This window comes from Entelurus aequoreus, linkage group LG03 (assembly GCF_033978785.1).
Source record: "Entelurus aequoreus isolate RoL-2023_Sb linkage group LG03, RoL_Eaeq_v1.1, whole genome shotgun sequence".
Taxonomy (NCBI): Eukaryota; Metazoa; Chordata; class Actinopteri; order Syngnathiformes; family Syngnathidae; genus Entelurus; species Entelurus aequoreus.
Genome location: NC_084733.1, coordinates 77,756,649 through 77,828,737, shown reverse-complemented (window position 1 = coordinate 77,828,737; position 72,089 = coordinate 77,756,649). Strand labels below are relative to the sequence as shown.

Below are 72,089 nucleotides of genomic sequence, written 5' to 3'. Positions count from 1 at the left end.
AAAATTCTATGTAGATTTAAGTGAAGTTTGTGCACACGTAAAGGTAAGAAAGACTCAAACAATGGTAGATTTGACAAAGTGTACCTGCTGACAAAAGCCAGTATGTTCAATGATGGTAATCATTTCCATCATCATTTCCATGTTGAAATCCCGGATCGTTTTAGCCCTCGGGTCGTCTCTCAAACGATTTGCATTTTTCAAACACGGCCGTGATAGGAACGAGCTCGGGGCCTTTTTACTGCAGCTTCTTTAGCAGCAGGCGTCTTTTACTTAGGCTTTCAAAACATCGTCGTAGGGACGATAGCGTTTTATGTGGCACTCTGAAACAGTGAAGAAGTCCCACACGGTCGATGCCATGTTTGTTTACAATGAGCTCAGGGGAAGTTTATGTCAGCTCTGCGGGAGAAAAGGAGCGCTTGGTTTACTCACCCTAACCCACCTACAGTACAGTACAGTAGAGGTTATCTCACCTCATTGGATCTTTTTTAAAATAGGTTATCAGTGCTATTTTTAAACTTATCAGATGTATCGGCTCATAGTTATCGTGCATCTCTAATACGTATAAAAACATTTTTTACCCTTCTTAAAAAAATTGGAAGACAATGTCATTTAGAGACGGGATTCTTAACCTTTTTGACCTCCAGTCAACTTTTCCACTTCAGAGGGGCCTGGGGCCAACTCAAATATTAACACTGAATTAATAATCTTGCTGTTGATTTGAATCATATTCAATAATTATATATAGTCTAACAGAATAAACCCTGTCAAATGATATGAAAGCATGTGTTAATCACAAAGATCATGAAGAAGGCTTCGGTCAGGCTGATTACAAAATAAATACTAATTAAATTTACTGCTGAAGAAGGGACTCATAAAAACTGATGAAAAATACATTGACAAACAATTACCGTAATTTCCGGACTATAAGCCGCACCTGACTATAAGCCGCACCAGCTAAATTTAGGGGAAAATACAGATTGCTCCATATATAAGCCGCACCCGACTATAAGCCGCAGGGTTTTGATGTGTAATTACCGTAGTATATAAGGGTTCCTGCTACCACGGAGGGGATTGTCGGGACAGAGATGACTGTTTGGGAACGCAAAGCGTCCCATTTATTAACAATAAATCTTTCAATCATTCAATCAAACTTTCACGTCGTTGACATGGCGAACAGCATTCGTGCAGAGTACAAATAATACAACGGTGCAAAGTAATACAAAGTGCTCGCCTGTACGTTATCAAAATAACCAGCCTACCGGTATATGAAAAGTCAGTCTTTAATCATTGTGTCATCGTCTTCCTCCTGCGTACTAAAACCACCGAAATCCTCTTCGTCGGTGTCGGAGAAGAACAGGCCGTAAATAAGCCGCACCGTTGTATAAGCCGCAGGGACCAGAACGAGGGGAAAAAGTAGCGGCTTATAGTCCGGAATTTACGGTATACAGTGCTAAAAAAATGTACTATACTTAAATTAATAATACATATGTTTCTTAAATAAACTGTCGATAAAATTAAAGTGCAAATGAAAATACTGCTGCATCGCTTTAGTCATAATTTTGGTGCTTGAAGGGGAAGTGCACTTTTTGGGGAATTTTGCCTTTCATTAACAATCCTTATTAGAAAACAAGTACACATTTTTATTTATTTATGCATTCTAATTTGTAACATACAGCAAATACAAGGTGGCTAACAATGCAGCTAATGGGAGTACCATATTGTGCCTATAAAGCCCTCTAAAAACGTCAAAAAACTGCTAACAATAAGCACTTTCCATCTTGTGACATGAATATTAAAGAAGTGTTAGCGACATTGTGACATGTACACCTATAGATGATAAACAATGCCTCTCACATGTATAGAAGACGGTTGAGGACATAAACCAAGAAGTTGGCCAACTTTGACATTCAACTTAGACCCGGAGAGGGCGAAAAAGACGTGAAAAAGACACGAAAAGACGCTAGTTTGCGGCACCTTTTTTTAACCCTTCGTCGACCTATCAATCCGCAACCCAGTGAGAGCAGACATTGTACAGTAAGTTATTGTTTTATTATGTTCGTAGTTTGTATTTTTGGTTTAGCACTTAGCAATACTGCTACTTGCTGGATATACTTATCACTCAGCTTCTAAAACTTGTAACTTAGCCTCACATTGTATTCAAGCTCAAAGATATTAGGTTCTGGATCCTCATTTGTCCTAAAGTAGTCTTTGTTGTCTCTCATGAAGTCTGTCGTGATTAGCAGTGTTGTTGTTGAAGGAAATCGCGAACGTTGTGATGTATCTGTGAAATTAATACGCCGCCGTATGCTTAAAGTGAGCAAAATGCGTAAATATTACGTTATTATGAATGTGCCTGTTACTACATTATATATATATATATACTTACAGCATGTATATAACAATGACGGAGGTTTTTGGATGTTTACTAAAGCGCTTTATATGCAGAATAACTCTTATTACCGTAAATTCCGGACTATAAGCCACTACTTATTTCGTACATTTTGAACCCTGCGGCTAAAAAACGGTGGGGCTAATTTATGGATTTTTCTTTGCCAACGGCCATAATGTTTTGTCATCTATAGTTTTCAATAAACACTAGCAGAAAGATAAAATGGGGTGGTATTGTATGTGCTGTGGCGCCATCTTTTGGATGAGTTCGCTCAATGCAGGTGTTGCGGCTTGAAAATGTACTTCCAGTGTTAATGCCTGAAACCGGATGTAAAACTATCCATAGTGGCCCTGCTCGAAAGGATTCTTCATTCAATTCTCCAAGCAACGTTTGTAAGTTTTACAGTATAACTAAAACAATTCTTATCGACTAAACCGTCCGATGTGTGATGTCTGTAGGAGTGTTTTCATGTATATTTGTACGTGCTATCGTAATGTAATCATGCTAGCGTCGTTAACTATAAGCTAAAATGCTAACATGTTTACAAGTGTCTGTGTTAGTATTATAAACTTAAAAAAGCATTATTTTTGTATTGTTCCAGATTCACAAATTCCTCAGTAAATTCACCAAAACGTCTCGGTGGAGTTTTTGAGTCTGTTTAGACTGTTTTGAGAGCTAGCTTCCGCATCTAGCGGGTCATGACGATGACTTGTGTTTTGTTTGATCAGCTGTTTTACTGCCGTGTTACAGATACAGATTGGAAACAATTAAGGTATGTAAATACACATTAAAAAATATTTCTGTGTAAATAACTCATTTCACAACGTATATATATGCGTCTTATAATCCGGTGCGGCAAATATATGGAACATATTTTTTTCTTTTAGATTTGGTGGTTGCGTCTTATATACTGGTGTACTCTATAGTCCGGAAAATACGGTACCTCCATTGTTAGGCTGACTTTTGCTAGCGTTAATTTACGAGTTAGAATGAAAAAAAAAAAGTCACATAACGAATGTGAATGATTAGCAAAATTCCCCAAAAAGTGCAGTTCCCCTTTAAGATACTTCTCTATGACATTAGCTCAGTGGTTCTTAACCTGGGTTGGATCGAACCCTAGGGGATCGGTGAGCCGGCCTCAGGCGGAGCCTCCGCCGCGGAGGTCAAGACACACCCGACTCATCGTGTAAATAAAAACTTCTCCCTATCAGCGTATTATGGATACCTCCAAACAATGTTCCCTCTAATTTTCCATCTGATTTGCAGGTGTGTAATTTGTTGTGAGTTCATGCACTGTGTCGGTTTTGTTCTTTGAACAAGGTGATGTTCATGCACGGTTAATTTTGTGCACCAGTAAAAAAAAACATAACTTTGTCTTGAATTTGATTTTTTTTTTAAATGTTCACTAAAGAAGGGTCCATATGAAACTGGTGGGGTTCGGTGCCTCCAACAAGGTTAAGAACCACTGCATTAGCTGCACACTTCTTGTTTGCTTGATATTGTCATTACTGCCACATGTGGTGGAAAAGTGTATTACAACTGAGTGCCGCTCATATGGACCACAGCTTTTTTTGCTGCACTCCAGGGGGCGCTCGCGGCCCAAAATAGAGCCCGCCGCAATAGATTACAGTCCTATGGTAAACACTGTACTCTATTGCCACGGCGCCACATCAGCACTGGAGACTGCGGAGTAAAACACAGCAGTTTTTTGGTCTTATGTTGCCACGTAGACAGTACCTAAAAGTTATGATAAGCTAACCAGGTACTAGAAGAGGTAGAAATGGATATAAAGTGTGTGTTTTTGTGTGCCTACCTGACAGTTGGGTTTGTGCTGCGAGGAGCTTCCTGGGATGTTGAGGGAGTGACTCCTCGTGACAGCGGCGCCCAACGACGCCCTCCTGTGCTGCGAGCGAACTGAACCGGTTGGCTTTCCCTCAAGCGGGGAGTCACCGCTACTACATTTGCCTTCCCTCTCCAGCACCGCGTCCCAAGGGTCACCTGCAGGAGGCCCCGGCGTGGCCGGCGATCCTTCCTCGGGCGAAGCGCTCGCTTCCTCGTTCTCTGCCTTGCGCTTGGTCAGCGGGTCCAGGTCCAGCCAGTCGAAGCGGCTGATGCAAGGGGGTTCCGTCACCGCCGGCGGCTGGGCCGCAGGGTTGGGGGCCAGAGACGCGGAATCTAGGTCAGTGCAGGCCGATTTGCCATTCTTCAAGTATTCCGAGGTGCTGGCAATCTTATCGAAGAGCTTGGCCATCTCGGGGTCCACGGCGGGCGGCGGCGGGAACACCATGGCGGCAGTGGCAGCAGCGGGCTGAATGGGAGTGAAGGCCAAGAAAGATGGCTGCTGAGCTGGCAGCGCCATGAAGGGCGACATGGCCGGAGTGAAGCCATTCTGAAATGTCCCCGGCTTGGGGAACGGCGCGGAAGGGAACAGCGGCGCGGGCTGATGGTTGGGAGTGGACACGCTGGAGCTCGTCGGGGTAGACAGGATAGGTGTCCACTGGGGGCTGTGGAAAGGGGAGGAGCTACAGGGATGGCCGGGGTAGGAGGCGCTGAGGTTGAAGCCCAGCAGCGACGACGGGCGGGTTACTTGGCTGTTGGCCCCAAAGTTCTCATCCAGGAGAAGCTTTTCTAGCTCCTCATTGGTCAGCTTGTCCACGTCAATATCCCTGAACTTGTTGGGCTCCGGCGGTTTCTTGGTCTCGGGGAAGAAGATGAGGTCCTTTTCTGGTCGGGCGGTGAAGGGTGAAGGGCGAGGAGCAGCAGCGGTGGCAGTAACGCTGGTCGACTTGCACAACTTTGACTTGGGGGAGGACGAAAGCGTGTGTCGCTTCTCCCGCCGCAGCTTTGCTAAAGCCTCTTCCTCCATGCGGAGGGCTTCCTCTTTACCCACGACCCCCTTTGGTGGAGGGACGTCCAGCTTAAGGCCATTACCACGCGATATCTGGGCCATTGTGTCAACTGGGAGGTGCCATGGGCGTTACTGCTTTCACACCAGGACTGCAGGGCAAAGCCTCACACACCTGGAAAGAGGAGACACACCTTTAATTCTAAATGAATAGAAATATCCCAGTCATTGCTGAGAAATTAAAAAGGTATCGGATTGAATAAACTCTGCTTTTTCCTACTCCTTTTCAGGCATGTTGACTTGTGCAAGGGTAATAAGCAAGTGATGCTCCTTCTCAATATTGACACTATAGGAGTTTTTTGGAGTTTTTAAAACGGGACCGTAGTCAATGTGGTCTGTAAATGATGCAAGGCGCTTGTCCCCACCAAGACCAGTAATACCACACCACCTTAGCCGTGCTCACCCTTTAGAGCACAGCTGTAACTTCCTGGCACTAAACCTGCAGAAAACAGTTATTTGCAGTTTTCTCTATGTTTACATTTTCACACTTTGCATTATTTTGTTACATTTTATTAAACATTTCTCACATATTCCTTATTTTAGAACCTTCATTTTAAGAGCTTAGTGTTAAGTGTTCAAAGTGATTTGACTATTTTGTTGACATTTCCTTAGCTTTCTGCCTTAATAGCTGGGGATAAACAGAGAAAGGTTACATTTGAAATAAACATGTTTATATTTAAAATGTTTTTTTCCTGGTCCTTATTTTCGGTAATAAGAAATACTAATAATGATCGATATTGACCAATATAAAACACTGATATCCTGATAGTGTTTACAGCCACATCGCCCAATGTGCACAAGCCACTTTATTTAAAAAATTACCACAAATTGAATATATCACTTGATTTAAAACAATACTTAAAAAGATCATCTATTGTCAAAGTATGGGATTGTGACCCGAAATCGCATCGAGATCAGAGGCCAAAAAAGTTGATCAGGGCGTCCCTAAATAAAACCATTACAGGTTTCCTCTTCTTGAAGGCGGTAATAATTCTATATTTGTATCGATTAGGTGTGTTAGAAAACGTGACGGAACATAGAACAGTATGGGAACAGTATCAAATGGTTCCCACAAAGTTGGACGCATACGGACAGATTGAGAGCGGAGTCCTTTAACCCGAGCGCTTCGTGGACTTTCCAGGAGGTTCTGACCTCGGGTCCAAACTTGCACCGAGCGAGACTGTAGCGGTGCTCAAAAGGACACTTGTCAAAGCGAGCATTCATGAAGGCATCACAGGGTTGAGCGAGTTCCTTCTCTCACCACTCCTGAGCCGCCCCCCAACCCCCCCATTGTGGTGGAGGAGGCTGGCGGGCGGTGGATCTGGCCTCGTTGTGCAGCTGAAGAATTTGGCCGACTAAGCAACCTGAGGGGTCTCTATCGCGCTTCCCTTGGCAAGCGGCGTGGCCCAAGATTGCGTTATCAGCTGTGCTAGCACTCGGCGGACGGCAACAGCGTGGCTGCACTTACTAAAACATAAAAAAACAGAACTTCAAAAAAAAAAAACACTTGCAGAAAAGTACTAGGTCATCATCTTTATGCCCCTGCTCATTTCACTTGAAGTGTTGTTGTAGTGTTTTCCAATAAGTTGAATGTGCCAGTCTTGGCTTTTGTTTTAGTCCTACAAAGTATTTATACTGTAAGTATTGTACTTCCTATACACCAGATGTTTGATTTTACCATGCATTTAGTTGTAGTTTTCATTAGGGGTCTTGAAATTGCCATGTAAAATCGCTAATGCTAATCAGTGGTCTGTATATTTCATATCCATTGTAAATTAGCATTGCGCGGTGCTTCTCAATTTTTTTCCTTTGCGCCCACCGGGGTGAGAAAAACATTTTGCGCCCACCGCACTCTTGGCCTTGACGATAAATAGCATAATTTGTCTATAAAATTGTTAAAAGTACATCTCTGCATAACATTGTATCCTTACTAACAAAGACGAAAAATAAAGAAAAAAAGATCAACTTACAACAGAAAATTATTTTTCATAGTAATAAAAAAAATATTTTTTAGTTTGGAATAGAAAATATTTAAAGTGCATTCATTTTCCTGAAATTCCAAAAAAAAATCTATTTAAACTATAAAAAAATGTTTGACCGACTTGAATCATTTGATGCTGAAAAAATAATTAAAATAAACATAATAAATACATTCAAATTGTTTAGCAACTCAGGGCCACAGTATACAAAACACCTTAACCTAAAAGACAAAAATGATTAAAACAATTTGTGCTGATTTTTTTAAAACAAAATGAGGAAATCATGATTAATAGCTACAATGAGCACGTTTTCTAGTGCACAACTTTTTGAGGCGGGGTTTGAACCATGATACTTATAAAGCATGTTCCCCAGGGTCACATTTTTACCTTGTATTTTATGGATGTATTGAATTTGCACTGCAACCACATCATTTCCACATTGTGGGATAAATAAAGTCTATCCTCTTTTTTTCAGTCACAATCAAAAATAAACGTTATAACTATTATATAGACTCGTCGGTCACACCATTGCCTTGTACTTATTAGCCTATTTTGACAAAAGAGTTCTGTGTAAAAAGCTGTGGACTAATTACAGACAGCAGAGCAGGCGGTAGAACATCAACTGAGAAGGAATAACACTGGAGAATTTAGGAATTGGTACAAGAGAGCAGAGCAGAGAAGAGAGAGCAGGCAGAGAGCATGAACTCGAAATGCCCATGTAAATATGTCCGCCAACCTGTGACATCAGAAATGACCCACTGCAAAACACAGCGTTCAGAGGCATCCAGAACTGCATGAACCTTCTGATTTGACGTTTTGGAACGGTTTAACACGAGCAACCAACTTTATAATAACATCAGTAAGCCAGAAAAGTGGAAAACCAGCATTGGTCCCTTTCAGGGATAAAAACGTCAGCTTATCATCATTCAAAAAGAGCCTATGGCTCGAGTTCCAATGGTTCAAACAGCTTTACGTTTACTCTGAGTACAACTTTTTTTCAGCATTTTAGCCAATATTTACGGACGGATCAAAAGATTTGATCACTGTAAGTACAAAGAAAGAGCAACGAACCATTCGGCAGTGTTTACAGTCGAGCTATAGGCAATCACAGCAGCACTACAGTGGGTAGAAGAGTCAAAAAAGGTGGTAATCTGCTTCCACTCAAGGTAAGGGTTAATCTCTATTCAATATTTTAGGTTGCAGAGCAGACAATACCTATTTTATATATATTTCATTGTTAATGAAATATATGAAATATTGTTCAGGCTTGGTTGGGTGAATACCAGCGTAAGGTTCCTATGGGTTCCGGCTCACACAGGCATAACGGACAATTAATTGGCAGATCAGCTGGCAAAGCAGACACTAATGATAGAGCAGCACAGAGGAGTATCTCTTAGTAAGGCAGAGGCAAAATCATTAATCAAAAGAAATCTTTTTAAAAAGTGGCAATTACACTGGGACATGAGTACAACAGGAAGACACTTGTATGCAATACAGAACACAGTAGGAGCGGGAAGAACTGTAAGGGGCAGCACAAAAGAGGAAGGAATCATATCAAGTATTAAATAAGGAGACCAGACTGAATGCACCTTATAGGTAAAACCCAACATGATTATATGACAGGCGCAATGAGATAGAGAGAGTGGAACAAGCATTCATTCATTGTGGAAAATACAGTAAAAAAAAGGATAAAACTAAGGGAGGAAGTTAGAAGACATGGATAGAAGGATATTATTCTTAAAGGGGTACTCGGCAGCAAACAACAATGTTAGTGAAGTTTCTAAAAGAGATGGGTTTATGCAATACAATTTGGTATGGGAAGGTATATATTATGTATGTCTGTGAGAAAGGGAGAAGAGAGGGAACTCTGGTTCACACTCCAATACAGTAGGTGGCAGTAATGCATCTTTAATGTTGAGGGCCCAGACATAAAGCAAGAAGCAGCAGCAGCACCCATAGGAGATCTGAAGTGAGACTTCAGACGTGAAAACGACATCAGTGTTGTGGACTGTGCCATATTCAGGAAAATGCAAAGATCACCGTAACGGCCGTTCGTTTTTGTTCCTTGGTGAATTGACAATCCCACACAAAGTATTGTTCTAGTTTAACTTTACAGTCTGCAGTCAACTTTAGTCGTGGTTAAAACTGTCAATGTTAGCACTTAGCGGGGTCAAAGGACACAACTTTAAAAATGGAAAATATGTAACTGGGGCATCTTTATAGACTTTGTGCATCACTGAGACAAACTACACAACTTTCAGAGCTTTGTGTGCTACAGTGGAATTCAAAGTTCATATTAGACGTTTCTAGGAGGTAGACCTTAATTTTTTTTTACCTTAATTCAAGTCCACAGCAGGATTGATGATCCCGAAGTGGTGTTTACATACATATTTTGTAGAGGTATGCTACTAAGGTTCAACTACTGTATTTTCCAGACTATAGAGCACACCGCACCTGCAACATGTTTAAAAAAAGTGGCAAAAAAGAGTGAGAAAGTTGAGGAATGCTCATCAAACACCTATTTGGAACATCCCACAGGTGAACAGGCTAATTGGGAACAGGTGGGTGCCATGATTGGGTATAAAAGCAGCTTCCATGAAATGCTCAGTCATTCACAAACAAGGATGGAGCGAGGGTCACCACTTTGTGAACAAATGCGTGAGCAAATTGTTGAACAGTTTAAGAACAACATTTCTCAACGAGCTATTGCAAGGAATTCAGGGATTACACCATCTACGGTCCGTAATATCATCAAAAAGTTCAGAGAATCTGGAGAAATCACTGCACGTAAGCAGGAGGTACTGCATCAAAAAGCGACATCAGTGTGTAAAGGATATCACCACATGGGCTCAGGAACACTTCAGAAAACCACTGTCAGTAACTACAGTTGGTCGCTTCATCTGTAAGTGCAAGTTAAAACTCTACTATGCAAAGCCAAAGCTATTTATCAACAACACCCAGAAACGCCGCCGGCTTCGCTGGGCCCGAGCTCATCCAAGATGGACTGATGCAAAGTGGAAAAGTGCTCTGTGGTCTGACGAGTCCACATTTCAAATTGTTTTTGGAAACTGTGGACGTCGTGTCCTCCGGAACAAAGAGGAAAACGGTTGAAGAGTCCAGACCTGTCTCCCATTCAAAATGTATGTATGAATGACTGTACATATGTATAAATAATTGTGTCTACGTATGTGTGTTTGTATGGGTTGCACTTTATTTTCTATATTAAGATTTTATTATTCCTATGTTGAAAAACAACAGCAAAAGTGGCAGGTAAATCTACTGTTAAAATGTTGAATACTGGACTTTTAATGGAACATTTTTTGAATATTGAAAAGAAGTGCAGAAAGGGTTTCTGCTTGTTAATTCAACCTAAAGTGTTGGTTACACTTTATTCAAAAATGATGTGAATGCATTGGCCAATAATTGTTGTTTACTTGCTTGTTGGTATCCATAATTCATGTATACATCATTCCCTTACAAGAAATAACAGGAATATAGGAAATTTCACCTGCAGTGTCCAGTATTTATTTCAAAGTCACACTAGTGACTAGTGATTTCAACTCGTTATTCTAAATCAGGGGTGTCAAACGTACGGCCCGAGGGCCGGATCAGGCCCGCGAACAGGTTTTATCCGGCCCGCGGGATGAGTTTGCTAAGTATAAAAATTAACCTGAAATTTTTTAATGAAATAAACAGCTGTTCTAAATGTGTCCACTGGATGTCGCAATAGCAATTCTTTGTATCTTTATAGATGATGCTACATATGTACAAACTAAACCACATGATGTTAGTGCATCAGTCGAGGAAAATGATCAAACTACATAAATAACATACTGTAATTTAATACTATGGAATGCCATCCCGGTAACAGTTAGAGATGCTACCTCAGTAGAAGCATTTAAGTCCCATCTTAAAACTAATTTGTGTACTCTAGTCTTTAAATAGACCCCCCTTTTAGACCAGTTGATCTGCCGTCTCTTTTCTGCTCTGCCCCCCTCTCCTGCGTGGAGAGGTTATTAGGTGACCACAAATGAAGCGCTAGCTGTTCAAAGTCGGGATCCGGGGTGGACCACTCATCTGTGCATCAGTTGGGGACGTCTCTGCGCTGCAGACTTGTCTCCACTCAAGATGATCCCCTGCTGGCCCCACTACGGACTGCACTCTCACACTATTAACTAGATCCACTCGACGTCCAGGATGTCGTTGTGGCCTGTGCAGCCCTTTGAGACACTTGTGATTTAGGGCTATATGAAAAAACTTTGATTGATTGATTGATTTTGATATAATTTTTTTATCTTGATAGATTAAAAATTAACACCAAAGAGTTGACGGATGAACATTATCACAATTTATTCCAGTGTTTTTCAACCACTGTGCCGCTTGCACACTGGTGTACCGTGAGATATTGTTTGGTGTGCCGTAGGAGATGTCATTTCACCTAATTGGGTTAAAAATATTTTTTGCAAACCAGTAGTTATAATCCGCGAATGTGCCGTTGTTGAGTGTCTGTGCTGTCTAGTGCTCGGCAGAGTAACCGTGTGATATTTTTCCATATCAGTATGTGGCAGCAGGTAGCTAATTGGTTTGTAGATGTCGGGAACGACGACGGTGGTGTGCAGGTAAAAAGGTAACTAACGCTAAAACCAAAAATTAACAAAAGGCGAGTGCCGCTAAGAAAAGGCATTGAAGCTTAGGGATGGCTATGCAAAACAAAGCTAAAATTGAACTGGCTGCAAAGTAAACAAAAACAGAATGCTGGACGACAGCAAAGACTTACAGCGTGTGGACCAGACGGTGTCTACAAATTACATCCGTACATTGATTGATTGAATGAAACTTTTATTAGTAGATTGCACAGTACAGTACATATTCCGTACAATTGACCACTAAATGGTAACACCCGAATAAGTTTTTCAACTTGTTTAAGTCGGGGTCCACGTAAATCAATTCATGACAATCAACACCAAAATAGGAGCCCAAGACAAGAACTAAAAAACTACACACAGGAAAACACCAAAAAACTCTAAATAAGTCACGACGTGATGTGACAGGTCGTGACAGTAGACCTACTTTGAGACAAGAGCTATATTGATGCATGGTTGGTTATGGTTTGAATGTATATCCAACAATTGCGAGAACGACTCTTTACTGTCAATATCGGCTGCTGAGTTTCATTTTTTAATGTTTTCTGCTGGTGGTGTGCCTCTGGATTTTCTCAATGAAAAAAATGTGCCTTGGCTCAGAAAAGGTTGAAAAACACTGATTTATTCAGAAAATATAAATAACGACAAATAAAGATAGAATACGATTAACCGCAACATGCACGTGTAAAAAAAACAACATTACGATTTGTACATTTTTAGAATGCGCTTGTTCTCTTTTTCAACAAAGAAAACAATATGAAGTTGTCTTTATTTTTACGTTATCGTGCCGTGATTTTCCCAGTCCGGCCCACTTGGGAGTAGATTTTTCTCCATTGACACCCCTGTTCTAAAATAAATATCGTCCCTCAATCGAATCGGCAGCCACACATTCTGAATCGAATCGTTGTTAAAAGGGCTCTATCGTTTTGCTTTTTTAGTGTTGACTTATTTTTTTCATCGAGTCTTAATTTTAGACGAACAATAGGCACAACTGAACTCTTCAAAGTCAAAGTAAGATGATCAGCACTTTGCAGCTTCAGATGTAAAAAAATGTATGTTTTGTTGACTTTTGCACGAATTCCACGCAGCTAGCTTGATGCTAAAGCAACATTAGGCACTACTTTGTCAGCAAAAAGAGGCCGGTTAGTTGCACACATGTCAACACTTTTATTGCACTTCTTATCCAAGCGGGTTTCACTTAAAAAAAAAACAAAAAAAAAACTTTACTTTGCTGCTAAGTTAGCTGCTAAAGTGCAAGTAAATAAGGCGCAAAAAGGACACACTTTATAGGCACTTTGGTTGGGTTTAGCTTAACGTTGGCAGCATTCGGACGTCGCTGTGCTCGCTCTAAGTTGTGCTTGATGGTTTAAAAGTGGAATGTTTGGTCCGAGCGGACACAACACGGAAGAAAAAAGCAGGTTTTTGTCAAGACGGGGAAGCTTTCAACGCGGAGTCTCTTTCAGGGAAGCGACAACCACTAGTAGCTCAAAGTTTCACACGCAGACACTTACGAGGAAAATGTCACTTTTTTCATTTTACCTTTTATCGTAGCGGTGTTTGGAGCCATTTCGGTGCCGCAGCTGCTTTTTTTTCCATCCACTTGCACGGCGGAGACGTCAGTTCCTGTGTGGAGTTGGTCGGCTGCTCGGCTCGGCTGATCAGGACTTCTTGGTCCCGACTCGCCGCGCCGTGGCCGGCAGCGCCCTCTGTCGGACAAAGCGCGAAACGAAGGCGTGACGTTGACAGTGATGTCATTCAGACCCCTTCCGCATTCCGGTCGCACAGCGACAATAACAACAGATTATTGCAATACAAGGAATAAGAATATTGGAACAACATCTTGAACTTTATTAAGAAAGGAAATCATCTTATTGAACTCATAATGTAAATCATAACTTACTTACCTATTTATTTATGAGAACTTTATTGTGTGAATGCTCCAAAGCATTCACACATATGGTATTCTACACCAAAATTAATCTATTTATTGTGTGAATGCTATGGAGCATTCACACATATGGTTTTCTACACCAAAATTAATCTATTTATTGTCTGAATGCTCCAAAGCATTTACACATATGGTTTTCGATGCCGAAATTAATCTATTTATTATTGTATGAATGCTCCAAAGCATATGGTGTTCTATACCAAAATTCCTCTATTTATTGTGTGAATGCTTTGGAGCATCCAAAATTCATCTATTTATTATTGAGTGAATGCTCCAAAGCATTCACATACAGTATATGGTTTTCTACACCAAAATTAATCTATTTATTATGTGAATTCTTTGGAGCATTCACACATATGGTTTTCTACACCAAAATTCATCTATTTATTATTGTGTGAATGCTCCAAAGCATTTACACATATGGTTTTCGATGCCGAAATTAATATATTTATTATTGTATGAATGCTCCAAAGCATATGGTTTTCTATACCAAAATTCCTCTATTTATTGTGTGAATGCTTTGGAGCATCCAAAATGCATCTATTCATTATTGTGTGAATGCTCCAAAGCATTCACACATATGGTTTTCCGCACCAAAATTCATCCATCTATTGTGTGAATGTTCCAAAGAATTTACAGAATAGGGTTTTCTACGCCAAAATTAATCTATTTATTATTGTGTGAATGCTTTAAAGCATTCACACATATGGTATTCTACACCAAAATGCATCTATTTATTGTGTGAATGCGCCGAAGCATTTACACATATGGTTTTCTACATCAAAATGCATCTATTTGTTATTGTGTGAATGCTCCAAAGCATTTACACATATGGTTTTCTACACCAAAATTCATGGTATTCTACACCAAAATTAATCTATTTATTGTGTGAATGCTCCAAAGCATTTACACATATGGTTTTCTACACCAAAATTAATCTATTTATTGTGTGAATGCTCCAAAGCATTTACACATATGGTTTTCTACACCAAATTGGAGTTCAAATCCCAGCCGAGTCATACCAAAGACTATAAAAATGGGACCCATAACCTCCCTGCTTGGCACTCAGCAACAAAGGGTTGGAGTTGGGGGTTAAATCACCAAAATGATTCCCGTGCGCGGCGCCGCTGCTGCCCACTGCTCCCCAAGGGGATGGGACAAATGCAGAGGACAAATTTCGCCACATCTAGTGTGTGTGTGACAATCATTGGTACTTTAATCTTTTAATCTTTAAAATTAATCTATTTATTCAACTTATTAAATGTATTATAATTATTCCTCTTTTCCATATTTTGGCGTGTTCTACCTTCCACATTTTTCATCCGATTCAATCCGTTCCAACTTAAAACTGTTCAGCCTATTCGGGAATCGCAGGCTTTCCCTTGACGAATTCCAAAAATTCACAGATTTCCCAGAATTCCAGGTTGTCCGGGACATTTTTCCCACTCAAAATAAATTGGCTGTTTTTCAAACTTTCACCATTTCCAAATTTCTCAATCTATTCTAACCATTCCACCGTCGACACATTCCACCATTCTGGAAATTCAAACTATAATTTTTCCAACAAAAAAATTCCAGGATTTTCCAGAATTCCTGCTTTTCCAAAGCCCTATTTCCACCGTTTTTTCTGGTGACTACTACTTCCACATTTTTCAACCCACTTCAACTGTTCCACCGTCAAAATATTCCTCTTAATCAGGACAAAAAACAAAATTGTTTTTTGAACTGGAAAAACTCCCGGTTTTCCCGAAATTCCAGGAATTCCGTAATACCATTTTAACATTCAACATGTTACTATTTTAACATTTCTCAACCGATTTGAAAATTTTCAACACCAACCTTTTCAACTCTTTCAGACCATTCAAGTTTTTTTACCATTTTCAAAAAAATTCCCGCTTTTCCAGAAATTCCCATTTTTTTCAGAAATTCCCATTGAAATCAATGGGACATTTTTCCAAGTTCCACAATTCCCACAGTTTTCATCTGATTCAAACTGTTCCAACTTCAAAATATTCAGCCTGTTCCGGAATTGTGTGCTCTACTTCAACAATTCTAAAAAAATTCCCGGATTTCCCCTAATTTTTTTTTTTTTTTTTTGCATTTTCCCCATTCAAAAGGAATTGGCCATTTTTCAAACTTCCACAATTCCCACATTCTTTAACCCATTCAGACCATTCCACCTTCAACACATTCAACTCATCCAGGACATTCAAACTATTATTTTTCCACATTCAACACATTTTCAGGAATTCACGTTTTTTGGTAACCTATTTCCACCCTTAAGTTTGACTACTCCTTTCACATTTTTCAACCCATTTCAACCATTCCACCATTAAAACACTCATCATATTGAGGACAAAAACCAAGTTGGTTAAGGAACCAGAAACATTCCCGGTTTTCCCGAAATTCCCGAAATTTCTCAATTAAAAACTGTTACTAATTCAACATTTCTTGACTGATTTAGACAATTCCAACACCAACCAATTCAGCTTATTCAGGACATCTATGCTCCTAATCATTTATTTTTTTTATACCGCTTTTCCCAAAATTCTCACATTTCCAGGAAGTTCCCATTGAAATGAATGGGACATTTTTCCAAGTTGCACAATTCCCACATTTTTCAACCTATTCAAACCATTCTAACATCAATACATTTCACTCATCCTGGACATTAAAACTAACACTTTCCCAAGTTCCAAAGCAAATTCTGGTTTCCCTGGAAATTTTAACTCTTCAACATTCAAACCATTCCAACATTCAAACTATTTCAGCGTTTAAACAATTTCAACATTTAAACCATTTCTACATTCATTCTATATTCCATTAGCATTTCAGTTCAGCGTCAGCTTTTTAACCTATTCAAACTATTCCAACATTCAAACTATTCTTACATTCATACTACATTCTGTCAGCATTTCAGTTCAACTTCAGCATTGGAGCATTCACACGCAATTCCTTCAGGAATTGCCTCTTCTCTTCATTGTTTTATTTGTATTCGATAATTATACTCATTTGTATGTTTATTCACTGATTTATGTATTTAGTCATTGCTGTGTTACAGAATTTGAGTAATAACAAATGTGTTAGTAATTGGTGATACGAAAATAAGCTCTGCTTCTTCCTACACCTTTTCAGACATGTTTTAATGAGATACTGTAATTATGTATTGTACTATATTGTAATTGCATACATGTTTGGAACAAACTAACACCATAAACAATATTTACCCAGCAAAAGAGTTTTGGACAACAAACGTGTACATTTTGTTGTAATGATATAGAACCCACCGACTATTAACTTTTGTCAGATAAAAATAGTTGAGTCATCCCTGAACAATGTAAATCCTCTGTTAAAACCTGTCTTTACATGACTGTCAACACATTTATGCTGTAATGATATTTTATTTGCCACTTTTCCCAAACAACAAATAAGAACTCACATATCACACAGTATTGTGTCTTGCAAAGTTTCATGTCCGGAAATGTTAATAAAATAAAAATAAACTCTCCCAAAAGATTTTAAAGACTACTTTCAATCCTATTTGAAATCCACAAACATCTTGACAATTTTGTCAATTAGGTTTGTGTGTGTCAATTATAAAAGCTTTTGTGGACACAAAATGTACGTCACTGAAATTTTTGTATTTGTTTTGTGTTATTCGATATCATTTTAGATCAGGGGTCTCAAACATGCGGCCCGCGGGCCAATTGCGGCCCGCGAGACGTCATTGTGTGGCCCGCACCTTAATATGAACGTTTAATGTTAGTGCGGCCCGCGAGTTTTATATGAATGGCGCTTGACAGCGCTGTATGCGGACCTGAAGCACTCTTGCCAACCCTCCCAATTTTCACCCATCAACAATACTGAGGACAACAATATTGAGTCAACAATACTGAGGACAACAATATTGAGGGTATGAGGTTTACCGTCCACTTTTTCTCCATACAAGCAATGTGCCTGCACAGTCACATGTTATATGCGGCTTCAATAGACAAACGTACGCGACTGCATTGCATACTTAGTCAACAGCCACACATGTTACACTGAGGGTGGCCGTATAAAAAAACTTTATCAATGTTACAAATATGCCACACAATGTGAACCCACACCAAAAAATAATGACAAACATATTTTGGGAGAACATCCTCACGTAACACAACATAAACACAACAGAACAAATACCCAGAATTCCTTGTAGCCCTGACTCTTCCGTGCTACAAGGAATCTACCAATCATGGTGTGGTATATGGCTCTCGAGGGCCGAACATTGACGTTCGCGCTCTTCCTCCCTCCCTCCCTCCCTCCCTCGCTCTCTCTTTCGCTCTCTCTTGCTCTCTCTCGCTGTAAACTCCACAGCGAGCCCCCCCCAACCCCCCCACACCCCACCCCCTCCCGTTGGCTCCAGACAGAGACGATTTGTGTTATTTGGGTCCAAAATACCCCTGCGTTAGTGGAAAAGCGGCAAATGAGTGAAAGCGAGAGACGTTGCCATGGAGACGAGGGTTGTCTTACGTGCTGCAGTCAAACGGCGACACCTGTCCGTCAGTAATAAAGTCCGCGATAACCTGCACCAATTCAAACCGTTATTTGTTTTTTTTATTGTTTAATTTGCATTGCCTCACACGATGAACACTACATATATTTTTATATGACGCCATATAACACTCCGGGAGCCGTCACTTTTTCCCGGTACTTTCCGCCGACCGCCGTGTTGCTGTCGGGAGGAAAAGCAGAACGACACGCATTGCGGAAATAACATTATTCTCCGTACAAATATATTCTACAACCCCAAACATGTCTTTTTCAAAGCGTGCAGTGAAGAGAAAGGTTAGTGATGAGCAAAGACAATTCCAGGAATAGTGGGAGATGCAATATTTCTTTGTTGAGCACATATATATACCGTAATTTCCGGACTATAAGCCGCACCTGACTATAAGCCGCACCAGCTAAATTTAGGGGAACATACAGATTGCTCCATATATAAGCCGCACCCGACTATAAGCCGCAGGGTTTTGATGTGTAATTACCGTAGTATATAGGGGTTCCTGCTACCACGGAGGGGATTGTCGGGACAGAGATGACTGTTTGGGAACGCAAAGCGTCCCATTTATTAACAATAAATCTTTCAATCATTCAATCAAACTTTCACATCTTTGACATGGCGAACAGCATTCGTGCAGAGTACAAATAATACAACGGTGCAAAGTAATACAAAGTGCTCACCTGTACGTTATCAAAATAACCAGCCTACCGGTATATGAAAAGTCAGTCTTTAATCATTGTGTCATCGTCTTCCTCCTGCGTACTAAAACCACCGAAATCCTCTTCGTCGGTGTCGGAGAAGAACAGGCCGTAAATAAGCCGCACCCTTGTATAAGCCGCAGGGACCAGAACGAGGGGAAAAAGTAGCGGCTTATAGTCCGGAAATTACGGTATATATATATATATATATATATATATATATATATATATATATATATATATATATATATATATATATATATATATATATATATATATATATATATATATATATATATATATATATATATATATATATATATATATATATATATATGTGTGTGTTCCGACATGTTTTATTTGCACAGAGAAAGTTGCCGTGCACAAGAAATACAATTTAAAACGTCATTATATAACTAGACATGCTGAGGAGTATGCAAAATACCAGGGAGATGAGAGAGTGAACCGGGTTGCACATTATGTGTATGTGTATACATTGTTGCTGACTGGAGAAATCAAATTATTATTGTTAGAATAGAATAGAAAGTACCGTAATTTCCGGACTATAAGCCGCTACTTTTTCCCCTCGTTCTGGTCCCTGCGGCTTATACAATGGTGCGGCTTATTTACGGCCTGTTCTTCTCCGACACCGACGAAGAGGATTTCGGTGGTTTTAGTACACAGTGAGTACGCAATGATTAAAGACTGACTTTTCATATACCGGTAGGCTGGTTATTTTGATAACGTACAGGCGAGCACCTTGTATTACTTTGCCCTGTTGTATTATTTGTACTCTGCACGAATGCTGTTCGCCATGTCAAAGATGTGAAAGTTTGATTGAATGATTGAAAGATTTATTGTTAATAAATGGGACGCTTTGCGTTCCCAAACAGTCATCTCTGTCCCGACAATCCCCTCCGTGGTAGCAGGAACCCCTATATACTACGGTAATTACACATCAAAACCCTGCGGCTTATAGTCAGTCGGGTGCAGCTTATATATGGAGCAATTTGTATTTTCCCCTAAATTTAGCTGGTGCGGCTTATAGTCAGGTGCGGCTTATAGTCCGGAAATTACGGTACCTTATTGATCCCTGGGGGAAATTCAGCACCACAGTTCGCTCACAATAGACAAGAATAACAATAAATAATATAATATATATAATATATTATATGTATAATATATAAATAGGAACATATGCATTATACAGTCTGATGGCTGTCGGTATGAAGGACCTCCTGTGTCGTTCCGTGTTGCATTTTGGGAGTCTGAACCTTCCACCAAACGTGCTCATTCTCCCCGCAAGGTCCGAGTGTAGTGGGTGGGAGGTGTTGTCCATAATGGCTAGAAGTTTTGCTAGACTTCTCCTCTCTTGTTATTACTTATGACTGATTTATTTACTTAATTCTCATTTTGTTCATTTATATTTTGATTTTATTTTGTGTTGAAAATAAAAATAAAGACATTTAAAAATAATTTTTTTAAGAAATATTTTCTTGCGGCCCAGCCTCGCCCAGACTCTGCATCCAGTGGCCCCCAGGCAAATTGAGTTTGAGACCCCTGTTTTAGATGTTTAAAAAAATCAGTTTGTTTTGAAATTCAGTGAGTAAAAATCGAGTGTAAAATAAAAGAGCTGCAGGAAAAACTCTGTAAAAAAAATCGTTGTGTAAAAATTCAGTGTAAAAAATTCAGTGTAAAGAAATTCAGTGCAGAAAAACTGCAATGTAAAATAATTCTGTGTACAAAAAAACAGTGTATAACAATTCAGTGTATAAAGGTTTAGTGTAAATAATGTGTTGTATAAAATATCAATGTATAAAAATTCAGTGTAAAAAAATCAGTGCAGATAAACTCAGTGTAGAAAAATTCAGTGTAAAAAAAAATGTTGGTGAATAAAATTTCAGTGTAAAAATAAAATTGGTGTGTAAGAACTCAGTGTAGAAAAATTCAGTGTAAAAAAATTCAGTGCAGACATTTTTGGTGTAAAAAATTTTGTGGATGAAAATTCACTGTATGAAAATTGAGTGTGTAACAATTTAGTGTAAACAATTAATTGTATAAAAATTCACTGTAAAAAAATGAATGCAGAAATATTTTTTGCTTCAAAACTCAAGACCCACTTATGGTGAATTTCAGACTGAAGCACTTCATTGGCTGGTTCTGAGACAGGATCGGTTGCTTCATTCTTAATTTATCAGAAATGAGTCTTGAGTTTGGAAGCAAAACATATTTCTGCACTGATATTTTTTCACACTGAATTTTTATACAATGATTGTGTTGGCCCTGTGATGAGATGGCGACTTGTCCAGGGTGTACCCCGCCTTCCGCCCGAATGTAGCTGAGATAGGCTCCAGCGCCCTCCGCGACCCCGAAGGGATTAAGCGGTAGAAAATGGATGGATGGATGGATTTTTTTACACTGATTTTTTACACCCTGAATTTAAAAACACTATATTTTAACATACACCATTTTTAAACACACACACACACTTTGATCACAACTTTTTAGTCAATCAAAGTGTAAAAAAGTCACTAAATTCAAACGCAAAAAAATCAGTTACATAAATTCAGTGTAAAAAAAAAAGAGTTAATAATAAAGACACAAATTTAACGAGTCAATCTCTTTGGTAAAAAAGCTTGTTGTTTATATTTGTATTTTTCATTTGTTTGTTTTTGTTGTGTACACTTCTATTGTTCCCATGTCTTTATGGTGATTTTTTTTTTGCAAATTTTAATGCAGTGTTTGTTTCTAAATAAAATAAATATTAACAGTATACGATAAGAAAGTCTTGGTTATGGATAGTTATTGTTAATTATTTGATTTAATTTAGACGACGCCGACTTAAATTGCTGTTAATATATTTATTTGCTTTTTCTCTAGTGATTGACGTTGACCAGTGACGTCATTGGCGTGTCTTCCGTGTCTGCCGTAATAAAAGCTACCCAGACTAATCGGCGTGTTTGAATGTATAAAGTGGCACAAAAGTTGAAGCATAATGTATACTAGACCAAATAATTGCATCTTGGTTTACAAATGAACAAGACACGTATGTAAACATGTTTAAAGTGGATTAACGGTCATTAAGTGACTCCGCCTACCGGTGGTTGACCGAGCGCCACGTACTGGCTGGCTTTGAGCGGCGAGCGGGTCGCCTGATTGACAGGGACAACGGTCCAATCAGCTCTCACCGCGACCGCAACCCCGAGACCCCGTCCAATGGTGTTAGCCGGTGGGCGTGGCGTCGCCATGGTGACGGCGGCCAGCATGTCCGAAGCTGCTCGCGGCTCGCATTGGAGGCGGCAGGTGACAGCAGTAAACAAACAGCTAGCAAGAAGCTCTCTAAACAGTCCAAAGTGAAGCTCCAAGTAAGTCTCGCCTCACAAAATGAACATTCTTTTACAGCACCTGTGTTTTGTCGTCACAAATGTGATGTTTAATCATGCTGTGAAGCTTTTGTTGCTTTTAATCTGTTTTAGCTAACCAACATATGGGACAGGTGCTAGTTGTGGCAAGTTAGCACGTCTGCAAGCACAGGATCATGTCAACAGTTGTTGTTTATACCTGTGCATTCAACTAGATGGTGATGGTGGGAGGTAAAGCGCTGGCCCACTGTGCCCTGGTTCTGCTCAGTCTGTGGCTGTGCATCCACTCAGTGCCCATCAGTGTGAACAAGAGCGAAGAGAAGCCCCAACAGGAAGACCTGAAGGCCCCAGAAAGTGCCGTGAGTCACACAGGTGCGGCGTCCAGGCCAGTTCAAAAATACTAACGCTTTTCGTCCACGTCTCAGGACACCGGACTGCATTATGACCGCTACCTCAGGGAAGTCATCGAGTACCTGGAGAAAGACCCTCACTTCAGGGAAAAGTTAAAGAACACCAACATGGACGACATCAGGGTCAGTCTGCGATTTACCCGAATGGAAAAAAAACCATCTGTTGACTCACACGCTGTACTGAACTGTGTCCACCCCCGCAGGAAGGCAAACTGTCCAAAGAGCTGGACTTTGTCCACCACAGCCTGCGCACCAAGCTGGACGAGCTGAAGAGGGAGGAGATGACCAGGCTGAGGATGCTCATCAAAGCCAAACATGACATGGCGGCAGGAGACGGTAATTAAGCAGTGGTGTGTCGTCAAGGCCAGCAAGGCCTTCTCTGCTGGCCTAACATAACCAGAAATCATGATCATAATTAAAGATAAAAGTCATTTTTTATTTACTTTCCCTAAATATCTAAAAGTAGAATAATAGAATATACAAACCCCGTTTCCATACGAGTTGGGAAATTGTGTTAGATGTAAATATAAACGGAATACAATGTTTTGCAAATCCTTTTCAACCCATATTCAATTGAATGCACTACAAATACAAGATATTTGATGTTCAAACTCATAAACTTTTTTTTCTTTTCTGCAAATAATAATTAACTTAGAATTTCATGGCTGCAACACGTGCCAAAGTAGTTGGGAAAGGGCATGTCCACCACTGTGTTACATGGCCTTTCCTTTTTAACAACACTCAGTAAACGTTTGGGAACTGAGGAGACACATTTTTTAAGCTTCTTAGGTGGAATTCTTTCCCATTCTTGCTTGATGTACAGCTTAAGTTGTTCAACAGTCTCCGTTGTGGTATTTTAGGCTTCATAATGCGCCACACATTTTCAATGGGAGACAGGTCTGGACTACAGGCAGGCCAGTCTAGTACCCGCTCTCTTTTACTATGAAGCCACGTTGATGTAACACGTGGCTTGGCATTGTCTTGTTGAAATAAGCAGGGGTGTCCATGGTAACGTTGCTTGGATGGCAACATATGTTGCTCCAAAACCTGTATGAACCTTTCAGCATTAATGGCGCCTTCACAGATGTGTAAGTTACCCATGTCTTGGGCACTAACACACCCCCATACCATCACAGATGCTGGCTTTTCAACTTTGCGCCTATAACAATCCGGATGGTTCTTTTCCTCTTTGGTCCGGAGGACACGACGTCCACGGTTTCCAAAATGCGGACTCGTCAGACCACAGAACACTTTTCCACTTTGCATCAGTCCATCTTAGATAAGCTCAGGCCCAGCAAAGCCGACGGTGTTTCTGGGTGTTGTTGATAAACGGTTTTCGCCTTGCATAGGAGAGTTTTAACTTGCACTTACAGATGTAGCAACCAACTGTAGTTACTGACAGTGGGTTCTGAAGTGTTCCTGAGCCCACGTGGTGATATCCTTTACACACTGATGTCGCTTGTTGATGCAGTACAGCCTGAGGGATTGAAGGTCACGGGCTTAGCTGCTTACGTGCAGTGATTTCCCCAGATTCTCTGAACCCTTTGATGATATTACGGACCATAGATGGTGAAATCCCTAAATTCCTTGCAATAGCTGCTTGAGAAAGGTTTTTCTTAAACTGTTCAACAATTTGCTCACACATTGGTTGACGAAGTGGTGACCCTCGCCCCATCCTTGTTTGTGAATGACTGAGCATTTCATGGAATCTACTTTTATACCTAATCATGGCACCCACCTGTTCCCAATTTGCCTGTTCACCTGTGGGATGTTCCAAATAAGTGTTTGATGAGCATTCCTCAACTTTATCAGTATTTATTGCCACCTTTCCCAACTTCTTTGTCACGTGTTGCTGGCATCAAATTCTAAAGTTAATGATTATTTGCAAAATAATTAAAACATTTTATCAGTTTGAACATCAAATATGTTGTCTTTGTAGCATATTCAACTGAATACGGGTTGAAAATGATTTGCAAATCATTGTATTCCGTTTATATTTACATCTAACACAATTTCCCAACTCATATGGAAACAGGGTTTGTAGAATAGAATAGAATATATCTTTATTGTCATTGTACATTGTACAATGAAATTGTAAGCGAAACTAATTTAGTGTAAATTCATAACACATAAAAACATAAGAACATAGATAAATAGATAAAAATACATAAAAATACCAAGCACACAGCTCACACGCACAGTCTTTATTGTCGTCTTGTGTTCAGCGACACTATTGCTCTCGGGTAAAAAGTGTTCTTAAGTCTGTTTGTCCGGCATTTTATTGTCCTGTATCTCCTGCCCGAGGGCAGCAGTTCAAAAAGTTTATGTCCAGAGTGAGATGGGTCCCTTATGATGTTTTGGGCCTTTTTGAGGCACCTGGCACTGTACAGTTCATCTAGGGAGGGGAGAGAGCAGCCAGTGATCTTCATGGCAGTTTTTATGACCCTCTGAAGTGCATTTCTCTCTGTGGCGGCATAAATTATGTTTTTTTGAGAGGTAATCATTGAAGTCTGACATCACTGAAGGCCTAGGTGAAAAACGCACGGCCCGCCACTGTAATTATGGAGTGATTGTTGTACAAGGCAAAATGTGGTAATGAGACGCGCGCAGTGTTGAAACAACGAACGTTGTTTGGAAATGAAATACAGGAACGTCAATGTCAAGTTTTAAAAAAATACATTTAAGAAGAGAAAAGAAAGTAACAGAGGAAGGAGTCAACATGTGTGTAGCATTTTAAAAGGAAAACATTCGCATGCAACTGTGTCAGTTTTGGCTTAAGTCAGTGTTATTTTCTGTTATGTCGCACCCCCCACTCTCCCGCGCGGCGATAAATAGTATAATTTGTCTATTAAATTGTTATAAGTACACCTCTGCATAACATTGTACCCTTATTCGCAGGCAGGAAAACACACCGGTCTTTCCTCGTCTCCCACTGTAGTCACAGTGAAGCCTAGCACTACATGCTCTTTGTCATATTGTAGTACGGCAACAACAAAAAAAGCATGTTCCTCGAGGTCACGCGCCCGCCCAGGGGGGCCAGCTCCACTACTGGCTTAAGTCAACATGGAGAGACAAAGCTAGAGACGTTCCCACAATGACAAACACTACTTTAAAAGGGGAACTGCACTTTTTTGTCATTTTGCCTATCCTTCACAATCATTACGAGAGACAAGAAGACAAAGGGTTTTTTTTTTTTTTTTGCAGGCGAACATGTAAAAATTGGCTAGCAATGCAGCGAATAGAAGCAATCAATACTACCTCTAAAATACTTTAAAAGTGCATTTAAAAATCGTCAACAATACTTAATTTACATTCCGTAACCTGCATAATAACCAAACAGTAGCGACATTGTTATTGTAAGAGCGAACACTGAGGAACTTTTTCTTTAGCGTAGTAACACATCGGCATGCTTCGGTGTTAGCCGTAAAAGCAAACTACGGAAAGTGATAAGCTAGCTTCTACGTCAGCACGAAAGGTGTTTGAGTTTGTAATGCAGTGTTTCCCATAAACTGCCAAGATACCTGTGGCGGTGGGGGCGTGGCTATGGGCGTGGTCACCATGACATCATCGAGTAATTTGCATAATTTACTACAATGATATGATTTTCTCTAAAAAGGCTAAAAAAATGTATACTTACTAATTAATAACAGTTTTGTTTTAAACGTCCATCCATCCACCCATCCATTTTACAATATAATTACAACACTTTATGTACATATTTATATACAGATTTGAACAATAAGTTATTCACTGAAATATATTTATTAATTGTGGTTCTTAGAAAATATATATCTTATAAAATATAAAAGTTAAAATGTCTCTTAAAGCTCTGCCCCTTTAATTAGTGCATACTAAATAATTTAACTTTAGCCTACTACTACAACCATATTATTTACCAGCAACATAAAGTGAAACAGAGGCAGAGGTGTCCTGCCACAGTCAGTAACAAATAAACAGAAAACCGTAGTGGTCAAATACAAATAAGGAAACAAGAGAAGTATCCTACACTTCTCTTTTGTAAAGTAAATCTGAACAGCCTATATGAGCATCTACATCAACTATATGATTTGCCTGAGAAGCCAGGACAAAAAAAAATAATTAAAAAAAAAAATAAATTAATTTTTTAAAATTTGTGGCGGACGTAATTCTTTCGTGGCGGGCCGCCACAAATAAATGAATGTGTGGGAAACACTGTAATGTAATGCACAACACAATGCAATAGGACACCAATTTGTACTGAGTGAAAAACATGTACAATCATATTACAGTATCTGTAAAGTATTATTTCATGTTTTGTTTGCACACAGCTCGCCAGACAGCATATGTACTGTAGTTGTAATAACACGCATGATGTGCTGCGTGTATCATGATCGATATTTAAAGTGTGACTCACTCAATGGACAGTTGTGCATTTGGTCCAGATGGCCGGAGACATTCCTGTTGATTTTCGGTAAGCAATCCATTTATGTCGAAATAGCTTGTGTCCAAGTTTTACATAGCGTCAAAATCACTTTCACCTCACTCTCTAGGCTTCTGTCTGCTCCGACGTCTCACCCTTATTCTGTGCTGGTTTCTAGAAGCAGCAATTCCTCCTCAGTATATCCAGCTGGAAAAAGATAAGGTTGTCAATCCTCATTTGTCCAAAAACAGTCGTCTTCGTTGTCTGTTATTGATTCTGTCATGATAAGAACACACACACACGCCTTTGTTTTCAGAAGTAGGAACACACATTTGTTGCCAGAAGTCTGATGTGTGTTGCTATGGAAACATAAACTGATTAAAATGACCAAAATACAGTAAATATTGTACATATTACATATTGTTATGAACATGTCTGTTACTACATTTTATATATATATATATATATATATATATATATATATATATATATATATTTGCAGAGTGTATATAAAACGTTGATGGAGGGTTTTGAAGTTGTCTTAGAGGGCTTCTAAGGCTACAAAAAGTGACACACTAGCCGCATCTTTCAAGCGATTTTTATCATCTTTAAAATACATTTAAAAAAAAGACATGCGTTATTGTTTCTCATGATTGTGATTGATAGGCAAAATTAAAAAAAAAGTGCACTTCCCCTTTAAGTTTTGACATAGAGCGTAATATACACATATAATATACATAGGTTATAAATAATTTATAAAAATATACTCAATAAATTAAATAATTATTTTGTGAATAATTCTAATTTAATAATTAATAGTTATAAAAACAACTAAGCATATTCAAGAAATGTTGGCCCTAAATTAAAGAGGCCCTAATATGCAAAATCAATTGTTCTTACCTATTGGTACACACAGTTGTGTATTTGGGATCTGAAAATGTAATTGCGGAGATATTTATAAAATAATCTTGCCTTCCTTTTATACTTCCGCCAAACGAGCCGTTTGGAATTTGGAAAACCTGTGACGTTTTTTTGCACTGACAACACCACTGGATATTCATATATGATATAAATTTACCCAAAGTGTTTTGCGTGAGTCCGCCATCGTTGAGACGGTCAAAAAGTGGCTTGAAAACAGACTGTAAAAACATAATCTATGCAAAATTTTGACCAAAGAACCAACGTTATATGTTATGTAGACCACAAGAAAGTGTTATAAATGTAGAAAAATGAAACATGATATGACCCCTTAAAATGAAATACAGGAACGTGAATATCATGTAAAAAAAAAAAAACTTAAGAGGAGAAAAGAAAGTAACGGAGGAAGGAGTCGGAGTTAAGTTTTTTTTTTTTTTAAAGAAAAACACAAACAAATACAGCTGTGTCAGTTTTGGCTTAAGTCAACATGGGAAGATAAAGCTAGAAAGTTCCCACAGCGACAAACACTACTAAAGTTTGGATAAACATCATAATATACAAATATAATATAAATACGTTATACAAAAAAGTTGAATAATTTACTTTAAAAATTAAACAATTATTTTGTTAATAATTATTAAATACTTTTTTTAAGCATAGTCAAAATTTGGCCTAAATCAAGTGTTAAATTAACTCCTATGTATGTATTGCAGTACTCTATTTGGCTTATTTTCTATTATGTTGTTGTGTTGATTGATAAGGGTATTCACCAAGCAGGACGTCTGTTTCCGGGCTATGGGTGAACGATACAAACAACACAGCGGCTATTCTCGGCGTTATCTTCACCGCGACAATCAAGTTGACCAACTTTTCGCAGAACATCGTACATTTCGATGCCCTTCATCTTCAACTCCTGCCTCCTCAATAGCACATCTCCACGTTTGTGAGCCTTTGACGCTAGCAAAGGCTGGAGACGTAGCAGTACCGGGGTGTTATTTAATGCTAGTAAGAATGCTATCAGCAGCTGTCCAAGCAACGTTAAGGGGGGATGATCTCTGTTGATGCACTTCATCTTCGGCATCATCAGTTCCATTCGTTAATGTTTGAGCGATGTGGAATGACAAAACGGCACACGCAATGCCAACAACACGGCTAATGGTCGTAGCTGCGACAATCAAGTTAACCAACTTTTTGCAGAACAACTCACGCCCGTGGTTTCAGCCCAGTTCTTATTTAAAGGAAGTACCTAGGAAGTGAGAAAGTATTTCCAGGTAGTTGCTGGGTTGTAGTGGCCTGGTCAGGCTTAAAGGATCATCCAGGCTCCCAGTGAGTACAGTAGTCTACAGTCATCATCGGCGGTCACTTGAAAGAGTATGACGATCCTCCTGGTAGGGGTGTATCCCTTTATGGAGGATGCCTGAGCGTGACTTAGTTTAGCATGGGGAGACTGGTGCACAGACAGTCACACACGATCCTTGACAGAAATCGGGTCAGGGGCCAGTGGCATGGAGTCCAAGACGACTGGGGACCCTTTTCTGCTGCAGCCTTCTTCCGCTATCGCAGCCGTTGTGGTAGTATCTTAAATCTACCGTCTTCCGCCTGCTCCGCCGTTGAGGTCTTCACCGTATCCCTGGCTAGGGGGCAGGCAGGTATTAGGCCTTTGCCAAGGGCCACTTGGGGTAACAGTAGTAAAGGGGTTAACCTCCTAGTGCCCCAAGACCCCATAGAGGAGCCTCCACTGCCGGATGCACTTTAACGTCATGCCCAGGACAGTCTACAGTAGAACACACTCAGGGCTACTATATTGGGTGAAACGAGTGCAAAGGTGACCATATGGGTCTTATTTCATGTTTAGAGAGCTGTAATTATGTAAAAAAAAAAACATATTTAGAAGGTTAAGTTTTTTTAATGCTCTAACTATAAGTAACTATTTATTAATAATAATCTTACCTCCGGAAATGTGTTTTAATGACCAATTAGCCGCGATAAACAAGAGGTGACTAACAGAGTTGTCAAAGCTAACACGCTAACGCATGCGATCAATTACAAAAATAAATCGCTTCAAAATAAACCCACACCGGACGTAAGCAAAAAAAATGACGTGAATTTAAGTTAAATATTTGAAAAATGTTCGGGCATGACATTCTGACAATATAATTGCAATATTGTTGTTGTTTATTTAAAAGTGTATTTAAATTATGGAAGCAAGTAATTTATTGTGGTTAATAAAAATTCTAAAGTTTGATTAATGTGATTATGAAAATAAATAGTTTGACAACATTTAAAACAATAACATAAGATTGATGTATTCATTCAAAAGAAGAATACATTTATTTGTCTGTATATTTATAGCAGTGGGGGACCGATGCGCCTAAAGTCCGGATACATGCATAGAATAATACACGTCAAATATACAAACAAATGACAATTTAATTAATAATTAATAAATACATGATACAATATATGAATACTTTATTAAATAAATTGTCCTTACAGGCTGGAAGGTGGACCACCAGGCTCTGCTGAAACAGTTTGAGCACCTCAACCACGACAACCCGCACTCGTTTGAGAGCGAGGACCTAGGCCGCCTCATCCAATCGGTACTGTTCGCCATCGTCAGAGTGTACCAGGCCACGCATCTGAGCGTTTAGTGACACGCTGCTTCCCCGCAGGCCACACAGGACCTGGAGAACTATGACAAGGAACGCCATGACGAGTTCAAGCGCTACGAGATGTTAAAGGAGCACGAGAGGAGGGAGAAGCTGAAGAACATGACGGAGGAGGAGCGGAAGAAGGAAGAGCAGCACCACCAGGACATGAAGAAGAAACACGCCGACCACGACAAAATCAACCATCCTGTAAGTCACTAAGTTAACACACTTAACCCTTAAGGATCCCCCAAATGTGGTGAACCTTAAAGGTCCTAGGGACCCAAAAGGGTTTCAGCCATAAAAGTCTTATACATCATTCTTTTGTTTACCTTCAATGCTTAAATATCTAAATCAACGTCAGATCTGTCCGTCGATAAAGTTTTTTGAACATTGACCGTTTTTAATAAAAATCTTGTGGACCCTCAAGGATCCCACTCATAAAAGTGTTATAAGGAAGTCATATATCGATATTTTGTTATACTTTGATGGCTTGAATTTCTTGATCAACTTCAAATCTATTTTTATTTTATTTTATTAAATGTATTTATTTGTAATTAATTTTATAATAGTATCACCTTTTTAAAAATGGTTAAATATATATATATATATATATATATATATATATATATATATATATATATATATATATATATATATATATATATATATTATAACAATGATACAGTCAGTCTTCGCTACATTGTGCTTCAAATGTTTGTTTTTTTCATGTTTTAATTTTTTTAAAGCCTTTTCTACCATTTTTTTGGTCTTAAAGTAAGCATTTTCAAGCATAAAAATGACTAAATAAACTAAAAAATATCAATATTGCAGTAGTATTGGCCACTATAGGAGGCTAACCAATCAGAGAGCGCTGTTTTGTACCATGGCCACTGATTGGCTCATGCTCCGGCAGCATTACTATATGGGATTAAAGGAGTGTAAAGGTGTTTTTGTCTAGAGGGCTCTCTCTGTGTTAAAAAAAACTTTTTTAGAAGGTCGTAAACATGTTTTTTTTTGCTTTAGCTATAAAAATGTCTGATTTATGAATAAGGGATTCCTATTTCAGGGAAATGTATTCATCGTGGTCATGTCTGTAACTGATAAACAGCAACAAACTAGGGATTACTGTCCATAAAACCTCATGTTTGACATCAATTAAAGGTGTGTGTGCGTGTAGGGAAGTGAAGACCAGCTAAAGGAGGTGTGGCAGGAGTCTGACGGTTTGGACCCGGACGACTTTGACCCAAAGACCTTCTTCAAAATCCACGGTATCCTCAGAAGCCATACTTTCCACACTATTTTGTAGATCATGTGATCACCGTCTTTACGCACAAACATGATGTTGATGTTCTTGGAGGAAAATATGTTCATATGTCCATGGCTGTCACTGCACAGACAGCAATGGAGACGGTTTCTTTGACGAGAACGAGCTGGAGGCCCTCTTTGCTAAAGAGGTAATTGTCTTTAGCGTTTGTGTTCTACTTTATTGGCTTATTAAGTGTCGTCTTCCTATGTGTGTGTGTGTGTGTGTGCTGAAGCTGGATAAGGTCTACAACCCCAAGAATGAAGAAGACGACATGGTCGAGATGGAGGAGGAGAGACTGCGGATGAGAGAGCATGTGATGAACGAGGTATTATTGATAGCTACATTTTTATGATCATAATTATCATTATTGTCACTAGAATTTGAAATTCCAGTAGGAAAACCGGGAATTTTTGAAAATATTGATCCGAGCACAATTGCCCTAGATGATATGAATGGGTTGGTGTTAGAAAATCTGGAATCGGTTGAAAAATGTTGACGTACAGTAGTAACAGTTTGAATTTTAATTGGTATTTTGGAATTTCAGGAAAACCGGGAATTTGTACGGAAAAAAAAAAGATAACTAAAACGGCTGAAAATAGTGAACTGTGAAAACTTTCCAGAAAGAGGTGAAAATAGGGCTTTGTAAAACTGGGAATTCCTGGAATTCTTTTACTTGGAAAATGGTACTTTGATTGTCCAAGGTGAGTGGAGTGTGTGGATGGTGGAACGGTTCGAATCGGTTGACAAATGTGGGATAGGCAGTGGATTGTATATGTCCCATTCATTGTCAATAGGGAGAAAATTACCGGAAATTCTGGGAAAACCAGGAATTTTGGGAAAGGGACAACATCTTTTGCGTTCGAAATACAAGAAGAGCAGTGTGGGTTAATGGTTGAAAGGTTGGAGTAGGGGAAAAATGGCACAACATTTTGAGAACTTCAAGCATTGTATAACTATGAATACGTCCATTCATTTAAATGGGAATTCCCTGGAAATTTGGAAGTATCAGGAAAACCGGGAATTTTTTAAAAATAATTCCAAGATTGTCAAAGGTGAGTGGAGTGTGTGGATGGTGGAACGGTTCGAATCGGTTGAGAAATGTTGGAATTGTTCATGTTCGAAAAATGGCCCATTCATTTTCAATGGGCAAAATTACCCGGAAAACGGGGAATTCTGGGTAATCAGGGATGTTTAAAACCATTTTTTGGGGGGGCGCTCACGATTCCCGATCAAGCCGAACGTTTTGATACTTGCATGGTTCCGATCGGATGAAAAACTGTGGGCTGTGGAGCGTGCCAAAGTTTTTGGGCGAAATAACGATAAATAGATGATTTTTTGGTCCCGACGGGTTTTCGCTGGATTTTTTTTTTCCGTGATTGTCGCAAACTCGCAGCAGCTTTTTCAGAAAGTTGCGGCAAAAGTTGCGACATTTTGAGGCTCATTTAAAAAAAATATTGAATCAACTTGTGAGTTTATGAATTTGTTCTCGATATTTCACTGGTTGCTCGTAACAACAATTGGAAAACAGTGTATTGATGTTTTACTCTTTTAGTAGACACTAGATGGCAGTACACACTCATAAATCATTGTCAAATTACTATACTGTTCTAATTCATTGTCTTACCGTGGATGAATAAATGTTAAATATAAAATGTAAATGTAAACTCGAAGGGAAATGGTTGTGTACTACATTACCCAGAAGGCCTAGCACTGTAGACAGGAACAGGATGTAGGTCTGAGCTATGCAGGAGGACGACAAAGAAAAAGTGGATATATTGTTGCACCTGGTTGTTCCTGCTCTGTTTAGACAAGAAACAAACATACATTTTGATTTGACAGTTGACGTGCGCGTTTGAGCGTCGCTGAGAGACAAGTTTGATTGGAGAAAATGAAAATCCAAATCTCGGGTTTCCCAGAAATCCACATTTTCTGGCCCAAAAATTTCTATAGACATCAAAGGTCTTTTTTTTAAATTCTCTGTCACAATTTTCAAACCTTATTAGCAATGAAACAGTCCCCCAAGTTCTCCAAAGTCTGCGGGGTTTCCTCGCTTTTGGCCCCCTGTCCCAATACTTTAGTGTGAGAGCATGACGTGTGGGTCTCTCGCTCAGGTGGACACCAACAAGGACAGACTGGTGTCGCTAAGTGAGTTCCTGGCCGCCACAAATAAAGAAGAGTTTCACCAAAAGGAAGAGTGGGAGGTACGATGTCCGCCTTTTATAAAATATATTCTTTACAAGCCAATCAGAGGCTTCTTCTCCTTCCTGATGCCTTCTACTTCAGCAGTGTCAAACTCAAGGTTCAGGGGCCAGATCTGGCCCGCCACATCCTTTTATATGGCCCGTAAACACCTTAAAGAAATATGCGTCAATAAAGTATTTTATCTTTTTTTACTAAAAGTATTCGAACAAAATACATGTGCCGCATGCATTTGCACCTAAACGTTATCTAGCAATGCAACAGATATAGTTTCATACATCCAAAAAAAATGTTTTTTCCGTAAATAAATACCTAAATATCTGCTTGACTTATGGTTTTAAAGCAAGTTATCCATCACATTAATGTTACACTGTAAAAATTGTAATAATACATTTTAAGGTAAAATTCAGGTGACTGAACTGCCAGTTTTTTACCTTAAAATCTGAGCGGACACTTTTTTACTGTAAAAATTGTACAGTTTTTCTGGGAAACGACAAATGTAGAATTTTAAGTAAAAAAAAACAAAAAACATTGGTACTGTTTTTACATTTAGTAATATGCTGTAAAAAAAAACCCCACTTAATTTGATTGTAAAATTCTGGCAACTGAGATACCAGTTTTTGGACTGTAACATTTACGGTGATTTTTACAGCATATTACTGTAAATGGAGAAACAGTACCACTGTGTTATTACGATAAAATTCTGCCAACTGAGCAGCCATTTTTTTTACTGTAAATAAGGGTGGGACAGTTTTTACATTTACAGTAATGCACCGGGGAAACAACAAACGTATAATTTCACCGTAAAAAAACATTGGAATGGTTTTTACATTTACAGTAATATGCTGTAAAAAAAAACAACACTGTAAATGTGACTGTAAAATTCTGGTAACTGAGATGACAGTTTTTGGACTGTAAAATTGACTGATTTTTACAGCATATTACTGTAAGTGGAAAAACAGTACCACTATTTTTTACAATAAAATTCTGGTGACTGAGCTGCCATATTTTTACTCTAAAAAGTACAGTGATGTTTACAGCATATACTGTAAATGGAAAAACAGTACCACTGTTTATTAATGATAAAATTTTGGCGACTGAGCTGCCAATTTTTTACTGCAAAATCTATGGTGATTTTTTTACAGAATATTAGTGTAAATGGAGAAACGGTACGTACGATAAAATTCTGGCAACTGATCGACCAGTTTTTTTACTGTAAAAACGGTGGTACCGTTTTTCATGGAAAGAACAAGTGTAGAATTTTACCGTAAAAAAACAACTATTGGTACCGTTTTTACATTTACAGTAATATGCTGGTAAAAAACACCATAAATTTGACTATAAAATTCTGGCGACTGAGCTGCCAGTTTTTTACCGTAAAATGTAATGTGTTATTTTATAGCACGAAGAAACAGTATCACTGTTTCACGATAAAATTCTGGCAACTGAGCAACCAATTTTCACTGTAAAAAAAGGGAGACTGTTTTTCCATTTACAGTAATACACCAGGGAAACAACAAACGTGTAATTTTACGGTAAAAAAACATTGGTACGGTTTTTACATTTACAGAACATCCTGTAAAAAACATGTACATTTGACTGTAGAATTATGGCAACTGGGCTGCCAGTTTATACCGTAACATTTACGGTGATTTTTACAGCATATTAGTGTAAATGGAGAAACATTACCGCTATTTTTTTACGATAAAATTCTGGCGACTGAGCTGCCAATTTTTTACTGTAAAAACGTAAATTTGACTGTAGAATTATGGCAGCTAAGCTGGCAGTTTTTACCATAAATCTTACGGTGATTTTTACAGCATATTACTGTAAATGGAGAAACATTACCGCTATTTTTTTACGATAAAATTCTGGTGACTGAGCTGCCAATTTTTTACTGTAAAAACGGTGATACCATTTTTCAGGGAAACAATAAACATGGAATTTTACCGTAAAAAAACATTGGTACTGTTTTTACATTTGCAGTAATATGCTGTCTGTAAAAAAAAAAATAAAAAAAAAATACATTTAATATGACTGCAAAATTCTGTTGACTTAACTGCTAGTTTTTTACCGTAAAATATACATGTTTTTTTACAGCATATTACTGTAAATGGAGGAAGAGTACCACTGGTTTTTACGATAAAATACTAGCAACTAATAGGCCAGTTTTTTTTGTAAAACATGGTGGTACCGTTTTCGGAGAAACAAAAAACGTAGAATTTTACCTTAAAAAAATATTGCTACTGTTTTTCCATTTACAGTAATATGCTGTAAAAACACTGTATATTTAACTGTAAAATTCTGCTGACTGAGCTGCAGTTTTTTTCCGCAATTGAGGCAATTGTGTAACAATATCATTCCCAGTTAGATACGGACCTCAGAGGGAAGCCATAACTGCAATGTGGCCCCTCAATGAAAATGACTTTGACAGCCTTGTTCTACTTGATGGACAGACCTTGGAGCAGAACTCCATGTTCACAGAGGAGGAGCTGACGGCGTACGAGCAGCAGCTGGCCAACGAGGAGAAGATGATCATAGACAAGGCGGCTGACCTGCAGAAGCAGAGGGAGGAGCTCCAAAAGAAGCAGGAAGAACTAAACGCTCAGAAGCACGATCTTCAGCAGGTCCCTAAACACCTCACCGGCATTGAGCTCATGTCCGAAGAGCTTCACTCTGCTGCTGTGCTCTCCTTCCAGGCTGTGGATGATCTGCAGAGGAGGAAGGTCCAGGGCTTAAAGTCAGAGGACACAGGTCAGTAATGACGTCGTTGGCTCCACGAGTGCATTTAGAGTCTTCTTTGGCTTTTTTGACAAGTCGACCTGTAAAAGTATTAAAAGAGGGGAAATGTAACAATAACCATAGAACCCAAAAGAGTCTGGCTGCTCATCCAGAACAGATTGGGTTGGACTTAACATCTCCCGCTTCGCATAAGTGTGCTCACACTGAGAAACGCAGCAAAATGCAGCCAGTACTTGGATGTGCATACACCTGTATGTATGTATATATATATGCATATGTATATATGTCTATATACACATATACATATATTGGGTAAATAATGTGATAAAACGAGTAAAACATAAATACCATCCATCTTCTACCGCTTGTCCCTTTCTGGGTCGCGGGGGTGCTGGAGCCTATCTCAGCTGCATTCGGGCGGAAGGCGGGGTACACCCTGGACAATTTGCCACCTCATCGCAGGGCCAACACAGATAGACGGACAACATTCACACACTAGGGCCAATTTAGTGTTGCCAATCAACCTATCCCCAGGTGCATGTCTTTGGAGGCGGGAGGAAGCCGGAGTACCCGGAGGGAACCCACGCAGTCACGGGGTGAACATGCAAACTCCACACAGAAAGATCTCGAGCCCGGGATTGAACTCAGGACCTTCGTATTGTGAGGCACATGCACTAACCACTGTTCCACCGTGCTGCCCAAAACATTTGTTTTTCAGTTTGTGTTGAAATCTTGTGCTTTCTGAGGTGAAGGTTACTAGGATTGATAACCAATTCATAACAAAGCAAGTTGATTCAAAGTCATTGAGACAAGCATCAAAACATTGCAACTTTGCAGTCAGGTTGTGAAAAAAGCTGTCACGAATTGCAGCACTTTATAAGACACAACAATCACAAAAAACAAACAGTGAAGTCTTGGAGGGACAGACTAATCGTAATCCATTACTTACCGCTTTTTCTTCTCTTCTTTTTAAGAGTAAATTGCAACCACTGGAGTTTGTTGTTGCTGCGTCACTTTATGTTGGAATATTGCTGTGTGAGAAGAACTGTATCACTGAGTGATATACTGTATGGTGGCTACAGCTAGGCTCAAATGTCATATTTTTTTTGGTGTGTATTTTTGTTACAGCGGAGTCTGTAGTCGCTGGAGGCGGACCGGCGCTAACCATCCAACAACAAGACCCACCTGTGCCTGGACAGTCTTAACGGGCCCAGCTGGCAGGGAGTGTGCATGTGTTTGTCTCGACTGCAATGTTTCCTCCTTTTCCTGTATTTCTCTTCTTTTAACACCACTGGTTTAAGACAGGCCGACATGAGCCAATACTGCAGGGGTGTCCAAAAGGTACTATTGGCAATATTCTACACAAAATGAAACATGGTGGAGGAGGATTAGGGCCGCATTGGGGGGAAAAAAGGTCACAAAGCTATCAAAATTATCATAATTCTTGAAATACATTTAACAGCTTGTCTTACACTGGAGTAGTTTAAGTGTCTTCAGTAGAAATTAAAATATATAATATATACGTATATATATACACACGTATATATATATATTACATATATATTAAATATATTTATTATATATATCGTAATGTGAGAAAATATGGAAAACTTTAAGGGAGTAAATAATTTTACAAGGTTTATATAATATATATATATATTACATATATTATAAAATATATATATTACATATACAGTATATGATATATATAAAATAGCGTCTGTGTGTATAAATATACATATAATTATATTATGTATATATATATATATATATATAAGTTAAAGTTCAAGTACCAGTGATTGTCACACACACACTAGGTGTGGCGAAATTATTCTCTGCATTTGACCCATCACCCTTGATCACCCCCTGGGAGGTGAGGGGAGCAGTGGGCAGCAGCGGTGGCCGCGCCCGGGTATCATTTTTGGTGATTTAACCCAATTCCAACCCTTGATGCTGAGTGCCAAGCAGGGAGGTAATGGTTACACACAATTATATATTTATAAAATATATATAATATAATCTCTCTTGTATGTTTCCTTGAATGAGGGAAAGTTTGGACACCCTTTCAGTTTGGAACAAACCTGTTTTCTGTACACTGCCATCATGCAAACTCAGAAGAATGTAATTGATTTCAAATATGTATTTATTCATGCCAGCTAATGGCGTTTTACGCCTAAAGTCTGACAATCATGTAGCTGATGGAAGAATTGTCTTTATTATTATTTTTAAAGCGGCCGCCAAACTGCACACCTTTTGATTTATTTACCACAAAGTTTTCGTTTGGCTTTTATTGTTCTTATACAGTTCAATATAGCTACCGTTGTCATGACAACCACAGCAATGAAGACTACTTTAATACCAATGTCTTGTGCAACTAGCACTTCCTGTACATTCCACCACGTCATGTCTCCCCGTGGCAATAAAGTGAACGAGGCTGCAACTTTTCACACGTGCGTACGAACCATCACCAAAATCCTCACTTAGCAGTCCAGCGACGTCCAACACAGGCGGCGCTAGCGCTACTGGGCGTACATGTAGCCCACGCGCTCGGCGACGTAGGCGCCAAGCCGCACCGGCTGAATAAGTGTACGTTATATGACGCATAAATAACCAACTGAGAACGTGCCTGGTATGTTAACGTAACATATTATGGTAAGAGTCATTCAAATAACTATAACATATAGAACATGCTATACGTTTACCAAACAATCTGTCACTCCTAATTGCTAAATCCGATGAAATCTTATACGTCTAGTCTCTTACGTGAATGAGCTAAATAATATTATTTGATATTTTACGGTAATGTGTTAATAATTTCACACATAAGTCGCTCCTGAGTATAAGTCGCACCCCTGGCCAAACTATGAAAAAAAACTGCGACTTATAGTCCGAAAAATACGGTACATAGCTAGCAACATCTGCACACGCAGAAACTAAGTACACTTGTTAAAGTGCACTGAAGGAAGCATTCTAGTGCAGCACGAACGAGACAAATATTTTGTATATGCTCACTTTCCACAAAATGAGCATTAAAAAAAAAAAAGAAGTGAGATTTCTGACCAGAGAGACAAACTGGTCGCTGGTCCAACGCTGCATCATGTCAGCGATGTTGACCAGTATGGCCCCGGGGATGCAAGGAGCAGTGATGAACTCACCAGAACCTTCCAGCACCTGGAATGTCAGAAATAAACAGGAAGTTACGTCACATGTAAATCAGTCAGACTAAGTTAATATTGTGGTATTATTACCACTGCTTCACTTCTTTTGTATGACACTTCCTGTTAGCATCTTACTTCAAACAACACTTACATTTCACAACTGTTTATCTCGCGCTCTGCAACTAAACGACCTCCAACGCTTCAATTGATGCCAAGCTATTTTTTTCCCCAGGTGGGGTCATGTTTTATTCCCGGTTTACTTTCCAGTCTCTTCAGGATTTTATAGGCTTTTTGTGTGATTGTTGCGGCCTAGAATGCCCGAATTCACAGCAGCTTTTTCAAAAAGCTGCGGCCAAAGTAACGATGGCTTGAGGCTTTTTTCCTCCACAATAACATTTAAACAATTTGTGATTTTATGAATTTGTTATCAATGTTCTAGGTGATCTTGTTTCCTTAACCTCAAAATGAACAGAAAAACAACTACTGCATTGATGTTTTACTCGTTTTATACCACACAGACATCAAAGTAGACACTAGGTGGCAGTAAAAGCACACAATCAGAGCTCATCCTCAAATTGCTGTCAATTGTTTTAATTAATTTTAGCTAATAATAGTAACAATAAGGGGTGTGTATCTTTGGGCTCCGGACAATTCGAACCGATTACAATCCCTGGGGTGACGATTCAATTCAGAACTGATTCTCGATTCAACATGATTCTCAATGTAATATTTGATATAATAATTATAATGAAACTTTTTCAAAACAGGTTACAGGTTAGAAAATCTCTTTTTGGTTGCATGGAGATGACCTAAAAACATACTTTAGAAAATTGATTATAAGAAATAAGTGTGTGGTTTATATATATATATATATATATATATATATATATATATATATATATATATATATATATACACATACATACATACATACATACACACATACATACTGGCCGCAGTGTCCTCAGCTGGTTGTTCAGGGGAGTGTGAAGGTCACATTTATTTGTGCATCTGGTTTGCGGTAGGAATGTCTCATCGACACAAAAGCAAAAAAGCTATCCACATATGCAAATTCAATACAAATACAAAATCAAGCATATTTATATTCAAATCTCAAAAATATATTTACAAATACACATTTATTTATACAAATTCTTGATTTATTTGTATGTCACATTTTTATATTTACAAATTTTATTTGTGTATATTTTTAAATCTCAAAAATATATATTTACAAATACGCATTTATTTATACAAATTATGTATTTATTTGTATATCGTATTTGTATATTTATTAATATATGCATATGTATTAATATCATATTCCATCCATATATAAATTGATGTGAGACAATTCTACTTCCATAGCTTAGTGCTGTAAGCCAGGCTAAAGGGGAGGACGACAATTGTGCATTTAAGAAATATGTAGTGGATATTGTTACATGTTAGATGGTAGGTTGGGGACTGCATGTTTTCAGAACGGTTTCCTCACCTGCAGACCTTCAGAATCCTGGAACAACAAGGTAATGCTCCCGTAGTCGGAATGCTGGCCACATCTCAGCTGGCCCTCCTTGGCCACTTCTCTGTGGACCGGAGGGTAGTAGATGGAACGGAGCGTCGTTGGGTTCTCATCATCTGCAAAATAAACATACATGCTTTCATCAGGATGTCACTCAGTTTCTGTTCACCACAGCTCCCCCTGGTGGCCGCTATGCTAAAAAAACAGAATACGGAGATGTGAGGACCGGCACGTACTTCCAATCAGGCGGTGAGCGCTCAAGAACACGTCGGGGTCCAGGTCCAGACCGTGGGCGATCACCTTCAAAATCCGCAGGCTTAGCTCTTTGCAGCGCTGGTAAAAGGCCGTCATGGTCTCCTGGAATCCCGCCACAACCTCAGAGGGGGGCCATTTCTACACAAGATAGTGGAATAGGATTCTTGAAACTTTTGGCCTGAAGTTGATAAATGCTCAATGGAATCCACGTTGTATTGGAGCCTCTGAAGATACAAGACCAAAAACAGATGGTAGATAGTTGAGAAAATCCATGATCATTGGTTGGTTTGCTTTTGCTGAGTCACGATTGGTTAAGGTTTGGGCAAAACATTCCGACAGGCCAATCAGAGGCGAGATAGGGCGGAGCATGACGTTTTAAACCAGAAATCAAAATCAAAACAGTAATGAGGCGAGGGTCTTGTTGAAATAATTATGTTTCTTCCACGGCGCAACAATAGGCCATTTATTAGTACTTTTATTTATTGAAATTATTTTTAACATTTTATAACCTTCTGTTTTGTTCTGGCTAACTTGACAGTGCACAGATGTGTGAGCAAACACTGGTATAAAAGTTACATAGGATTCCAGTCCTGGCTCAAAAATATTTTCCCTTTTATTTAGGTTTGTTCTTGTAAAGATGGAGTTTGTTAATGTCTGTTTTACACTTTTCCTTTGGCCAGATGATTGTTATTTTGCCCCCATCTTTCTGTTGAAACAGTCATTTAAAACTTTGTTGATGTCTCCTAGTGGTAATAAGTGTACTTACAATGTAAGGATTTAAAAAATAAAAAAAAGCATGTATCAGCAGCAATAATTGTACTATTAGTGTACTGACTTGGCCAGAATATTAACAAAATAGCATGTACAGTATTAAGTGTACTTACCATGTCAGAATGTTAAAAAAGTAGCATTTAAGTAAGTGTACTTACTGTTTCAGCACGTTAAATAGGTATCAGTAAGTATTGTTGTGATAAGTATACTTACGATGTCAGAATGTTAAAAAGTAGCATGTACAATATTATTGTGTTAAGTATACTTACAATGTCAGCATGTTAAAAAGTAGCATGTATTAGTTAGTATTATAGTGCTAAGTATATTTACTATGTCAGCATATTATTGTGTTAAGTATACTTACTATGTCAGCATGTTAAAAAGTGTAGCATGTATCAGTTAGTATTATAATGCTAAGTTTATTTATATGTCAGCGTACTATTGTGATAAGTATACTTACTATGTCAAGATGTTAAAAAGTAGAATGCATCAGTATTATTGTGTGAAGTATACTGACCATGTCAGCATGCAGCATGTACAATATTATTGTGTTAAGTATACTCACTATGTCAGAATGTTAAAAAAGAGCATGTACAATATTATTGTGATAAGTATACTTACTTTATCAGGATGTTAAAAGAGCATGTGCAGTATTATTGTGATAAGTATACTTACTCTCTCAGGATGTTAAAAAGTAGAATGCCTCAGTATTATTGTGTTAAGTATACTTACTATGTCAGCATGCAGCATGTACAATATTATTGTGTTAAGTATACTCACTATGTCAGAATGTTAAAAAGGAGCTTGCACAATATTATTGTGATAAGTATACTTTATCAGGATGTTAAAACGGAGCATGTGCAGTATTATTGTGATAAGTATACTTACTATCTCAGGATGTTAAAAAGTAGAATGCCTCAGTATTATTGTGTTAAGTATACTTACTATGTCAGCATGCAGCATGTACAATATTATTGTGTTAAGTATACTCACTATGCCAGAAAGTTAAAAAGGAGCTTGCACAATATTATTGTGATAAGTGGACTTACTTTATCAGGATGTTAAAAAGGAGAATGTGCAATATTATTGTGATAAGTATACTTACTCTCTCAGGATGTTAAAAAGTAGAATGCCTCAGTATTATTGTGTTAAGTATACTTACTATGTCAGCATGCAGCATGTACAATATTATTGTGTTAAGTATACTCACTATGTCAGAATGTTAAAAAGGAGCTTGCACAATATTATTGTGATAAGTATACTTACTTTATCAGGATGTTAAAACGGAGAATGTGCAGTATTATTGTGATAAGTATACTTACTATCTCAGGATGTTAAAAAGTAGAATGCCTCAGTATTATTGTGTTAAGTATACTTACTATGTCAGCATGCACAATATTATTGTGTTAAGTATACTCACTATGCCAGAAAGTTAAAAAGGAGCTTACACAATATTATTGTGATAAGTGGACTTACTTTATCAGGATGTTAAAAAGGAGAATGTGCAGTATTATTGTGATAAGTTTACTTACTCTCTCAGGATATTAAAAAGTAGAATGGCTCAGTATTATTGTGTTAAGTATACTTACTATGTAAGCATGCAGCATGTACAGTATTATTGTGTTAAGTATACTCACTATGCCAGAATGTTAAAAAGGAGCTTGAACAATATTATTGTGATAAGTGGACTTACTTTATCAGGATGTTAAAAAGGAGCATGTGCAGTATTATTGTGATAAGTATACTTACTCTCTCAGGATGTTAAAAAGTAGAATGCCTCAGTATTATTGTGTTAAGTATACTTACTATGTCAGCATGTACAATATTATTGTGTTAAGTATACTCACTATGTCAGAATGTTAAAAAGGAGCATGCACAATATTATTGTGATAAGTGGACTTACTTTATCAGGATGTTAAAAAGGAGAATGTGCAGTATTATTGTGATAAGTACACTTACTCTCTCAGGATGTTAAAATGTAGAATGCCTCAGTATTATTGTGTTAAGTATACTTACTATGTCAGCATGCAGCATGTACAATATTATTGTGTTAAGTATACTCACTATGTCAGAATGTTAAAAAGGAGCTTGCACAATATTATCGTGATAAGTATACTTACTTTATCAGGATGTTAAAAAGGAGCATGTGCAGTATTATTGTGATAAGTATACTTACTCTCTCAGGATGTTAAAAAGTAGAATGCCTCAGTATTATTGTGTTAAGTATACTTACTATGTCAGCATGCAGCATGTACAATATTATTGTGTTAAGTATACTCACTATGTCAGAACGTTAAAAAGGAGCTTGCACAATATTATTGTGATAAGTATACTTACTTTATCAGGATGTTAAAAAGGAGAATGTGCAGTATTATTGTGATAAGTATACTTACCTTCTCAGGATGTTAAAAAGTAGAATGCCTCAGTATTATTGTGTTAAGTATACTTACTCTGTCAGCATGCAGCATGTACAATAATATTGTGTTAAGTATACTCACTGTGTCAGAATGTTAAAAAGGAGCTTGCACAATATTATTGTGATAAGTATACTTTATCAGGATGTTAAAAAGGAGCATGTGCAGTATTATTGTGATAAGTATACTTACTTTATCAGGATGTTAAAAATGAGAATGTGCAGTATTATTGTGATAAGTATACTTACCTTCTCAGGATGTTAAAAAGTAGAATGCCTCAGTATTATAGTGTTAAGTATACTTACTATGTCAGCATGCAGCAAGTACAATATTATTGTGTTAAGTATACTCACTGTGTCAGAATGTTAAAAAGGAGCTTGCACAATATTATTGTGATAAGTATACTTACTTTATCAGGATGTTAAAAAGGAGCATGTGCAGTATTATTGTGATAAGTATACTTACTCTCTCAGGATGTTAAAAAGTAGAATGCCTCAGTATTATTGTGTTAAGTATACTTACTATTTCAGAATGTTAAAAAGGAGCTTGCACAATATTATTGTGATAAGTATACTTACTTTATCAGGATGTTAAAAAGGAGAATGTGCAGTATTATTGTGATAAGTATACTTACCTTCTCAGGATGTTAAAAAGTAGAATGCCTCAGTATTATTGTGTTAAGTATACTTACTATGTTAGCATGCAGCATGTACAATATTATTGTGTTAAGTATACTCACTATGTTAGAATGTTAAAAAGGAGCATGTACACTATTTTTGTGATACGTGTACTTACTTTATCAGGATGTTAAAAAAGAAGCATGTGCAGTAGTATTGTGTGAAGTATACTTACTTTGCCAGCATGTTATTGTGTTAAGTATACTTACTATGTCAGCAGGTTGCATCAAGTATACTTACTATGTCAGTGTATTGATGAGTTAAGTGTACTTACTATGTCAGGATGTAGTGAAGTCATGTTGAACGACTCTTTTAGATCTGCTGCTGGTGTTCCTGGATCCACCCTCAAAATAAAAATATATGTATATATATTTTTCTAAGAAAATAGATTGTGTGAATATTTCTGGGCATATGTAACAATAATTAGCCAATAGTGTGGAACATAGTCGTGTTATTACCTTTCCGTCTCCATGGGGATCCAGCCGTGCAGGGGACAGTTGGGCAAGCTTTTCCTGATGAATGTCTTCTTAAAGCGGTCTGGCTGCAGGAAGAACCTTCGGGAAGCTTCCATGAGGTCATCCACCTGGACGGGACACGACACTTTACAATGGATTGATTGATTGATTTAAACTTGTATTAGTAGATTGCACAGTACAGTACATATTCCGTACAATTGACCACTAAATGGTAACACCCGAATACGTTTTTCAACTTGGTCCACGTTAATCAATTCATGGTAACATCCGCGCTGTCGTCGTCGTCTCACCTCCGCCTGCGTGACGCCGGTGTTGTCCAGGAAGACGAAGCCCACTCGGGTAAAAGCTTCTTTCACGTCCCTGCTCAGGCGGTCCAAGTCTGCGGGACAAATGTCCTCCACGTCGAGGGCGAAAGCGCTGAAGTCCACAACAGGGAAGCTCATTGTTTCGAAAGTCTGTTTTTTTTTACTTTAGTAACTAAAAACTTGTGTCTTGTGTCATTTAAAAAGACACTTTGGGGTGGGGGTGGTCAGCTTCGTCACGTGACCCGCCTCAGCCAATGCGAGAGGAGCAATCAGCCGCGCTCGTCTTTTCAGGTGTCAGCCATGTTGAATGTTTTCACACTACTTTATGAACTTGTATTTAGGCTTATTACAAGATTCTTTAAATGTTAACCTGAATTAAAGCGGCTTTTTGAACTTTTACATGGACTTATTACAAGATTATTTCTTATTTTACCTGAATTAAAGCTGTCGTGTTAAGGTAGCTGCTCGCTCAATCGTCAGTGGGCTCCGCCCCCTTCTGAGTCCAAACCACGGAATTTACGCCCCCTCCACGGGGCAAAAACACGTCGCATGAGCGATGTCTGGACTCTGGCGCGATACATGGCGGCCTTTGAAACCTTTTGTAAATCCTTTAGTGTGAGAGTTTCCTCTTTAGTGGGTCGGCAGGCGCCGTGGGGCATGCAGTGATTGACAGCCGGGAAAGCCAATCACAGATGAGTTTAGTTCGGCCCGAGCGGAAGTGGGATGATGTACATTGTTGGATTGATTGATTGAAACTTTTATTAGTAGATTGCACAGTTCAGTACATATTCCGTACAATTGACCACTAAATGGTAAAACCCGAATAAGCTTTTCAACTTGTTTAAGTCGGGGTCCACGTAAATCAATTCATGGATTTCCCTCAAAGATTCCAAACTGTCTCCTGTTTTCTGAAAGTGATATTATTTTGGGGATTTTAAGACAGGAAAACAATATGAAAATGTGTCTGTCATGGGTATTTTTATTTTTGATTTCACAAGTGTGTATTTTTCAAGAGAAAGCCATCCTTCCTCACCTTTGATTGATTGATTGAAACTTTTATTAGTAGATTGCACAGTACAGTACATATTCCGTACAATTGACCACTAAATGGTAACACCCGAATAAGTTTTTCAACTTGTTTAAGTTAATCAATTCCATAAAGAACTTCTCAGCTTTTAAAGGGGAACTGCTCTTCCCCCCCCCCCCCCCCCTATCATTCACAATCCCTATTTAAGACAAAAACATATGTTTTTTTATACATTCTAAGTCGTAAAATACGGCAAGCACGAGGTGGCTAACAAGGCCGCTAATGAAGCCTTCCAAAAAACATCCAAAAACGTGACCTGAATGTTAACCAAGTATTAGCCATATTGTTATTATAAGCGCAAACACAGACAAAGCACTTTTAGAGGCGCTGTCATCACAGAGAGCTAACTAGCTTATGCTGCTATATTGACATGTCGAGCTGCTGCCTCGCCTCTGAGTTGGTGAAAGTTTATTCTCGATTATAAATCATGCCTCTCACCTGGGTAGTAAAATGTTGTGGACATAAACCGAGAAGTTGGTCAACTTTGACATTCAACTTAGACCCGGAGATGGCGAGGAAGACACGAAACATGCTCGTTTATGGCGACCTTATTTGCGCACGGATTGCAATTGATTCTTCATCTAAACAGGAAGGTATAAACATCCCATGAGTCGGCGTCCCAGTGAGAGCAGACATTGTACAGTCAGTGATTGTTTTGTTATGTCCGTAGTTTATATTTCTTGTTTAGCACTTAGCAATACTGCTATTTGCTGAAACTTCTTATTTCTCAGATTCTAAAACTTGTTGCTCATCCTCCTTATGTTCAGGCTCAGAAATATACGTTTCTGGATCATAATTTTTCCCAAAGTAGTATTTGCTGTTTGTCATGAAGTCTGCCATGAGTAGTAGTGTTGCTGTTATTAAAGAGAAAAGCAAATTACTACACCGCCGCATGCTTAAAATTATCCAAAATTTTAATATTATGTTACTATAAATGCTACTACATTACATTTGCAGCGCGTATACACATTGATGGAGGCTTTTGGATGTTTTTTAGAGCGCTTTATAGGCGAAATAGAGCGAATACCATTTCCTACATTGTTACCTGACTTTTGCTAGCATTTATTTATGCTTTAGAATGCATTAAAAAAAACATATGCGTGCTTGTCTTACACAAGGAATGTGAATGATAGACAAAATTCCTGCCAAAAGGTGCAGTTCTCCCTTAAAACTAACAAAGTAAAGCTGCTAGTACATTTCTTTCCTATTTAATATTTTTATTTTATTTATTTACTACCGTCTTCATATGTGTATTCTTTTTTACTATCTGTTCTGACAATCTTAATGTATTTTTCTAAACAATGATGCCATATTTGTTGTAAATGTTCTATTTTGTTAAATAAAAGTAACAAAAAATCCTATTCATCCAAAGTGACAGCTGTAATAGATGAACATATGCTAATATGCTACATGTGGATTCCGTGCAACCAACAATTCACTTCATCAAGTCATAAACTAGTCATCTGCTTTATTAAAATATTCCAAATGTTTTCTAGTTTAAATAATCATTTTATTATATTCCTTATTAAGAAATGTTGCTTGGGTTCCTCACACTGAACGACATTATCAAAAGGTAATGTCATGAGGCAGAAATTGTTAATAATCTTATTGGGTATAATGTTTATTATGCAAATAGGCCAAAAAAGGAGGCAGGGTTACATTTATGTTGAAAAATCTTCATAATTTTGTCTGAAAGGATTAGTAAACAGATGTATTTTCAACATTGAAGGTGGAAACTAGAACTGCTGTTGGGCGTCCTTTATTTGAATTAGTGAACTTGTCATGGCTGAATTGGGACTGGTTAAATAAACAGTTTCTGTGACCTTAAATCTTTCTGAGACTCCCTTAGTCCAGTTGGTCACATGCCCACGAGGTCAAAGTTGAACAACTCTTGATACAACAGTCGAAATTGTGCCCATTCACGCAAACTCAACCAATTCTTGCCAATCATGTGCAGCCTCACAACTTTGTCCAATGTCCGCAACTTCCCCGCATATTTTAGCCAATCTACTTTGTCAAGGAACAACAACGTGTGTCAACACATCAACTCTTTATTATACTCACGTGGAGGTCACACATACTTTTGGTTACCGTCTACAGCGCTAAGCCTTCTGGGTAATGCAGTGTATCATCGGGCCCCAAATTGTGGCCCATCAGCTGAAGTCCCAAACTAAAAAAAATGTTTTATTCTTTACATATTGACACATCTTCTCATTTAATGCATTTTCTTTATTTTCATGACTATTTACATTGTCGATTGTCACTGAAGGCATCAAAACTATGAAACTATGAATGAACACGTGGAGTTATGTACCTAACAAAAAAAGGTGAAATAACTGAAAACATGTTTTACATTCTAGTTTCTTCAAAATAGCCACCCTTTGCTGTGATTACTGCTTTGCACACTCTTGGCATTCTCTCGATATGCTTGAAAGGGTGAAAGGGTTTTCACTTCACAGGTGTCATAGTTTTGATGCCTTCAGTGACAACCTATAATGTAAATAGTCATGGTAATAAAGGGAAGGTGTGTCCAAACCTTTGGCCTGTACAGTATATATACTGTATATTAGGGGTGTGGGAAAAATCGATTCGAATTCGAATCGCAATTCTCACGTTGTGCGATTCAGAATCGATTCTCTTTTTTTTTAAATCAATTTTTTTTTAATAGATTTTTTAAATTTATTTTTTATTTTTTAAATTATTTTTTTTAATTAATCAATTCAACAAACCAATACACAGCAATACCATAACAATGCAATCCAATTCCAAAACCAAACCCGACCCAGCAACACTCAGAACTGCAATAAACAGAGCAATTGAGAGGAGACACAAACACGACACAGAACAAACCAAAAGTAGTGAAACAAAAATGAATATTATCAACAACAGTATCAATATTAGTTACAATTTCAACATGGCAGTGATTAAAGATCCCTCATTGACATTATCATTAGACCTTTATAAAAAAGAAAAAGAACAATAGTGTCACAGTGGCTTACACTTGCATCGCATCTCATAAGCTTGACAACACACTGTGTCCAATATTTTCACAAAGATAAAATAAGTCATATTTTTGGTTCATTTAATAGTTAAAACAAATTTACATTTTTGCAACCAGTTGATAAAACATTGTCCTTTACAATTATAAAAGCTTTTTACAAAAATCTACTACTCTGCTTGCATGTCAGCAGACTGGGGTAGATCCTGCTGAAATCCTATGTAATGAATGAATAGAGAATCCTTTTGAATCGAAAAAATCGATTTTGAATCGAATCGTGACCCCAAGAATCGATATTGAATCGAATCGTGGGACACCCAAAGATTCACAGCCCTAATATATATATATATATATATATATATATATATATATATATATATATATATATATATATATATATATATATATATATATATATATATATATACATACATACATATATATATTTACACACAAGGGTCCACACAAAAAGACCCCGAGCCCAGGGATCGAACCCAGGACCATCATAATGCACTAACCCGTTTCATGATGGATAGATGATGGCTGGATGGATGGTGGATAGATGGATGATGGATAGATGGATGGATGGTGGATAGATGGATGATGGATAGATGGATGGTGGATAGATGGATGGATGATGCATGGATGGCGCTGACCATCCTTTCATCACCCCTATGGGATTTGCGTCGAGGGCGTTGGGTTGGGGGGGGGCGTGGGGTGTGTATGTGTAGTGTATATTTTTTTGGATGCATGTTTGTGTGTAAGCCTGCAGTGTGTCCCTGATCCGCGGCCTTGATCTTGTGCAGTCGCTAGTCCAAAGTCAACAACAACAGGTGTGTGTCCATGAGAGACAAGAAGGGAGTTTGTTGTGTCTTCGCTGCACTGTCCTTCGGGAGAGTCTCCAAGCCAGGGAAACAATCCAAGTTAGAATGTTTTGTATGCGAGTGAAAATAAAACTTGCTTTTCACTCTAAATTGTCTATGACTGGTCCTCAAAAATCCTGCGGGGCAGACAGTCTGATGTTATCCAAATCACAAGAGCGTCCACAGTTCTTCCTGCATCCTCCAATCAATTGTGGCAGCTTTGGGGTACTTTGAAGACTGCCAGCAACTTCCAATTTGTCGACAAACCAGAGCAACGCTTACTCCAATCAGCAGATGTCCTGTTGTCATAATTCCCAATAGGTAGATATCTTCACGTCCTCGACAGAAAAGGGTGGCCAGGCACGCGGCACTCCTTCTTCTCAAGAGTCCGTCGCGTGTCCAGCAACAACCGCTCCGTCACGACAAGCAGGTTCCCCCAAACCCAAGATCTTGTCAATTTCGTTGAGGCCAGTTAAATAGTTCCAATGTTTAGATTTGGAGAGCAGTGCAAAAAGAGGCAACAAGAAAGTTAAGACAAGACAAGACAAAGAAGCAAGCAGGAGAGATAAGGGAGAGGAAAGGGGAGCGTCCGCCCTCGATGAGTGCCAGAGAGAAAGAGGAACGGCCAATTAAAGGAAATTAATATATACTTTTTGGTGCTGTTGTTGGCAGGAGCTCTGTGCCCTTGTGTCATCCTTTTGTGTTCCTGGTGTTTACCTCGTTTTCATGTGTTTCTTTTTTCTTTTTCGCATTTTGGTTCAGGACCCTTTGGTTACTTCTGAACAGATGTTTACCTTATCCCAATAAACATCTGTTCAGCATTTTAACATAAAAGTGTTTTGATTGTGAGGCATTAAAAGCCACAAAATGCAACGGGTCCATCAGACCCACAAATGCTGGCTGAGTAACAACAATATGAACGTTGCACGGAAAATTTCTCTGCCAGTTTCTGCATCCCACAGGGATTCTTCTTTTGTGTTTCTGCACCTGCGGTTCCCACACAAGGTTGCAACATTGTTTGTCAACACTGTCTGCTCTCATTTTCTCGCACATTTGACCCTCTGATGTTCTGTGTACCTACACTCTGTCCTCCTCCTGTCTAGGCCTGCCGTGTGTGTGTGTGTGTGTGGTACACAGAACATCAATTTCCACACTTCTATTAGCCCCGGGTCCAGTGGACCCGGACATCTTATATGTAATAGAAATGTGTAGGGGGGGTGTATGGTCATTAAATATGTATTCTGATATATGTTCTTCACAGAAAATGAGCCAAAGTCAGTGAGTCTCAGTCTGAAAAATTAATTAAATGTATCATTTTTCTTTTAATCAAAAATGAAAACGGGTGGGCAGCACGGTGGCAGAGGGGTTAGTGCATCTGCCTCACAAAACGAAGGTCCTGAGTTGTCTTGGGTTCAATCCCGGGCTCGGGATCTTTCTGTGTGGAGTTTGCATGTTCTCCCTGTGACTGCGTGGGTTCCCTCCGGGTACTCCGGCTTCCTCCCACCTCCAAAGACATGCACCTGGGGATAAGTTGATTGGCAACACTAAATTGGCCCTAGTGTGTGGATGTGAGTGTGAATGTTGTCTGTCTATCTGTGTTGGCCCTGCGATGAGGTGGCGACTTGTCCAGGGTGTACCCCGCCTTCCGCCCGATTGTAGCTGACATAGGCTCCAGCACCCCCCGCGTCCAAAAGGGAATAAGCGGTAGAAAATGGATGGACGGGATGGATGACAACGGGTCCCACAGACCAGTGACGTGCAGTCAGGGGAGGCAGGTGAGGCGGGGCCTAACGTGCCATCATGGAAAGAAAAAAAATGTAAAAAGAAAAAAACATAATTAAATTGTAATATGTATCCAGTGATTATACTATAAAGTTATTTTCCATTTAACTTCACCAGTTTTGGATTATTTTTATTCAAAATCGCTGAATTTTCACATTTGCCGTTCAAATACTGAGAAGAGACTTGCTGTGATCAGCAGCCAGTTGAGGCACGTCACTGCGTTGTGCCTCAACATGGATTGCGGACTCGGCTAACTGCTGGCCTGCTGTGCAGTGAGACCGTATTGCTATATGAACTAGATTATACATTTCCATAGTTTAGTTAGCTGAGGTATATAATGTACCAGTGGCGTGCGGTGAGGTTAATGTCTGGTGAGGCACTGCATCATCACAGTCAGATTTACAAACATATGAACCCTAAATAGTATCTTATTCACCATGTGATTGGCAGCAGTTAACGGGTTATGTTTAAAAGCTCATGCCAGCATTCTTTACACAACTGTAGCACACAAAAAAGCACATTTAATAAAAAAACCATTATTATGGTCTTACCTTTCTTGCTGGACATCCACACAGCCAGCCTTTGCGTGTGTACCACGCCGTTTGAAAAGAACGGGTCTTCTGTCCCGAAGTCAAAAGCAAACCTTTTAGCTTCGGCGTTGGTCTACCTTTAATTATTACCTCCTGCTTCGATTGAAAGTCCAGTTTAGAAAACTGTTTTATTTTACATATGTAATCCTCCATGTTTTTAATAAAAGTCCAGGCGAGAGGAAATAAACAATCGCTGCACTAATTGACTTGCAAACTTTTTTTTTTTTTTCTTCTGCGGCGAGGAATGATCTCTGGGATCACTACCGCCCTCTACCACCAGGAGGCCGGATTACTGCGAGCCTCAGACAGTACGTTTTTTTGCAGCAGTTTTATGAATGCTCAGCACAAGAAATACGTTACACACATACAGTTGTTGACAAAATACACTGTACATTATATACCTCCGCTTACTAAACTATGCCATAGTTTAGTTAGCTGATATAATTCATATAGCAATACAGTCTCACTGCACAGCAGCTCAGCAGTTAGCCGAGTCATTGCGCACAATCCATGTTGAGGCACAAATCAGTGACGTGCCTCAACTGGCTGCTGATCACCGCACCGTCTCTTCTCAGTATTTGAACGGCAAATGTGAAAATAAAAATGAAAATAATCTAAAACTGGTGAAGTTAAACGGAAAATAACTTTTGTATAATCACTGGATACATACAACAATTTAATAAATTTTTTTTTCTTTTTACATTTTTTTTCTTTCCATGATGGCAGGTGAGGCCCCGCCTCCCCTGCCTCTAGTGACTGCACGCCACTGTAATGTACAGTGTATTTTGTCAACAACTGTATGTGTGTAAGTATTTCTTGTGCTGAGCAATCATAAAACGGCTGCGAAGACGCACTGGCTGAGGCTCGCAGTAATCCCGCCTCCTGGTGGTAGAGAATGCACCCCCGCCGTAAAATGCACCCCCTGACGGGAGTGTTATATCAACTAAAGCCCACACTTAAACTTTCCACGTGCAAGATTGAATCTATTTAAAAAAGTTATTTAATAAGAAGCCAAAAAGTGCAAAAACAATAATGTTCGTGTTGGAGGAGTTGTGAATGACTGCTGGGCCACAACATTAGGTACACCTGCAGACTGCAGCACGGATTTCATATTTCATTCATTCACAACTCCTCCAACACGAACATTATTGTTTTTGCACTTTTTGGCTTCTTATTAAATAACTTTTTTAAATAGATTCAATCTTGCACGTGGAAAGTTCAAGTGTGGGCTTTAGTAGATATAACACTCCCGTCAGACTAAAAAACTCCTTTGTCCCACACGCCATTAGACTGTACAACTCCTCTCTGGGAGGGAGGGGGGTACTAGAATGACGGGGGATGCAAAACAATAACAGTGTAATACGTTTTCATAACATTGTCACTAATGCCTAGTTTCTCTTGTTATATTTTTACTTTACTGTTATATTTGTATTCTCATTGATGCTTTTTGTTTTTATTCTACTGTAATATTTTTCTATTTTGTTTCCATTTATACCCCCATTATTTACTTTTTTAAATTCGATCTCAATTCTGTACACTGCTGCTGGAATTTTAATTTTCCTGAGGGAACTCTCCTGAAGGAATCAATAAAGTACTATCTATCTATCTATCTATCTATCTATTTTACGGCGGGGGTGCATTAATCCAGCACAACAGAGACGCATGGACTTCATTTATAAGTAAAGGTAAGACCATAACGTTTTTTTAATTAAATGTGCTTTTTTGTGTGCTACAGTTTGTATGTGTAAAGTTAAAGTTAAGTTAAAGTACCAATGATTGTCACACACACACTAGGTGTAATGAAATGTGTCCTCTTTATTTGACCCATCCCCTTGATCACCCCCTGGGAGGTGAGGGGAGCAGTGGGCAGCAGCGGCGCCGCGCCCAGGAATAATTTTTGGTGATTTAACCCTCAATTCCAACCCTTGATGCTGAGTGCCAAGCAGGGAAGAATGCTGGTATGAGATTTTAAACATAACTGCTGCCAATCAAATGGTGAATAAGATACTCTTTTGGGTTCATATGTTTGTAAATCTGACTGTGATGAAGTCAGTGCCTCACCAGCCATGAACCTCACCGCACGTCACTGCCACAGACCCGAACACCACACAAGGGTTAAAAATAGTTTCAAATGCTAGCCTTCTAACATTAGCATGCATCAAGTAACAATGGTGCATGCCTACAAAATTAGCTTAATAAAAGCTAGCATACTAACGTTAGCATGCTAACAGGTATCATTCATCAACTAACAAAATATTTGACGCCGAGGTGTATACCTGCAAAATTAGCACCAAAAAAAAGCTATCATGCTAATATTGGAATGCTAATGATTGTCCCGCGGGCTAATAAGCACTTTATGACACAGTTTTGGACCCGCTCTTGTGCGCAAAAAGCTTTCGATTGCCTCGATTTGTCTCAAAGTTTGCAAATATGCTAATGCTAATACATGTGTCAAGCCTGGCCATAGGAGTCGCCAAACCGCTCGGTGAGGTAAGCGCCCCCCGTGACTGGGGGGTACTTGTTGGATCCGTCGATGCAGGTGATGATGGCCTCGTCGTCCGGCTGCACGAAGAAAGCCAGAGACTGTCGTGTACTGCAGTCGCCAGCAGGGGGCAGCAAGACCTTGTGGAGCTAACGGACAGGTTGAACAGCCAATAAGGAGTCTTGATTCCCAAAAATAAATGTTTTCAACTAAAACTGTCTATTTTTTTTTTTTAAAAGGTTGTTCATAACATTATTTTACGGCACAATAATACGATTTTATGGTAAAAGATTAACACGAAGGTAAAAGAAAAAGGGGTGTGTGCTCACCACAGAGACAAAGCGGTCACTGGTCCAGCGCTGCATGAGGTCGGCGATGTTAACGAGAACCGCCCCGGGCACACAAGGAGCACAGGTGTACTCACCTGAGCGTTGGCGCACCTGAAAGACGGACAGGGATCAGTGTCATTTGTCAATTTGCTTTAGCAAAAATTCCGCATTAACTTACAGCTAAAAATCGATATAGCGCTTGTTTCCCAACCATGTCAACGGGAAAGAAGTGGATGATGTTCATTGAATAAAAATAAAATTGGTTTAAAAATTTAGCATACTTGAATGCTAACAGTTAGCATGGGTCGAGTACCAAGTCATATGACTCTGAGGTGTTCGGCTAAAAACTTTAGTAATTTATTGTTAGCATGTGTCAAGTACCAAGTTATAGGACTCTGAGGTGTTGGGCTATAAAATTGGCAAAAAACAGTTGACATGTTTAAATGCTAACAGTTAGCATGAGTCAAGTACCAAGTCAAATGACTGAGGTGTTTGGCTGGAAAACTGGCTAAAAAGTTAGTAAGTTAATGTTAGCATGCTAACAGTCAGCATGTGTCAAGTAACAAAGTTATTAGTCCGAGGCAATCGGCTGCAAATTTGGCTAAAAAAGTTAGCATACTAATGTCAGTAATGCTGCCTGAGGCTGAGCCAATCAATGTCCACGATACTAAACAGCACCGTCTCATTGTTTTGGTCTCGTCTCGTGGCCAATACTACGGTATTGATATTTTTAGTTCATTTAGCCATTTTCTAGCTTGAATATGCGTATTTAGGCCAAAATTACGTAGAATATACTTTGTTACCGATAACACAAAGCTAAGATACGGATGTTGTGTTCAGATAGATGAGAAAATAATGTATTGATTGATTGATTGAAACTTTTATTAGTAGATTGCACAGTACAGTACATATTCCGTACAATTGACCACTAAATGGTAACACCCGAATACGTTTTTCAACTTGCTTAAGTCGGGGTCCACGTAAATCAATTCATGGTATCTACAGTATGTTGTATTGGTTTTAGTATCTTTAATGTACAAAATGTATCAAAATAGCAAAAATTCCGGTTTGGAGCCTCCTTATTGCCAGTTGGCATGGCGAAGGTCACAGTGAATCCCGTGAGAGCCCATCAAGCAAATCCTGTCTTGTTAGCTCGCATTAACTTATAGCTAAAGATCGATATAGCGCTAATTTCCCAACCATGGGAACAAGAAAGAAGTGGATGATGTTCATTGAATTAATATGTTCAGCTATAAGCTGGTTTAAAAAGTTAGATGCTCGAATGCTAACAGTTAGCATGGGTCAAGTACCAAGTCATATGACTCTGAGGTGTTTGGCTATAAAATCGGCTAAAAACGTTAGTAATTTATTGTTAGCTTGTGTAAAGTACCAAGTTGTATGACTCTGAGGTGTTGGGCTTTAACAATTGGCAAAAAACAGTTAGCATGCCTGAATGCTAACAGGTAGCATGGGTCAAGTACCAAGTCAAATGACTGAGGTGTTCGGCTGGAAAATTGGCTAAAAAAGTTAGTACGTTAATGTTAGCATGTGTCAAGTAACAAAGTTATTAGTCTGAGGCAATCGGCTGCAAATTTGGCTAAAAAAGTTGGCATACTAATGTCAGTAATGCTGCCTGAGGCTGAGCCAATCAATGTCCACGATACTAAACAGCACCGTCTCATTGTTTTGGTCTCGTCTCGTGGCCAATACTACGGTATTGATATTTTTAGTTCATTTAGCCATTTTCTAGCTTGAATATGCGTATTTAGGCCAAAATTACGTAGAATATACTTTGTTACCGATAACACAAAGCTAAGATACGGATGTTGTGTTCAGATAGATGAGAAAATAATGTATTGATTGATTGATTGAAACTTTTATTAGTAGATTGCACAGTACAGTACATATTCCGTACAATTGACCACTAAATGGTAACACCCGAATACGTTTTTCAACTTGCTTAAGTCGGGGTCCATGTAAATCAATTCATGGTATCTACAGTATGTTGTATTGGTTTTAGTATCTTTAATGTACAAAATGTATCAAAATAGCAAAAATTCCGGTTTGGAGCCTCCTTATTGCCGGTTGGCATGGCGAAGGTCACAGTGAATCCCGTGAGAGCCCATCAAGCAAATCCTGTCTTGTTAGCTCGCATTAACTTATAGCTAAAGATCGATATAGCGCTAATTTCCCAACCATGGGAACAAGAAAGAAGTGGATGATGTTCATTGAATTAATATGTTCAGCTATAAGCTGGTTTAAAAAGTTAGATGCTCGAATGCTAACAGTTAGCATGGGTCAAGTACCAAGTCATATGACTCTGAGGTGTTTTGCTATAAAATCGGCTAAAAACGTTAGTAATTTATTGTTAGCTTGTGTAAAGTACCAAGTTGTATGACTCTGAGGTGTTGGGCTTTAACAATTGGCAAAAAACAGTTAGCATGCCTGAATGCTAACAGGTAGCATGGGTCAAGTACCAAGTCAAATGACTGAGGTGTTCGGCTGGAAAATTGGCTAAAAAAGTTAGTACGTTAATGTTAGCATGTGTCAAGTAACAAAGTTATTAGTCTGAGGAAATCGGCTGCAAATTTGGCTAAAAAAGTTAGCATACTAATGTCAGTAATGCTGCCTGAGGCTGAGCCAATCAATGTCCACGATACTAAACAGCACCGTCTCATTGTTTTGGTCTCGTCTCGTGGCCAATACTACGGTATTGATATTTTTAGTTCATTTAGCCATTTTCTAGCTTGAATATGCGTATTTAGGCCAAAATTACGTAGAATATACTTTGTTACCGATAACACAAAGCTAAGATACGGATGTTGTGTTCAGATAGATGAGAAAATATTGTATTTATTGATTGATTGAAACTTTTATTAGTAGATTGCACAGTACAGTACATATTCCGTACAATTGACCACTAAATGGTAACACCACGTAAATCAATTCATGGTATCTACAGTATGTTGTATTGGTTTTAGTATCTTTAATGTAGAAAATGTATCAAAATAGCAAAAATTCCGGTTTGGAGCCTCCTTATTGCCGGTTGGCGTGGCGAAGGTCACAGTGAATCCCGTGAGAGCCCATCAAGCAAATCCTGTCTTGTTAGCTCGCATTAACTTATAGCTAAAGATCGATATAGCGCTTGTGTGGCACTAAGTGATTTACTTGGATTAAAATAGTTGCCCCCCCCCCCAATAAAAACTCTTTAAGGTCAGAAAACTCGATTTAAATATTGTTTATAGACTAATTTTTTTGTTGGATTTGATTTGATGTCAAGGTTTAGTATGTATTTCTATGCAGCATGCGATATTTAGTTACACCAGCAGAGGGCGCTTGGTGCCTTTGGTAAGTCTGTCAGTACCGGATATGAAAAAAAGCAGATGCATCAAGCTACGGTTGTAACGCTGTTTTAATTGTTTTGCAGGTAAGCTGTTTGCATATAACACATACAAGCAGTAGTATAATTTATTCTGTACCGTTTAGAGCAGGGGTGTCAAACTCAAATACAGAGTGGGCCAAAATTTAAAACTGAACAAAGCCGCGGGCCAAGGTTGAACAAACTAACCTTTTAATAGGGACCCAAAAAAGTTTTGCATTGAATATTGAACAAGCAAGGCTTATATAACTTTATAGTGACATGCAAAATCAAGTTTCAAATAATAATAATAATAATAATTAAAAAATATCAATGGCATATCAAATACAATATAAATAAAAATTGAATGCCTCTTTTCTATTTGCAGCCTTCTGAGGTAAATATCAACATTAACTTTTTCCACAGGCTAATAAATTAGAAAATAAAATCACAATGAATAAACCAACCATTCATGACTTTAAACTGCTTAGTTTGCAACACACTGATCTAATTTGATGTGCCCAAGCCAGATACCTGCCATCTTTTCTTGGATGCTAGTTCATTAATGTCGGGGCTCAGGCTGAGCTGAGGCAACCTTCATTATCGAACGAAGGTGTTCATCAGTCATTATATCTCGTAGTCCGCCAGGACCACAGTCTTGGGGGCGTGCCTTAACAGCACTGCCTTTAACGTCGACTACAAGCTGTCGTCACGTCTGCTTTGCATCCATTCTAACAACGTGCCGGCCCGATCACAAAATATGTGCGGCGTCTGTATGCACAAACATGTGAATGCAAGCCATACTTAATCAACAGTACAGTGCCCGTATAAACAACTTTTACACTGTTAGAAATATACGCCACACTGTGTGAACCAACACCAAACAAGAATGACAAACACATTTTGGGAGAACATCCGCACCGTAACACAACATAAACACAACAGAACAAATACCCAGAACCCTTTGCAGCACTAACTCTTCCGGGACGCTACAATATACACCCCTCGCAGTGCAACTTCCCTCACCTGCAGACCTTCAGAATCCTGGAACAACAAGGTGATGCTCCCGTAGTCGGAATGCTCGCCACACCTCAGCTGGCCCTCCTTGGCCAGTTCTCTGTTGACCGGCGGGTAGTACAGCGAACGCAGCGTCGTTGAGTTCTCATCGGCTTCAAGAAAAACAAAACAGCGGGTGTTTTTCACCACAGCTCCCTCTGCTGGATGCGGTGGCTCACTGCCCGAATTGGCCGCTTTGCCAAACAAAAGGCAGAAGACGGAGACGCGGGGACCGGCGCGTACCTCCGATCAGGCGGTGAGCGCTCAGGAACACGTCGGGGTCCAGGTCCAGACTGTGGGCCATCACCTTCAGAATCCGCAGACTCAGCTCTTTGCAGCGATGGAAAAAGGCCGTCTGGGTCTCCCGGAATCCCGCCGCAACCTCAGGGGAGGGCCATTTCTGTCCAAATGGCGGAACAATTCTAGAACCTTTTGGCCTAATGCTGACATCACTGACTTGATGAAATGAATACAAATGGAGTGACTGATTCATTGAGTGGCTTTATCAGTGAGGTTGATGCATGCTAAAGAAGCTGGGACTTTGTATCCAAAACAGATAAAACCAGGTCTGAGGTACTCAAAATAAAAACATTAGAACATTACACAAAAAAATAGAATAAGCAATTTCCTGAGAAATTGCGTGTGAATGCTGAAATGTACGAGCCGTACTTAAATGCTAACGTTAGCATGCTAACAGTTAGCATTATGTAATGTACCAAGTTATAAATGCCTGTGTGTTTGGCTGCAAAATTGGCCAAAGAAATTGCATGCCAACAGTTAGCATGTGACAAGTACAAAGTCATATTGTGGCTTTATCAGTGAAGTTGATGCTTGGACTTTGTACCCAAAAACAGATTAAACCTGGTCTGTGGTACTCACTATGTCACGATGCAGTGAGGACATGTTGAACGCTTCTTTTAGGTCTCCAGGCTTTAGTGGGTTTAACCTGTAGATGACAATTAAGTCGGATCTTACTCCAGTATTCACTTACTAATTAATGAGTGATGAATGAAGAATCATTTCGAGCAGAAACGCTATGGCCGGTTATACATCCGGTTCAAGGCACGAAACAGGAAGTACATTTTCAACGCGCCTCACCTGCAGTGAGCGAACTCATTCAAAAGATGGCACAATAGCACAAACAATAACACACTTTTTTAGTGTCTCTCTCTGTGTTTTATGAACATTAGTGAATAAAAAAATCCATAAATTAGCGGCACGGTTTTGTAAGCCGCAGGGTTTGAAAAAAGTAGGAAAATACGGTATTTTTACTGTTACAAAAATTGTTTTCCATGTTTGATAATGAAATATTTTGTTGGATTATGATATAATATTGAAGTTCAAAACATATGCAATTGCGTGCAGTAAATGTATTTTTTTCATGTCAAAATGGGAAAACAAGTACTTTATTGACGCATATTATTTCCAGGCTTTCGCAGACCACAATAAATGACGTGGCGGGCCAGATCTAGCCCCCAGGTCTTGAGTTTGACACTTGCGCTGTGGCCCTCAATAAAAACGAGTTTGACACACCTGACCTAACACGTGATTTTAACTTTTTAAAGACAAAACATTATATACAAGCATGAAGGCCTGACCCCTTTCACGGGAAAATTAAAAAAACAAAACACCTTTCAGTTTCCAGGGATACCCAGCCGTGGTTGGGAGAGTTTGGGAATGTCTTCCTGCTCAATGGCTGCTTCAGGTGGTCTGGCAGCAGGAAGAACCTCCTGGAAGCGTCCATGACATCATCCACCTGCACAGAAGCTCACTTTTACAACTATAACCCTCAGAAAAAAAACACTTACTCTCATATCTTAGACTTCTATATTTTCAGTTTGATAATTAGTTAAGTTCCCTGGGCCACCTGTGTAAAGTTGCGCCCCATATCATTGCAAATATTAAAATAACACTGCCATTAGTTTGTGCTGTTTTTTGCTGTATTTTTTTGTTTGTTTGTGCCGTTATCAATTTTAAGTTATTCTAAAATACATTTTCTGACTAGTGACATCTTCCAGCTCCCCTATCTTGTCAACATCTCCCTAAACTTGTCCCATTTGTTTGTGCTGCAATTTTCTTTGACTAAGTCGGGGGTCGGCAACGCGCCGCCCTAGTGGCTCCCTGGAGCTTTTTCAAAAATATATGAAAATGAAAAAAGATAAGGAAAAATATATATTTTTCGTTTTAATATGGTTTCTGTAGGAGGACAAACATGTACAAGTTTCTTTGATGCTGCCACAGAATGACGTTTTTTATGCCACTCCTTCTTTGTCTCTTTTTGTCCATCAAACGTTTTATGCTGTGCATGAATCCACAAAAGGTGAGCTTTGTTGACGTTATCGACTTGTGTGGAGTGCTAATCAGGCATATTTGGTCACTGCATGACTGCAAGCTAATCGATGCTAACAAGCTATTTATGCTAGCTGTATGTACGTAATGCAACGTATTTTAGGTATATTTGACGTAATTGTATTTGTAGTTTCCGTTTCCTTCAACTTGAACACACACATCTTTACCTTTGGCCATTCTAAGCCAGTAATTTCCAGGAGTTATCACACCCTCTGAAAAGTTTTCCAATGTTGTAAAAATGTGTAGAATAAATATTACATTTCAACATTTCTGTCTACGAAGACTTGCATCAGCCTGCGACACATAGTCATTTTGATAGTAGTCTAATATAGCTGATATAGACACTTAGAGAGCCAGCTCCAGCTTGTGGTGCCCAAGACGAGACCTAAAACCAGGGGAGACAGGGCCTTCTCTGTGGTTGGCCCTAAGCTCTGGAACACTCTGCCCCGCAGTGGAGTGTTTTAAGTCTCGTCTTAAGACCCATTTTTATTCCCTGGCTTTTAACACTACGTGAGTTGTGTGGTCCTCTGTGTTTTTAAATTTGTATTTCTATTTATTGTTTTAATTGGTTTTATCCTTTAAAAACGTTTTTAATTATATTTATTTGTACACTGTTTTTATAGTATTTGTTTAGTTTTTATTCAGTCATTGGTGGAGTTAAGGATAGTATTTGAATCTTGTTTTTAATATTTTTGTGCAGCACTTTGGAAACATTGTTGTTGTTTTAAATGTGCTATATAAATAAAGTGGATTGGATTGGACTTACATCATGTGTTGCCTTCATTATAAGACTTATATAAGGCTTTACATTTTTTTGCAGCTTCAGAAAGATTTTTTATTTTTTTTTACTTTTAGTCCAATATGACTCTTTCAACATTTTGGGTTGCCGACCCCTAGACTAAGTATTATAATGTTTATCTTAATACTATTTTATTATTAATTATTTTAATATTTACAATGATAAGGAGGGCCTACTTCACACAGGTCTCTGACCTCAATCAAGACAGCCAGATTTAACCTTTAGGGCCACCGTAGTCGTTCCGTCGCCAATGCGGAAGTAAATTAAAACCAGCCTGACGTCCGCAGCTTATTCCAAAATGATTGTGTGTCTGTCTCCTATGTAATTGCGCTCTGGAATAATGTTGTGAATGACATCTGCTGGGTCAAAACGTGGTCCCTTCCTAACAGGTATTTACTTACCAACAAAGTCAAAGAGATATCTTTTAAAATCATTCATCGTTATTACCCTGTAAAGACTGTAATGGTTAGATACAAGAAGGACATTGATGTTACCTGCACCTTATGTAACATGCATCCAGAGACTGTTTACCACCTGTTTTGGACTTGTGAAAGCACTCTTGATCACTATGGCAGGGCATCTGTCGCTTCATCCTGGACAATATTCATGACAAATTTGTGCTTTGTTTTAAAGAGGTGCTATTTGGATTTACACTGTATGAAAAAAAATGTGAAAAGGAATTTTACCTTTGCAACCTCATTATACTATTGGCTAAGTTTGATTTTCATAAATATAAGTTTCTCAATACCCGACATGTTTTTTGTGCCTTTAAAAAAGATTCAGAACTCTACATTAAAACACTCTTTACCTCTAACAACCAAAAAGCTGTGAAAACGATGATGCTGTGTTCCAAATTTAAGTTATTTACTGAGATTGAGTGAGCCTATGGCTTTGCACTTTGTTTATTATATATATATATTTAGCATTCTATTTTAGTTACTTTGAATTTACAACCCCCTGGCGCTGTTTTGTACTGTTTTTGATTATTATTGCTCAACTGTTTGTAAATGTTGAAATTTATAAATAAAGGTTAATAAAATTAAAAAATAATAATAATAAAATAAAAATAATTAAAAAAAACAGCCTGACGTAGCGAAGTGGTTTTACGTTTTTTTTTAGAATTAGGCACCACATTATACTTTTACACACAATTCTGACATTTACATTAAGTATTACACACGTATTGGATGCAAACGTAGACCACAGAGAGAAAAACGTTCATGCCCGTCTACCGAGTAGCGGAAGAGGAGGAGCTTAAACTTAATAACTTCCGCTACTTGTTACTTTTTTTAAAGTCTCACCTCCGCCTGGGTGATGCCGGTGTTGTCCAAGAAGACGAAGCCCACTTCGGTGAAAGCTGTCTTTAAGTCTCTGCTCAGAGGCTCCAAGTTTGCGCGGGAGGTGTCCTGCACTTTAAGGCTGCACACGCCGAAGTCCACCACCGGAATGCTCATTGTTTCAAAATAAAAGTTTTGTGTCGAAAATCTTGACTGACACTCGACCAAAATGGTGTCCGAGTCAAGACAATCTTCTTCTTCTTCGTCTTGTAAATGAATACACTCGGAGCTGGGTTGTAAAATTGAGTCACGTGACCACTCTCAACCAATCCGTAGGGGCAGGGGCAGGGGCGCCGAAAAGGGGGGGTAAAGGAGACGGATTCTAGGGGCCCATGATGGAGGGGGGCCCAGAGAGGCCCCTAATGATGATGAAATTATAATACAGAAAAAATAATGACACTAAGTTATTAACTAACATATAATCACACATGTTTTATTTTCCATGTCCTGGTAACAATACCTTTATTCGTTTTGGAAGCATCAACACCTGCAGGGCCCTCCCTTCCCCCCTCTATTTACGTAAAATGGTTCAGTCCGACTGGATCAGCTGCAGGTAGAGCACCGGCGATTTGTCACAGTCAGACAGCGCCACTGCGGGCAAAGCGGAGGAGACAGCAGTATGCCTCAAAAATCAGGCAGCCAAAAAAGAAAGGAAAAGAAAATAAGAGAGGAGAAGGAGTTGAAGGGTCGACAATATGTCACCCAATATTTTTTTAAAAAAGGTGTGTTTGTTAGTTTGGTGGAAAGTTATGCATATTAACTTTGTCCCTGTCTGTGGTAATAAGCTAGCTCACTTTTCTCACCATGTTAGCTCAAGAAAACTCTGGATTTTTACATTTGACTGCTATATTAGTTAAATAATAAATCCAGTCAAACATTTATCAAGCTGTTCTTATTCAATAATAGTTGATCTCCCCTCCGTCAAAATGATGCCTCATTCTGAACAGAGTGGTAAATATATATATAATATAACAGATATATTATATATATATTTACCATTCTTTCATATATTAAGTTCTACTTAAATTATGAATAATCATATATGGCCATTTTGTATTCTGATGGCGTTTTTGTTTTTGCTGAGATTTTTTTCTCTCCACTGATTATAATTGCTATTTTTTCATGGAAGAGTTTATTTCCAATTTAAGAATCAGTGGTGCAGCAAATAAATGACTCAAAACTAATTCCATTGTATTCAGAGTGCTCAGTTCTTCCCCTACTGTACATGTCAACTGTGATGCTGTTCTTCTTTCAAAAATATGGTAATGATAGTCAAAAATACCATTAAAATGCATAATTGTATGTAAAATAGCATCAAAAAATGTTGCCGCTGTGTTGGGGGCCCTGTAAAGATTCTTTTCATGGGGCCCAAAATCCCTAGCGGCGCCCCTGGGTGGGCAGATCCAGCCAAACATTGGTAGGGTAATTCACGAATGTCATTAAATTACCATTTTTCAGTTCTCTTTTTCCCCCAAATATGTGTTTTAGTTGTTGTTATGATAAAATTGTTACATTGTTGATATTATTGACAACCTCATGAAATACATTTAGTACAGGATGTCTTTGGGGTCAAAAAGCCAAAGGATTTGAATTGGTTACTTTTCTTTACCTATTTTGTACTATAGGCTTTATTTTGGTAAAGCAATTATATGTCGTAAAATGGAATATGTTGTATTGTCTTATTTCAGAGGGATTTTTTTTATACTCCCCGGGGAGTATAAAAAAAATCAGACTAAACAGCGACTCACGTAAACAATCGGGCAAGCAGAACTTAGCCAAAATCCCTCTAAGTAATGTTGCAATTTTCAACACCAACAAAGCAAGTGTGCTTGGTAGAACAGATTTAAAAGTAAAGTAAGGCTCCACTCTCCCAAAACGCACTAGCTTCATGCTAATTTACATAGAATTTTCCATAGACAGGCTACTATTAGCATCAGCGATTTTACATGGCCATTTCAACACCTCCAAATTTGGTAATGAGAACTACAACTCAGATGAATGTTACAGTCAAACAGCTGGTGTGTAATAAGCGCGATACTTACAGTACAAACACTTTGTCGGGCGCAACACAACACACTCAGCTTCCTGGAAAGTGCTACTTCCGAGTTAGAAAACATACCATAGATAGCCTGTGCCAGTGGTTCTCAAAACCGTTTCAAAAAGTACAACCTGAGAAAACGTTTGGCTCTCCAAGTACCACCAGAAGGACCCACATTAAAATACAGTTGCACAATAGGCCTAAGTATTCATTATAAACAAGGCAGAGGTTTTATTTAACAATTATATTGAATAGTTTTGGCTACTGTAACATTAAAGACAGTTTGAAGATAGGAAAATAAAACAGTAATTTATTAAAGTGATTCATGGGCGTACGACTAGTAGTACACGTACTACAGTTTGAGTCTCAAATTGGACAAGAAAACAAGATATAACAACTGGACAGCACAAATATCATTATCAGCTCATTTATAAATGTTACATTAAGAAATTTAATTGTATTATTCAACAGTTAACATTAATTTACACTAAGAGTCAAAAATTAGTACCGGTATCAATTCCCTGGTACCAGGAATTGCTACCTGTGTCGTTTAAAATGTGAACAGTACTTATCCCTATCTAAGCGGTTAAATACCTTTACATTTTCTTTAACTGCAGGCCAACAAAAGAAGGTCCCCGACTGCAAATGGACCCCTGAGCTGGACTTGAGACACTCGTCGAAAATGTTTAACATTAGCAACGATGCTAGCTTTAACGCAAGAGTTGTTTCCTGTTATTTAACCAACGGAGCCAAGAGGGGCAATGACCCATCAGATCCAGCAGATGCCGCTGTGGTACAGGTTATATTTGATTTTGTGTAGTTTTAGTGATGTCCTCTGTGTGTTCCAATGGGTTTGTGGTACATGGACCGCCATTGTACTTTAAAAATGGCTTCTTATGGGGAAAACATGTGTTCCTCTCGTTAGCACTACCTAGTACTAATGATTGTCATGTGGCTTGCAGTAAGTAGTTGCAGGCCGTGTGAACTCGACTCACCCTCTCAACTTCCCCTCCCCTTTGCACTGTGTCCTAACGTCAACATGTTATGAAAACGTAACTCTTGAACCTTTTCAACCGGCAACTATCCACGATAGGTCAAAAATGTCATGACATATAGATATATATATGTATGTGTGTGTATATATATATATATATATATATATATATATATATATATATATATATATATATATATATATATATATATATATTCAATGCATTTTCTTTATTTTCATGACTATTTACATTGTAGATTATCACTGAAGGCATTAAAACTATGACACCTGTGAAGGGAAAACCATTTCAGGTGACTACCTCTTGAAGCACATGGAGAGAATGCCAAGACTGTGCAAAGCAGTAATCTGAGCAAAGGGTAACTATTTGGAAGAAACCAGAATATAAAACATGTTTTTAGTTATTTCACCTTTTTCTGTTAACTCCACATGTGGTCATTCATAGTTTTGAAGCCTTCAGTGACAATCATACAATGTAAATAGTCATGAAAATGCATTGAATGAGGAGGTGTGTCCAAACTTTGGGCCTGTACTGTATATATGTCAAAATAATCATTAAAAAATACCCTTATTTTTTAAATATTCTTTAAATGAATATCTCAACTTCATATATATATACACTACCGTTCAAAAGTTTGGGGTCACATTGAAATGTCCTTATTTTTGAAGGAAAAGCACTGTACTTTTCAATGAAGATAACTTTAAACTAGTCTTAACTTTAAAGAAATACACTCTATACATTGCTAATGTGGTAAATGACTATTCTAGCTGCAAATGTCTGGTTTTTGGTGCAATATCTACATAGGTGTATAGAGGCCCATTTCCAGCAACTATCACTCCAGTGTTCTCATGGTACAATGTGTTTGCTCATTGGCTCAGAAGGCTAATTGATGATTAGAAAACCCTTGTGCAATCATGTTCACACATCTGAAAACAGTTTAGCTCGTTACAGAAACTACAAAACTGACCTTCCTTTGAGCAGATTGAGTTTCTGGAGCATCACATTTGTGGGGTCAATTAAACGCTCAAAATGGCCAGAAAAAGAGAACTTTCATCTGAAGCTCGACAGTCTATTCTTGTTCTTAGAAATGAAGGCTATTCCACAAAATTGTTTGGGTGACCCCAAACTTTTGAACGGTAGTATATATATATATATATATATATATATATATATATATAGTATCTTTATTTTCTGAGAAAATTAAGGGAATATATATACACTCTTATTTTCTCAAACATTTTTAGATTTTTTAAAGTGAATATCTTGACTTTTAATTATTTATTTGTTATATATATATATATATATATATATATATATATATATATATATATATATATATATATATATATATATATATATATATATATATATATATATATATATATATATATATATATATAGACGATTTGAATATCTAAAAAATAAGGGTGTATGTATATATATACTTTAATTTTTTTTTTTAATTTTTAATTTTTCAAAGTGAATATCATGCCTTTTTGCCTTTTACTTGTTTATTATATATATATATATATATATATATATATATATATATATATATATATATATATATATATATATATATATATATATATATATATATATATATATATATAAAATAAACAAGTAAAAGACAAGATATTAACTTTGAAAAATCAAAAAAAAATTGGAAAAATTAAAGTATATATATATATATATATATATATATATATATGTATGTATGCATATATATATATGAATATATATATACACACAGTATATATATATAAAATAATCATAAAAAAATAGCCTTATTTTTGAAAAACATTTCAAATGAATATCTCAACTTTTTGAATATCTAAAAAATAAGAGTGTGTGTGTGTATATATTGTTTATACTGTGTGTATGTATATATATGTGTATATATGTATAGTACCTTTATTTTCTGAGAAAATTAAGGGTATATATATATATATATATATATATACTCTTATTTTTCCCTAAGAATTTGTGATAAAAGTGAATATCTTGACTTTTACTGGTTTATTTATTTTACTTATGTATGTTTAGATATTTGTCAAAATAATCATTACAAATACCCTTATTTTTTAGATTTATTTTAAATGAATATCTCAAAAATAAGGGTGTGTGTGTGTGTGTATATATATATATACATATGTATACACACATATATATATACATACAAACATACTCAATTTATTTTTTCTTAAAAAAATAAATAAAATGCTTAAAATATTTTTGTATATAATATTATAAAACATGAGTCGACAGGGTTGTTTTCAAAGAGAAAGAAATATTAATTTTTTCTCAATTTATCAATCCTGAGATCAGCATAATTCTCCCACCAACAGTGTCAGTGAGTTAGTTAGCTCATTTGGTTCAAATTGAAATATTTAGTTTGCACATATAATATAATAAAAAAATATATAAAATAATGATACTTTTTTATAAGTGTCCTTTTTTAAAATTTTATTTTCATCAATTGTCATTGATTTTTATCGGGTAAAAATATATAACGTATACTGTGAATGTGTTTGTTTATTATTTCTGAGTGAGTGGAATGAGGTCAGTGAGTTGTTATGAATGTGTGTGTGGGTGTGTGTGTGTGTTATGAAAATACTTGTAGTAAACTGACCTTGGAAGTTGCGCAACACGCACATGATTGCCTGAAAGAGAGCAGCAGGCGGTGATGAAAGCGTGCAGAGAAGATCTGTGGATGGCGCGCCACAGCAGACATGGACGAGGAGTGGAACATCTCAATGGCCGGCTGTGGCTTCAGGAGCGTCTACTACTTGGGAGCGCTGACCTGCATCTTGGAGCGAGCGCCCCGCTTGGTCCACGGAGCTTCCAGAATCTGCGGCGCGTCGTCCGGATGCCTCGTGGCCGCCGCGTTGACCGTCGGCCTTCCCGTCGGTGAGTGATGACCTTTAACCTCGCTCTAAAAACGACAAGCGAGACATCCTTTTTGATAACACAAACAACAACATCGGGAAGGAAATATGTGGGAATGAAACGCTGCATAGAAAATGGTGAATTATGGGGAAAGTGGGAATTTTTCATTTGAATGTGGAAAACTTGCTAGCTGAATCACAAAACTTGTTAGCTAAACCAGAAAATGTGTTAGCTAAAGCAGAAAACTTGTTCGCTAAACCAGAAAATGTGTTAGCTAAAGCAGAAAACTTGTTCACTAAATCAGAAAACTTGTTAGCTAAAGCAGAAAACTAGTTAGCTATATCAGAAAATGTGTTATTTAAATCAGAAAATGCGTTAGCCTTAATTAGAAAAATTGTTCGCTAAAGCAGAAAACCTGTTGGCTAAATCAGAAAACTTGTTAGCTAAAACAA

General features: G+C 38.3%; 5 protein-coding genes across 10 annotated transcripts in view; 2 read left to right on the top strand and 3 right to left on the bottom strand.

Annotated features, from left to right (window-relative positions):
* pik3c2a (phosphatidylinositol-4-phosphate 3-kinase, catalytic subunit type 2 alpha) overlaps positions 1 to 13,610 on the bottom strand; it is a 77,067-nt gene extending 63,457 nt beyond the window's left edge. Inside the window, exons 1-2 of the mRNA XM_062042808.1 lie at positions 13,456 to 13,610; positions 4,203 to 5,409 (exon numbers count right to left, since the gene is read on the bottom strand). Of these exons, the coding sequence (XP_061898792.1) occupies positions 4,203 to 5,339 (1,137 nt within the window). The 5' untranslated portion in view covers positions 5,340 to 5,409; positions 13,456 to 13,610. The remainder of the gene's footprint in view (positions 1 to 4,202; positions 5,410 to 13,455) is intronic.
* An 8,742-nt stretch (positions 13,611 to 22,352) lies between these two features.
* LOC133646899 (nucleobindin-2-like) lies at positions 22,353 to 41,171 on the top strand. The gene is made up of 13 exons (XM_062042802.1): positions 22,353 to 22,470; positions 22,683 to 22,826; positions 22,893 to 23,000; positions 23,081 to 23,213; positions 30,691 to 30,794; positions 30,867 to 31,052; positions 32,023 to 32,113; positions 32,241 to 32,299; positions 32,384 to 32,476; positions 34,263 to 34,352; positions 36,807 to 36,977; positions 37,050 to 37,104; positions 38,221 to 41,171. The coding sequence occupies exons 2-13, from the start codon at positions 22,683 to 22,685 to the stop codon at positions 38,295 to 38,297; spliced, it is 1,311 nt and encodes a 436-aa protein (XP_061898786.1). The 5' UTR covers positions 22,353 to 22,470; the 3' UTR covers positions 38,298 to 41,171.
* Positions 27,436 to 47,294, bottom strand: LOC133646900 (uncharacterized). Of its 4 annotated transcripts, none has more exons than XM_062042806.1 (7): positions 46,653 to 47,291; positions 46,345 to 46,469; positions 46,161 to 46,230; positions 42,006 to 42,162; positions 41,743 to 41,885; positions 40,153 to 40,263; positions 27,436 to 27,483 (listed from the first exon to the last, which is right to left on the bottom strand). In XM_062042806.1, exons 1-7 carry the CDS (start codon positions 46,803 to 46,805, stop codon positions 27,451 to 27,453), a joined length of 792 nt encoding a protein of 263 aa, XP_061898790.1. In that variant the 5' UTR covers positions 46,806 to 47,291; the 3' UTR covers positions 27,436 to 27,450. The 4 variants fall into 4 exon arrangements, with proteins under 4 accessions (XP_061898790.1, XP_061898789.1, XP_061898787.1 ...); XM_062042805.1 differs by lacking the exon at positions 27,436 to 27,483 and adding an exon at positions 37,076 to 37,172 and having other exon boundaries at positions 46,653 to 47,294; XM_062042803.1 differs by lacking the exon at positions 27,436 to 27,483 and having other exon boundaries at positions 39,315 to 40,263; positions 46,653 to 47,292.
* A 7,875-nt stretch (positions 47,295 to 55,169) lies between these two features.
* On the bottom strand, positions 55,170 to 71,647 carry LOC133646898 (uncharacterized). 2 transcript variants are annotated; one of them, XM_062042800.1, is made up of 8 exons: positions 66,158 to 66,183; positions 65,662 to 66,056; positions 62,844 to 62,968; positions 62,092 to 62,158; positions 61,456 to 61,612; positions 61,183 to 61,325; positions 56,799 to 56,909; positions 55,170 to 56,618 (listed from the first exon to the last, which is right to left on the bottom strand). In XM_062042800.1, exons 2-8 carry the CDS (start codon positions 65,812 to 65,814, stop codon positions 56,439 to 56,441), a joined length of 936 nt encoding a protein of 311 aa, XP_061898784.1. In that variant the 5' UTR covers positions 65,815 to 66,056; positions 66,158 to 66,183; the 3' UTR covers positions 55,170 to 56,438. The 2 variants fall into 2 exon arrangements, with proteins under 2 accessions (XP_061898784.1, XP_061898785.1); XM_062042801.1 differs by lacking the exons at positions 65,662 to 66,056; positions 66,158 to 66,183 and adding an exon at positions 71,381 to 71,647.
* LOC133646896 (patatin-like phospholipase domain-containing protein 2) overlaps positions 71,406 to 72,089 on the top strand; it is a 16,047-nt gene continuing 15,363 nt past the window's right edge. For both annotated transcript variants that reach the window (XR_009825378.1, XM_062042799.1), the window contains exon 1: positions 71,406 to 71,658. Coding sequence is in view for 1 of the 2 variants with exons in the window: in XM_062042799.1 (XP_061898783.1) it covers positions 71,481 to 71,658 (178 nt within the window). In the remaining variant the exon portion in view is untranslated. The remainder of the gene's footprint in view (positions 71,659 to 72,089) is intronic.

Excerpts from the sequence above, each read along its gene's own strand:
- LOC133646898 (XM_062042800.1), bottom strand. The coding sequence starts at position 65,814 with ATGAGCATTCCGGTGGTGGACTTCGGCGTGTGCAGCCTTAAAGTGCAG. Across the intron at positions 61,326-61,455 it reads CGCTCACCGCCTGATCGGAG|CCGATGAGAACTCAACGACG; the intron begins GTACGCGCCGGT and ends TTTTTCTTGAAG. Across the intron at positions 56,619-56,798 it reads GTGACCGCTTTGTCTCTGTG|CTCCACAAGGTCTTGCTGCC; the intron begins GTGAGCACACAC and ends CCTGTCCGTTAG.
- LOC133646899 (XM_062042802.1), top strand. The coding sequence starts at position 22,683 with ATGGTGATGGTGGGAGGTAAAGCGCTGGCCCACTGTGCCCTGGTTCTG. Across the intron at positions 23,214-30,690 it reads TGACATGGCGGCAGGAGACG|GCTGGAAGGTGGACCACCAG; the intron begins GTAATTAAGCAG and ends TTGTCCTTACAG. Across the intron at positions 31,053-32,022 it reads ACGACAAAATCAACCATCCT|GGAAGTGAAGACCAGCTAAA; the intron begins GTAAGTCACTAA and ends GTGTGCGTGTAG.
- LOC133646900 (XM_062042803.1), bottom strand. The coding sequence starts at position 46,805 with ATGAGCTTCCCTGTTGTGGACTTCAGCGCTTTCGCCCTCGACGTGGAG. Across the intron at positions 42,163-46,160 it reads CTTCACTACATCCTGACATA|AAATGGCCCCCCTCTGAGGT; the intron begins GTAAGTACACTT and ends TATCTTGTGTAG. Across the intron at positions 40,264-41,742 it reads AGGATTCTGAAGGTCTGCAG|GTGCTGGAAGGTTCTGGTGA; the intron begins GTGAGGAAACCG and ends CTGACATTCCAG.